Source organism: Choloepus didactylus, chromosome 3, assembly GCF_015220235.1.
Source record: "Choloepus didactylus isolate mChoDid1 chromosome 3, mChoDid1.pri, whole genome shotgun sequence".
Taxonomy (NCBI): Eukaryota; Metazoa; Chordata; class Mammalia; order Pilosa; family Megalonychidae; genus Choloepus; species Choloepus didactylus.
The window spans coordinates 25881541-25953629 of record NC_051309.1 but is presented as its reverse complement, the minus strand read 5'-3'; the positions used below and the strand labels follow the sequence as shown (position 1 = coordinate 25953629).

The following is a 72089-nucleotide window of genomic DNA, read 5'->3' as shown; positions in this document are numbered from 1 at the left end:
AGACACCTGAAGCTCAGAGCTAGAGCTTGGCAGATATGAATGTCAGTATTAGTGCATACAGCCACTGTTAAAAAAAAAAAAAAAAGCTGAAAAAGAGCCCAGACTTCAATTAGTGATATGAACGAAGCAGGTCTGGTTGAGACCAGGGCAAGCCAGGCCAAAGGGTAAAGGTTGAAACTGACTGTGTTTTAAAACTTCAACTTCCATATGAGACCAAGGGAAGAGATATCTATTTGGTACAGGATCTGAATTTTCTAAACGGTACAACTCGACAGTCGATTTGTTCAAACACCACAATCGCATGGAACTTTGAATAGGAAGTGAGATACGGTAGGTTAGTATAGGCTGGAGTGAAATAGTGACACATCCCAGAGTAATTTGGGCAGATAATAAAAAATATATTTACAGCCTCCCCCTCCCCAGCCCCGAGGATCTGGGGGAAGGTGCAGATGTGTTGGACATCCTCACCTGGACTGGTGTTGATGTTGTCACAAACACTGGGACTGGCGGTTTGATGTGCTGAGCCTTTGATCATAGGACTTGCCCTTATGAAGCTCGTTACTGCAAAGGAGAGGCTAAACTTGCATATAATTGTGCCTAAGAGTCTCCCCCTGAGTACCTCTTTGTTGCTCAGATGTGGCCCTCTCTCTCTCTAACTGAGCCATCTCGACAGGTGAACTCGCTGCCCTCCCCTCTATGTGGGAGCTGACTCCCAGGGGTGTAAATCTCCCTGGCAATGCAGAATATGACTCCCGGGGATGAATCTGGACCTGGCATTGTGGGACTGAGAGTATCTTCTTGACCAGAAGGGGGATGCAAAATGAGACAAAATAGTTTAAGTGGCTGAGAGATTTCAAATGGAGTCGAGAGGTCACTCTGGTGGACATTCTTATGCTCTATATAGATAACACGTCTTAGGTTTTAATGTATTGGAATAGCTAGAAGTAAATACCTGAAACTTCCAAACTCCAACCCAGCAATCTGGACTCCTGAAGACAATTATATAATAATGTAGATTACAAGGGGTGACAGTGTGATTGTGAAGACCTTGTGGATCACACCCCCTTGTATGGATGTGTATGGATGAGTAGAAAAATGGGGATAAAAACTAAAGGACAATTGGGGAAGGATGGGGGATGATTTGGGTGTTCTTTTTTCACTTTTATTTTTTATTCTTGTTCTGGTTCTTTCTGATGTAAGGAAAATGTTCAGAGATAGACTGTGGTGATGAATGCATAACTATGTTATCATACTGTGGACAGTGGATTGTATACCATGGATGATTGTATGGTGTGTGAATGTGTATCAATAAAACTGAATTTAATAAAAAAAAGTCAGGGACCCTGTCTGCCAGAAGCCTTCAATTCAGACATTACACATTAGACAAGTCATAAAAGAACTCTAACTGACCATATATGACATTTACTTAAAACCAAGTTCCTACTTAGATGGGGTGGCAAGGGAAAGCTTCTCAGAGGAGGTAACTGTCAAGAAAGACAAATTGGAGTTGAGTCTGCATTTTATTCGGAACACCAAAAGTTGTGCTGCAGCAAGGAAGCCAGATCACTTGCAAAAAACGGAAGCAGCTTCGAGCTTCTAGGGATGAAAAACGATTTTTACAGACATAAAGAGGAAGTTAGCTTGACTCCTATTGATTGGACAGGGGTGCGTCTATCTTATGGCAGCGGGTTTAGGGCAGGCGGGCTTTATTTTGTATTGAGTCGAATGTAATGAACTAGGGGCTTAATTGGCTGCGGGACACTGATTACGTGCTTCAACTTGGCGGGCCTGGGCTGGGGGACCGGATCCACCCCTGGGGAGGGTAGTGGGCACGGGCGACAGCGCCCTCTACAGCCCCCCGGGCCTGGGAAAGTGAGGCCGGAGGCAGGCCCCATTTCCTCACCCAAAATACACCACTGTTAGGGGAGGCTTGCCGGAGGGAACCGCCTTTTCCCCACCCCCTTATCTTGCCCGGACACTCCCCGTTGCCAGTGCAACTCCCATCACCACCGGTGCGCATACATTGTTGCCAGACACCGTTACGGGAGCAACTCTTGCCCCTTTTCAATCAACCTCCGCGCCCTCTCAGAACCAATCCAAGCCTTTAACCTCTACAGCTACCCCGCCCTCTAAACGCCCGATATAAGCTTGTACTCTCCCCTAATAAACTCTCTTGGTTTTCTTCATCCTAAAAGAAACATGTCCCGCCTGTTCCTTTCTCGCCGCCCTCCATACTTTGCACGCCTCCCGCCGGGGACCTGGCCAAGTCCCTCGCCTCGCCCTCGCCTCCGGGAAAGAGCCCCCGCCGCCGGTACCCTCGGAGCAATCCTGGGAGCCTAGGATTTAGCAACCGGCCGCCACCCTCCCCCAGACGAGTCAACTGCGACCGCAACTGGCGCCCAACGTGGGGCACCTGGAATTAAAAGTCCTCTCTACGCAGCGGTCCAGTAAAACCACCTGCTCGCCCGGACGCCTCTCCAGCTCCCCTTCTCCTCGCCTGCAAAGTAAGGGCCGCCTCTCCCTCGCCGCCCCACGGAGCCGCCTCTCCCTCGCCGCTCCACGTCTGGGGCCGCCTCTCCCACGCCGCTCCGCGCCCGGGCCGCTCTTCCTTTCCCGCATTAACCTAACTCTTGCCCCCGACTACCTTTCGTCTTCTCTTCCTATATCCCCCCCATTCCTCCTAACACTCTTCCTCCAGTAGCTTTCCCTCTTCCCCTCCATTACTTTGCTGTGGTCCTCTGTGTCTTTGTTTCTTTGTTTAGCGCAGTGTGCCTCTTTGCAACCGCCCCTCCCCCCCCAAACTGCTCTCGCTACTAGAAGGTACTGCCTTCTATTCTCACCGTCTCCTTCGGCCTCGCGGCCACGGTTTACCTCATTTTCTTTACTCAATAATCAACCCCCCTTTTTTTTCTTTTCTCACTCCGCTATGGGTAATCGTCTATCTGCACGCCAAGCACCCCAAGTTCGCGCTCTGGCGGGTCTCCTAGACACACATCACTGTAAAGTGTCTGTCCGGCAGCTGCAGGTATACTGGGACCTCCTGCTGCCCTTTAACCCATGGCTCACCACTTGCCATCTTTGGGACCCTGTTACTTATGATCGCCTTATTGATCGGGTCACCAACGCCATAGAACATGAGAGCAAGCGCTTCCCTCCCGGCTTGCTCCCCACCTTAATAACTGTCCGCTCCTGCCTTCAAGGCTCCCTCCCCCCTGATCGAGGCCCCATTAAATCCAAGGAGGCCCTATCAACCCAGCCAACAGATTCAGACAGCGATACTAATGTAGACCACGATTCGGACACAGAATCCTTAGTCGAGCAAATTAACAACGCGCTCGAAGTCGCCCCCCAAAAACAAAGCAATACTAAGCCTCGCCAAGATGGCAAACTTCCTCCTTCTTCTTCCATCAAGGGGAGGAAGTGCTCCGGCGATGACGTCAGCCCTAAGCTGGGCCGGAAACCGCATGCGCTTTACCCCGCCCTTTCACAGGGTGGAGCTAGTCCGCCATCTTATGCCTTGGGCCCCGCCCTTTCACAGGACGGAGCTAGTCCACCATCTTATGCCTTAGCCACTCCCACCGCGCCGCCGTCTTGCGACGCTTGGGGCCTCCCACTCCCGCCTCCCCCTCCGGCGAGCTCCCCCTCGGAGCCGCTACCGGCAGCTGCCGCCGCTCCTCCCACCCTGCCGACTAACAACCCCTGGCTGCCTTCTACACCTCAAGGCAACCCTTGGGGCAACGCTCCCCCTACCCCCACTCCCGCGCCAAGCCCTCTGCAAGCGCGTCCTCCTTTCTCTCGTGCTTTTCGCTGCTTTCCTCTTAACCTTACCCCCACACCACAGAAACCGTATGACTGGTATCCCATTGACTCTGATACTATCAAGCAGCTTCGCAGGGCCGTCAAGGAAGACGGGTTAGGTAGCCCATACGCTTCCCAATTACTACAGGATATCGCCATGAACTTTTGCCTCCCCCAAGACTGGGCCTCGCTTGCCCGTTCCATTCTTAACCCCGGCCAGTTTGTAGATTGGCGTGCTCACTTCCAGGCGGAAGCAGCTAAGCAAAGCGAGCAAGACGCAGCCACTGGAGTCTATCATCACCCCGAAGCCTACTTGGGCACGGGAGCGTTTATAAATGCATCCGCCTATATTAATGCGCCTGCCGCCTTTTGGCCTATCCTTCGGGGAATCGCCTTGCGAGCTTTTGCCAACTGTTCCGCCTGTCGGCCTACTAAATTCACCAAGCTCCTCCAGGAGCCAAATGAGCCTTTTGCCACCTTTGTCTCTAGGGTTGAGGAAACCTGCGCTCGAAAGGTTAATGATCCCCAGGCCCAACTGGCTCTCGCTCGAGAACTCATTCTCGAGGGAGCCAATCCCCCTTGCAAGCAGGCTATTCTTCCCTTCCGGGAGAAGAGCCTATGCGATTGGATACTCGCCTGCAGCGCCTTTGACCCAGCTGCCGCGTCCCTAGCCCAGGCCGTCTCTGGCGCTGTCACTGCCGCCTTAGCTGCCACCACCGGTTGTTTTAAGTGCGGGCAGAGCGGTCATTTTGCCCGGGAGTGCCCCAATGCAGAAGTCAACCGCCCGCCTTTCATGCAGCGTAATGGGCGCCCCCCTCCCACTCCTTGCCCACGCTGCCAGCGTGGCTATCACTGGGCGTGCGATTGCAAGAGCAGCCCCAGAGATCTTAGCAAGGATAGCTTAAAAAACCTCTGCTATCCCTGGTGCCCTGACGGCAGTCAGCGCCAGGGCACTGAGCAAGCTTTAAACTCCAAGCGGGGCAAGCCTCAGCCCCGCCCCTAAGAGGCAGCGTGCCGGCCGGTTCTAATAAAACTAATCACTTCACCGGCAGTAAAACGCTTCTCTGGACAGTCCCTATCACCCCAGAAAAGCCTACTCGTAAGTTAAGAATAGAGGGGCAATGGTACACGGGCACGCTCGATTCAGGGGCAGAGGTCTCTTGTATGCCCGCTCAGTATGCCACCATGTGCATGGTTCTCGATGGTCCCTCGGTAGTGGGAGCCACTGGTACCTCCACCTCTCTTCAGGCCATAGGGCCCATTAAGTGGGAGGACGAAGAGGGCCACTCAGGCACCTTCCGCCCGTTATTTCTACACACCATAGACCAAATTTTATGGGGCCGTGACATCCTCGCCGCCTCTGGGGCAGTGCTTACCACGCAGCCCCCCCAATAATGTGCGCCACTGCTCGTTTAACACCTCCAGCGCCCGTTCCTCTGCAGTGGGATACTGAGGAACCTATATGGGTGGAGCAGTGGCCCCTTCCCACGCATAAATTAGTAACACTCCAAGCCCTTGTCCAAGAACAATTGGACGCTGGCCACATAGAGCCTTCTACTAGTCCCTATAATTTGCCAGTGTTTGTTATTCATAAAAAGGCCACAGGGAAATTTAGGCTCCTCAATGATCTGCGGGAAATCAATAAGCATATTCTTCCCATGGGTTCCCCGCAGCCTGGCCTCCCCCATCCGGTAGCCATCCCGGCCCACTATCATGTAGCCACCATTGACATCAAAGACTGTTTCTTTTCCATCCCGCTACATGAGCGAGACCGCCCGCGCTTTGCCTTTACAGTTCCCGTCCCCAATCACGCGGGCGCGGCTAGCAGGTACCAATGGAAAGTCCTCCCTCAAGGGATGCGTAACAGTCCGGCCATCTGCCAAATGTATGTTAATCACGCAGTGGCCCCCCTGCGAAAGCAGGCCATGCTCATCCATTACATGGATGACATCTTGGTGGCCTCTGAGGACGCCGAGGCGCTTCCTCTAATCCTCAAAGACCTCACCACTAATTTAGCTGACCTCGGCCATACGGTTCAGCCCGATAAAGTTCAAATTGTGCCACCATTAGCCTTCTTAGGGTTTAGTATTGATAAAACCATTGCCCCGTCCGCTCCCCAGCTGGACATACCGGATCGGGTCACTATCACTGAGCTTCAGCAGCTCTGCGGTCAGATCAATTGGCTCCGCTCTGCGTTGCCGATCACCACCGCACAGCTCCAACCACTCTTTATGCTGCTGAGCGTCCCTGAAGCCCCGCCGCTAGCAATCTCCCGGCGCATTAAGCTCACCCAGGAGGCAAAGGAAGCCATTGCCGCTATTAACAAGGCACTCGCCGCCTGCTGTCTCAACAGGTTCAGCACTAAAGAGGGCAATCTTATAGCACTCATCCTTCCTACGCCCGGCACACCCATGGGCTGCCTGTGGCAGGAAGGCCCTCTACTTTGGGTGCACCCTGCTAAAAGCCGGCTTAGAAAAATTTGCCCCGCAGTGCGGCTCTGGATCAGCCTAGCTTCAGATCTAGTCACCCTGGCTGTTCATGTATTCGGAGAGCCGCCAGAAAAAATTGTTTGGCCCCTAGACGCAGGCCAAACCCGCCTGCTTATACGTGACAACCCGGACATGCAAATCCTTTTAGAAGGATTTCATGGGGAATTCAGCTGCCACTATCCTAGCCATCGGCTGTTACAGGGACTCGCCAAGCTTCCCTTCCGCAGCCCCTTCCATCCTTTCCCCTCCTCTGCACCCATCCCGGGTGCCACTACCGTCTTTACTGACGCCTCCAAAACCCGTTTCGCCTTCCTCTCTTATTCGCAGGACCATCCGGAACCCCGCCTATTCAGTTATGTCAACCTTCATTCAGTCCAAGTGGGGGAAATTCTGGCAGTGTCATACGCGCTAAACGCCCACTGCAACCACCCAGTAAACATTTTCACTGACAGCCTCTACACGTATCAGGTCTGCCGAGTCCTTGCATTTTCCACCTTTTTCCCCGGGAACTCGGCCATCGATAAAGCACTTTCTGACCTCAGAAGCATCTTAGAGCATAGACAGGATCCTTGGTTCATTAGCCACATTCGTAGTCACTCAGGCCTTCCGGGGCCCTTGGCTAATGGCAACAGTATAGTAGACCAAGCGGTCTCAGCTCAGACTACCCAAGCTATGCTAACTCACACAGCGGCCCCTCCGGGGGACGCTGTTAACCAGGCCAAGTTATTGCATTCCAGGTTTCACTTTTCGGCTACGTCATTGCATCATTTATGTGGCCTCCCCCTAGATACCTGTAAACATCTTGTCCGCAATTGTGCAACTTGTGCGCCCTTTGCGCCGCTTGGCCCCCTGCAACCTCAGGGAGTCAACCCACGAGGCCTAAAACCCAATTCTAGATGGCAAATGGATGTAACTCATGTTCCGTCCTTTGGGCGCCTCAAGTATGTACATGTAATGATTGACACCTTCTCAGCCATGTGTTATGCAGTCCCCCTCGCCGGGGAAACGGCCAAACACTGTATCAAGGCCCTGAGACAAGGAATTCTCTTCATGGGAGTCCCCTGGGACCTAAAAACGGACAATGGGCCTGCCTATCGCAGTGCCTCCTTTGCGGCCTTTCTTCAGTTATATAACATCACCCATGATTTCGGCATCCCCTATAATCCACAGGGGCAAGCCATTGTGGAAGCAGTCCATCGCCGCTTAAAAACACAAGTTGAAAAAGAGAGGGCAATGCTCCCCCAGGCAACTCCAGGGGACCTTATCATAGCAGCCCTTATTCACCTTAATCTACTCACATTCAATAAGGAAGGGCTTTCGCCCCTACATAAACATTGGGGGCCCTCGTATAGGCCCACCCAGGCCCCGATGGTCTACTGGAAGGACCCAGAGAATAATACCTGGAAGGGTCCCTCCCCACTCCTCGCCCAGGGGCGTGGGTTTGCTTGTGTTTTCCCAGATGATGCAGCACAACCAATCTGGATCCCAGGAAGGGCAATCCGGCCCGCCACCAGCAACCACGCGTCTAACGAGACGAGAACGCCGCCGTCTCCGCAGCATAACGCACCAGATGACAACAGTACACCTGAGCCTGGACCCCAGTCCGAGTGAAACCCCGGAGAAACAAGAAATCAGAGAAATTATACGCCTCTATAGACGGGCAAAAGCCAGCCCCCTACACCTCCATAACCCCCACCCGAGCATTGCTTCCCTTCTAACGATCATGCTGGCTCTCGCCTCTTCTACCCAGGCTGTCTACCAGCCCCACTCCCCTCACCAGCCTTGGAAATGGACCTTGGCACGGTGGGAAGATTCCACAGTTATACAAACCCAGGTTACAGCAGGGCGACCTTCCTTTCTTGTCAACGCAACTGATCTATTTCCCACTCCTTCCGTACGCCCCACTGGTTGGAATCAAGCCCAATATTATATGTGCCCATCCTCAAATCCTGGAAAACAGTACTGCAATTCCCCCAACCAATACTACTGTGCATATTGGGGATGTGAAACATTAGCCACTCAGTGGGAGACTTACACCACTGATCATTACCTAACTCTAAAATGGGCCCCCTTTAACTGCAAACCACCTCAAGAACCCATTAACTGGGGTATCTATGGAGGCCATCACCAGATTGCACCTACAGGTACCTGCTCACATTTAAATCTCAGTGTGCAGCTCCCCAATGATCCCTCCTGGTTACTCGGTCGAACCTGGGGCTTCAGAATTTATTTGAAAGGAGTCGACCCAGGTTCCCTTATTCTTGTAAAAAAGGAGGCTGTACAAAAAAACCCCTCTGCCATTGGTCCCAATAAAGTCATTAACCCCCTTTTTCCACAGCTCTCCAGCCGCACCTCAGCTCCAACCAGCCGCACCTCAGCTGCAAACGGCGCGTTGCCAACACCACCACCCCAACCTCGTCCGCCCCCCGCCCGTTACTCCTCTCCCCTCCTCAGCCTTATCCAAGCGGCCTTCACCTCAGTGAATTCCTCCAACCCCAATCTTACCTCCTCTTGTTGGCTTTGCCTCTCCACTTCCTCCCCCCTGTATGAGCCAGTTGCCTCCAGCCTCTCCTTTTCAGAAAACACAGAGGACAGCCCCTCGGAATGCAATTGGAATACCTCTGCCGTCCCCCTAACCTTTCATTCAGTCTCCTTTACAGGAAAGTGCATCCGCCCTCGCTCAAGTAACTCTCCCAACCTCACAGCTTGCGCCGACTACTCATCTCCCAGCAGCTCTGCAAAATTTCTCATCCCTCATAACTCCCCCCAATGGCTCTGCTCCTCTACAGGACTTACCCCCTGCCTTAACGTGCAAACCCTCAATACAACTAATGAAACTTGCCTCCTAATTGTCCTTATCCCTAGGGTCCTATACCACAGCAAGGAAGACTTCTTCCTCCGCCTGGAAACAACTGCAGCTTCTGCCCCACTGCAAAAGCGAGAGCCCATCACCGTCCTCACGATTGCCTCCCTCCTAGGTCTTGCAGGCGCTGGGACCGGAATCGCTGCATTAGCCAGTCAAGACTCCGCCCTAACTCACCTCCGGGCGGCTGTTGACGAGGACATTCGTCACCTACAAGACGCTATTTCCCATCTTAAAAATTCTGTCAATTCCCTCTCTGAGGTAGTGCTCCAAAACCGCCGAGGTCTCGACCTTCTCCTCCTCAAAGAAGGAGGCCTCTGCGCCGCCCTAGGAGAAGAGTGCTGTGTATATGCCAATTCCACAGGTCTCGCCGAGGACAGCCTAAAAAAGGTCCGAGAGGGACTAGAACAACGCAAAAAAGACCGTGAAGCCACCAGCTATTGGTCCCACATCTTTACCCCCCTCCTCCCATACCTCCTCCCTCTCCTCGGCCCCCTACTAATGATTATTCTAGCTCTCACCTTAGGACCCTGCATTATCCGCAGAATTGTCCAGCTTGTAAGGAAACAAACGGATGCTATTTTTCCCTCGTTCGTGCAAGTCCAGTACCAGCGACTCGCCACCTCTGACGCTCCCTACTCCGAGATGACAACCAACCCTCCGCGACCTCACCGCCACCGGTCAACCCGCCGACCGCGAGGCCCTTCTCGATCGCCTGAACATCGCACCAACCTCGAGCTCCAGCTTCTCTGAACCTCCAACTTTAAACCCCCCACCCTCATCCATCCCGCAAGCAGCAAGGCCCCTGTCGAGCGCCCGGGCGCCACACCAACGCCGAGCTCCAGCCTCGCTGAACCACCGTCAACCCCTTTTCCCCTCCCCGACCTCCCCCTTCCCTCATCCCTTAGCGGACCTCTCCGGTAAGCTTCTTCCTTTAATTAGAAAAGAAGGGGGAAATGCGGGACACTGATTACGTGCTTCAACTTGGCGGGCCTGGGCTGGGGGACCGGATCCACCCCTGGGGAGGGTAGTGGGCACGGGCGACAGCGCCCTCTACAGCCCCCCGGGCCTGGGAAAGTGAGGCCGGAGGCAGGCCCCATTTCCTCACCCAAAATACACCACTGTTAGGGGAGGCTTGCCGGAGGGAACCGCCTTTTCCCCACCCCCTTATCTTGCCCGGACACTCCCCGTTGCCAGTGCAACTCCCATCACCACCGGTGCGCATACATTGTTGCCAGACACCGTTACGGGAGCAACTCTCGCCCCTTTTCAATCAACCTCCGCGCCCTCTCAGAACCAATCCAAGCCTTTAACCTCTACAGCTACCCCGCCCTCTAAACCGCCCGATATAAGCTTGTACTCTCCCCTAATAAACTCTCTTGGTTTTCTTCATCCTAAAAGAAACGTGTCCCGCCTGTTCCTTTCTCGCCGCCCTCCATACTTTGCACGCCTCCCGCCGGGGACCTGGCCAAGTCCCCCGCCTCGCCCTCGCCTCCGGGAAAGAGCCCCCGCCGCCAGTACCCTCGGAGCAATCCTGGGAGCCTAGGATTTAGCAACCGGCCGCCACCCTCCCCCAGACGAGTCAACTGCGACCGCAATTGGCTATCTGGGTCAGCTGACTTGGTGGGGATTTCAAGTTTCAAAAGCTATCAAGAGGAATGTCAGGTGGGAGTTCAAAGAGGAATTAGGGCATATTTATTTATTTATTTATTTTTGGCTCTGAGGGGTCCCCGGGGCTTTCTCTACATAACTTTATAATGACATTGACACGGAAGGTAAAGCAGGATCCAGCTGTGCAAGAGGGGAAGGAGGGGAAGAACATTTCGGGGCAGCAGGCACATCACTTGGGAGGTCCCGGATGAGAAAAGAAAAGCCTGGTGTGTTCCGGGGTCTGCAGTGAGGCCAATGGGGTCAGAAGAAGGATGGCACTTGATGTCAGCGGGAGTGAGACTTTGAAGGACTTACAGGACGTGGGAAGGAGTCTGGGTTTTATGCTCAGTGGGATGCGAAACTGTTGAAGGGTCTGCTGGAGGGTTCTAAGAAATGATGATGTGATGTGTACTTAAAGGCTAATTCTCGCTGCTGAGTGAGGACTGGACTGGGATGAGGGGATGAGGAGCCAGAGTGACTGGACTGGGATGAGGGGATGAGGAGCCAGAGTGGAAGCAGAGGCCTCTGTGGGAGTTGGTCCAGCGGGAGATGACAGGGACCCGGCTAGGTGGGGGGTGGGGGGAGGCATAGAGAAGGGGGGGGTGTTGGGCATGAAGACTTGCTGCTAGATGAGATGTGAGTGGTGATGAAGCGGGGAAATTCATAATGTCTTCTGTTTTTTCAGATGTTGTCGAAGCTCTGCATCAAGAAATGCTGGCATCAGTCTGGAAAGTTTTCTGCTTGTGGGGGGTTAATGGGCTTTAGGACTTAATAACACACCTTTTGGCAACCTGCCCTTTCTTCCCTTTTAGCTATATTCTTGTTATTCCGTTCGACTCCCAGTGGACAGGCTACCTCCAGTCTAAAGCCTAGACCATGAAATGCCACCTGGCTCTGACAGTAAGGGAGAGTGGTTAAGAGCACAGACGCTGGAGCCGGACAGTCTGGTCCAAATCCTTGCTAGTTCCTGATCTTAACCTGGCTTCTCTGAGGCACAGCTTCTTCTGTTGTAAAATGGAGTGAAGACACTAGTACCTACATCATAGGGTTGAGGGGAGGATTTGATGAGCTCCTGCAGGTAAAGTCTTTGGAACAGGGCCTGGCACACAGGTTGGTTTTTATTAGTGTAAGTTAGGGCGATCAGGTACTTTTGAGCTGCCTTAATTTACACTGCTCCCACCCTTAAAGTAGGATTTAGTGCTTAAAGGCATCCCCCAAATAGATCTTCAAAATATTTTCTAATACCAATAATTTTTTTACCAAAAGAATGTTTTAGAAGAATATTGCTTAATTTCCAAGAATGGTTTGTTTGTGTTAATGATTTTTAGCTTAGCTGCCTTATGGTCAGAGGATGTACTTTGCATGATTTCACTGCTTTGAAATTGGTTGTGACTTTCTTTATGGTCCAGCATATAGTCAGTTCTGCTAAATATTCCATGTGAGCTCAAAAAAGAATGTGTGCTCTGCAGTTGTTGGGTACAGCATTTTATGAATTGTATATTAGGTCAAGTTTGTTAAACTGGTGAACCTTGAAGACACCATGTTGAGTGAAGTAAACCAGGCACAAAAGGACAAAAATTGTATGATTCCACTTATATGAAATACCTATACTATGCAAATTCATACAGCTAGAAAGTAGATTACAGTTTAAGAGGGAGCCAAAGTAGGGGGATGAAGAGTTATTCCTGAATAGGTACAGATTTTCTGTTGGGGTCTTGAAAAAGTTTTGGTAATGGCTAGTGTTGATGGTAGTGCAACATTGTGAATGTAATTAATACCACTAAATTGTATACCTGAAAGTAGTTAAAATGAGAAATTTAAAGTGGTATACATGTTACTGTAATACAAATTAAAAAAAAAAAGTTCTGCCAGGTGTTTCAGTTTAGGCAAAGGGGCTATTTCCCATTCTAATTTCTGCTTATGAATTGGGTTTCCAATTTCAAATTTAACTCCACTGTCACCTTCTTGAACTCCAAATGTTGTCTGAAAGTATTTTCTAGTCTTCTTTGCAAATGTCCTATCTTTTCTCTGTTTGCAGGATTGAATTATTGCCCAATGAGTTTTTTCTTAGAATTGTTTCGGTGATGGCTTTTAGGAGACTTTGATTATGGAAAGAGTCTACTCTTAGACTGTGGAAAGAGTCTACTTCGACTCTGTATATCCCTTTCATAGTCAGTCCAGTCAGCTTTTTAATTTTTTTCAGTTAAGGAAGTCATAGGTTTACAAAAAAATCACGCTTAAATAGAGTTCCCATATCTCAACCTATTAACACCCTACATTAGTGTAGTACATTTATTACAATTCATGAAAGAACATTTTAATAATTGTGCTATTAACTATAGTCCATCTCTTAGAGTTTACTATTTGCATTCTACAGACCAATGATTTTTGTTTTGTTTTTAATTTTTATTCTAGTAACATATACACAACTGAAAATTTCCCCTTCAAACCACACTCAGATAATATAATTCAGTGCTGTTAATTATGTCACAATGTTGTGCTACCATCACCACCATCCACTACCAAAACTTTTCCACCAATCCAAATAGAAAATCTGTACCATTTAAACATCAATTTCCCATTCCCTAACCCTGCCCCAGCCCCTGGTACCTATATTCCAGTTTCTGACTCTATGAATTTGCTTGTTCTAATTATTTCATATCAATGAGATCATAAATATTTGCTCTGGTGTCTGGCTTATTTCATTCAACATGATGTCTTCATGTTTCATCCCTGTTGTCACATTAGAACTTCATTCTTTTTTTATGGCCAGATAATATTCCATTGTATGTATATACCACACTTTATTTATCCATTCATTGTTTGATGGACACTTGGGTTGCTTTCACCTTTTGTCAATTTTGAATAATGCCACTACAAAAATCAGTGTGAAAATATCTGTTTTGAGTCCTGGCTTTCAATTCTTTTGGGTATATACCTAGTAGTGAGCTTGCTGGGTCATATGGTGTGCTGGTTTGGATGTATTATGTCTCCCAAAATGCCATGTTCTTTGATGCAATCTTGTGGGGGCAGATGTATTAGTGTTGACTAGGCTGGAATCATTTGATTGAGTGTTTCCAGGGAGATGTGACTCAATCAAATGTGGATGAGACCTTTGATTTGATAATTTCCATGGAGTTGTTACCCTACCCATGCAGGGTGGCTTTCTTAATTGAATCACTGGAGTCCTATAAAAGTGTTCACAGACAGAAGGAGGTGCTGCAGCTGAGACAGACATTTTGGAGATGGCCACTGAAAGCAGACATTTTGGATACTAGCCCAGAGCTTACCTCAAGAAGCTAAGCCTAGAGACAATTTTGGAGAATGCCATTTTGAAATGCAACCAGGGAGCAAGCAGACACTAGCCACATGCCTTCCAAGCTAACAGAGGTTTTCTGGACGCCATTGGCCTTCCTTCGCTGAAGATATACTTGTGTTGATGCCTTAATTTGGACATTTTCATGGCCTTCAGACTGTAAATTTGTAACTAAATAAACCCCCTTTATAAAAGCCAATCCATTTCTGGGGTTTTGCAAAACGGCAGCATTAGCAAACTGGAACATATGGTAATTCTATGATTAACTTTCTGAGGAACTGTCAAATTGTCTTCCACTGTGGCTGCACCATTTTATGTTCCCACCAACAACAAATGAATGTTCTTATTTCTCTACATCCTCTTCAACACTTGTAATTTTCCATTTTTTAAATAATAGCCATCCTAGTGGGTATGGAATGGAATCTGTGGCTTTGATTTGCATTTCCCTAATGGCTAAGAATGTGCATCTTTTCATGTGCTTATTGGTCATTTGTATATCTTCTTTGGAGAAATGTCTGTTCAAGTCTTTTGTCTATTTTTAATTGGGTTGTTTGTCTTTTTACCACTGAATTATAGGATTTCTTTACATATTTTGGATATTAAACCCCTATCAGATATGTCATTTCCAAAATCTTTTTACTTTCATGATACAGTTCTTTACACAAAAATTTTAATTTTGAGGAGGTCTCATTTATCTATTTTTGTTTTATTGCTTGTGTTTTGTGTGGAAAGTCTAAGAAACCATTGCATAGCACAAGGTCCTGAAGGTGCTTTGCTGTGTTTTTGATAAATCCTTAGAAAGCAAAGGAATAAGACTTCTCAAGTCCAATGAGCAGCAGTTGAGTACCAATAAATATTGTATACAATAAAAGATTCTTCGGCCAAAGCTAATGAGTAAATTGACCAACTTAAGCAACAATGAACTGGACTAATTTCCTACTAAATCACCCTCCTTGTGCTGCCGTCACCTCCCTGTATCCTGGTCTCTCTTTTCCTCCTTATCCTCCTGAACTATCTGCTCCCATACCTACCTCAACACCTTCATCCTCTTCAGCTTATGCAGACCCCCTCCCTTTTCCCACTGGCATTTCAGTTGACTCCAATATGCCAACTGCCTCTAAAGATCCATCCCTCCCATGAGCCAGGTATACAGGCAATAAGAGAACATAAACATTGGACCCAAGATGAAATAGGAGCTTTAAGTAGACCCGTATTTGGGGTAATAAGCCAGAGCCCGAGCCCCAGCCCAACCTGCAGAGCAGAGTGCCAGGCTGGGGTATGTCCCAGCAGCCCTCAGAGGCCCCCCCACCTCCCTGTGACCATGAACCCCCGGTGTGCAATCTGTGGGAAAGTCGTGTACCCCACGGAGAAAGACCACCCAAATGAGAACAAATGGAGGCTATTCATTCAGAGTTTGCTATGACAAAGGAGCCCGTCACCTTCACTAGCATTTGGTAGAGACTCAAAGGAGGCAGGAGAGTGGAAAAACTTTATAGTGAAAATAAAGGAAAGCTTCAGGGTGAGCTCTGATTGGATGTGTTGTCATGGGAAGCTGAAGGTGGGCTAATTAGAAGGGAGATATCTTATGTGATTGGTTTGGGGAGCATATTTGGTTCCTCTCAGGTTGGGCCTGAACTGGAAACTGGGACAAAGAAATTGAGAATCTGGCAGTCATTGACCAAGTCCTAATATTTTGGGCCAATTGCTGCAGAGGTTGTAGTTTGGCTTCCTGGGATGGTTGCTGCAGAGGTGGTGGGCCGATTGTCATATATGGTCTGGTCATTGTCTATTTGTATATTCAATCTCCCAAGGGGGAGGACATTTCATTGAGCAACTACTCTCATTTACTCATCATAACTGTCTTCTCCATGTCTCCATTTAACAGATGAGGAAAGCAAAGCTCAGGGAATATGAGTAACACATCTGAGGTCATACAACCAGTGACACAGCAGAATTCCAAACCTACATACATCAGACATCAAGGACCATGTTCTTTTAACCATGTTTCATCTTGTAAAGACCATGAAGTTATTCTGTTGTTGCCCTACCTGTTAAAATATTAGCTGCTCAACAAATACTTGTTGCTTGAGTGAAGGTATGGATGAAAATAATTGTGGAAACTTCTTTTGAAATTGCTTCTATCGCCTGCATTAAAAAAAAGACCTTTAGTGAAGCCAAATCTTGATGACAGATTTATTTTTTGGAAACAAACATTTTTCTTAATTAAGGCTGTTGAATAATGCAACTGAACAATTTGGTGAAAAACTTTTGTGTTTCCATTCAGTAAGAAGATGGATCTTTGAATTTTTGCATCTTTGCATATGATTGATGTGGCTTTGAAGGCATTTCCAAAGGAAAAATTGCAAAAATAGTTGCATTTTGGTCATAAGAACTTTCCAAAAGTTTAAAGGATACTTGCTTTAAAAATAGGCTGAATTCTTAACATATTTGTGGATTCTCTTTCTATGTAGTTTTACACAGTTCTCAAATGGTCTATGTCATTCAACAGATATTTATTGAGCACCTGTTAATGTGTCCAGTGCTATCCTTTGAATACAGATATCCCTTGTCAACCAGGACTTCATAGTCTATTGAGGAAGATGTCATGCACTGTAACAAGTACCATGACTGATAAATGGCTGGATGCCCTGAGAACCTGTGATAGGAAAAGTGGTGTCCTGGAAATATTTCATAATTCACTCTTGGGTCATTGGAAGATGAGGGGCCTGATTTGTAATGTTTGCTCATTTCCAAGGTGTAAATGCTCCCACCATGGTGGATTTCAAGCTACCAACATGATGCTATCGAAAAGGGAGTTGGCAAGAGTAGCTGGGAAGAGTACTGCAGCAGTGCAGCAGGGATACAGAGACGCTTGCGTTCCTTTCGGGGTTAGTGTGGATCGACAAATGTCAAGTCAGAGGCTGGGTGACAAGTGTTATGGATAAAAATTCTGCAGTGTAAAAGGGAAAAAGGAGTTAGGGCACTGTTATTTTATAGGGGGTTGTCAGGTAATAATAAATGTTGACAGGTATGAAGGTTGGGATGAAAGTTTCTGGAACAGACAGGGACTGAGTTGGGCTGGAGGACAGGCTCCGCGCAGATCTCAACCCTCCAAAAGGATTGGAACACAGGGCAACTTATGAAATTTTCTTTCTTCATAGAAGCCCAACCACTTACGTTTTCCTCTCTTCAGCCTCCTCTGCAAGCGTGCAAAATTCTTCCTTTAAGTCCATCTCAGGAACGCCAGCTTATAACTAGACCAATCAGCAGCACTGAGGCAGGGCTAGTTGCCAACACCACTTCTCCTTTCTGCTGAAAACCGCTTAAAATCGCGGACTCCTTCACGCATGCGCAAGTCCTCCACACTCCCTCGCGCACCATTTGGGGCGCCTTGCGCATGTGCGAGAGCGAGACGCTGGTTCCTGTTCCTAGGCCCTGCCATACTGCTAGGCGGCGAGTTGCATTCTGGTTCCTTCGGGTCCCCGGCGTTTGGAGTCCGGTTCTCAGGCGTACACCCGGCGTTGCCACCGCTGTCATGAACCGCGAGAGCTTCGCGGCGGGCGAGCGGCTGGTGTCGCCGGCTTACGTGCGGCAGGGCTGTGAGGCCCGCCGCTCGCATGAGCAACTCGTACGGCTGCTTCTGGAGAAGGTACCGAGGTGTCGGTTCCCTCCGCGGCTGGCGCCCTGAGTGCTGGGTCCCTTCCATCCCGGTTCGCTGTTCTTTGCTGATGGAGACCTGGCCCCAGGGTCTTTCCTCCTTAGCCCCGCCAAAGTCTGCAAAACACAGAGGGTGTTACTGGGGTGTGTAGGGAGTGGAGGTCTTGAGCCCCTCTTTTTCTAACTTTGGGATGCGGAAGTGGGGGGAAGTCCCAGTTATTTTACTTTCTTTTGTTTGTCTAAAGGGCAAAGTTCACACCTATTTTCATCGTTCCCGAGGACTCGGAAACACGTTCTGTTTGTAAACCATGTTAAACTAACTTGAACTAAGTGCTGCCGTAGAATTTCACAGGTGTCTCCCCTCCCAGTATTCCTGAAGTTTAATTTAACCTCTTTGACAATCCCTAGTTAGGATACCCTGCCTCACGAGCCTTCGTTGAAGATACTGCTTACTGGTTTTCAGTTGCTTTAACTTACTGAGGACTTCAATATTTGTGTAAACCTCATCGCATGCATTTATCATCGTTCCTGGTAGATAATCACAGTAGATAACTAGTTGTCAAATGGAACAAACGTTTTGCCTTTGTGAGGTCTCTTCATAGTGCTCAACTTGTATATGATTTTAGATAGCAAGGAGCATGGCAAAATACATTTAAAAAGTTATAAAATTCATTGAAGTAGGTTCTAGGGGACAGTGGGTTTTGTTAAATATAATTAAAAGCTTTTTTTCTTTTTTTTTTTTTTTTTTTAAAGTGCAAGTGTCCAGAGGATGGTTGGGATGAAAGTACACTTGAACTCTTTTTACATGAACTTGCAATCATGGATAGCAACAATTTCCTGGGCAACTGTGGTGTGGGAGAAAGGGAGGGGAGAGTGGCATCTTCATTAGTTGCTCGCCGACATTACAGGTATGTTTTTAAGTAGCATGTGAACACATTTCCTTTTCCTACCTTCCTTCCTTCCTTTCTTCCGTCCGTCAAAACTATGGTGACAGTACTAATCATATTAAATGATAAAAGTTCGTTTGTAATCAAGTTCTTCCCTGTTCATGTGGGCATATAAACCAAATGCAACAGAGAGATGGAAACAATTTATCTGAGCAGGTGTTTTTCAAAGACAGTAGGTAAAAGTTCTGGTATGTGGTGGTTACCATATCAGGGTCTACTACCAGGTGGTTTGGTTTTATATTCTAAGAATATTTAACCTAATAATCCTATTTTGGTTGTGAGAGTTTAAAGTATTTTATAGACTCAATTGTATTAAGGTTGTTTATAGTTTTCCATATTTCTTTTCTATCATTGCAGGGTTTTTTAGAGAATGATTTATTGGTAGAACTTTAAAACATTGTTCGTCTGCATCTAATCTAAATCCCATCTAAAAATACTTTGCTTTGTTGCAATAGATGTAGGAAAAGGTGCATTAAATTTAATTTTAGATTATTAAATCATTCTTTTTTTATATATTTCAGAAAGCTTCTCATCAATTCTGATAACCATTTAATTGATAGTGATTCCACATATTTATTTCTATGTCCCCCAACCTTTTTGTGAAATATGGGTAAACTCTTAAGAATTCCCTGTCTTCTGTTATTTTAACTTATGATGGAATTCTTTTATGGATAGTAGAATTTTATTTCAATCAAAACCATTGCAATCAAAACTAATGATAGTATATAATATGGATGAAAAGTTCATGGTCAACAATGGGTTATTAGCATGGTTAAAATATATGTGAAAAATGCTTTGTACATGTGAGATTTCAGTGGTAATTAAGTTTAGTGTTCTGTGATAATCCCAGGATACAGAATTTCTGATCTGATGATACATTACCAACTATTTATTCAAATTATAAAAGGAATTTTGAGTTTGGAGAGTATGCAGAGGTATCTTCAAATAATACATAGCATTATCTGATTTAAAATGAGTGGATTTCAGCAAAAATTTCAAGGCACATATACTTATTTTAAAATTAAGACAGTCTTTAAAACACCAACTCATTCCCATTGGAACTTAGTGCTATATTTTAGCCCATTGCTCTGATTAGGGGAAAAGGAAAGAAAAAAGAGAATTTAATGTTGCATATGTTCCAGCTTTCTATTGCTGCCTACCAGACCACCTCAAAACTTATGGGCTTAAGCTAACCATTCATTGTTCCATAGGTTAACTGGATTCAGCAGGGTGATTCTTGCTTTGTTTTTCTTCTGTAGTTGCTGTCAGATACTGGCTGAGAGTTTATAGTCATTTGCAGATTCAACTGGGCTATTTGTCCAAGACAATTCACTCACATGACTGGGAGCTCAGATGATTTCTCCATGTGGCCTGAGCCTCTTTCAGCATGGCAGCCAGATTCAAAGAGGGAGTACCCAAGGAGCAAGCCCTTTAAAAGACTAAGTAGAAGCTTTAAGGATTCTTATGACCTAACTTCAAAAGTTCCAGAGCATCACTTCTGCTAGATTTCACCAAGTCACTAAGGGCAGCCCAGATTCAAGTGGAGGGGGATTAGATTCCTTTTGGTATAGGAGTAGTAGGTGGCACAGGGTAGAAAGAAATTGATGGTGGCCATCTTTGGAGACTAGTAGCTACCACAGTATAATAGATAAGGTTATTTTGACTTAATAGGATATTTTCACATTATTAATAGTTTTTGATATTTGTCTCTAACAGTCAAGTATTGCGTCTGGTATTTTGGGTTACAGTGTTTGTATACTTACACAATGGATTGTTTAGAACAATGAATATATTTTTCCAGTTCTTGGCCCATTTTTTGCTTAGGTTCATTCATGGAATTGGAAGATCGGGTGATATTTCTGCTGTGCAACCAAAAGCTGCAGGTTCTAGCCTTTTGAACAAAATTACCAATTCTTTGGTCCTGGACATCATAAAATTAGCTGGTATGTACCATATTAACCAATACTTTTGGTTTACCAGCCTTATTCACCTTTGCCTAGTTTCTTTTGTTAATGCCTCTTCCCAAAAAGAATTACAGTGGTACATATATATATGTTTAGAATAAGATTGAAAATCAGAACCTTAAGCCTGTAAGATGAGTTTGGCAGTGTAATTCCTGAGAACCAGTACAGAAAAGGAAACATTAGGGCTACAACTCTTATATTTGAGATAAGAAATATATCATTCCTTCAAGAAGGTTGCTAGTTTTTCAATAGAATAACTAATTTCTGTTTTACTTCTTATTCACAGGTGTCCATACGGTGGCCAACTGCTTTGTAGTTCCTATGGCAACTGGTATGAGTCTCACCCTGTGTTTCTTAACATTACGACACAAGAGACCAAAGGCAAAGTATATTATATGGCCACGAATAGACCAGAAGTCTTGCTTTAAATCCATGATCACTGCAGGTAAAAGTATAGAAGTGGCAGATGTAATGTTTTAAATATCATGGTTAGAAAAGTCAAACTTTTTATATAGAAATAGATAAACGAAAAAAGTTGCTGAACTTGTTCCCAACTCTTTAAAACGGGATATTTTAAAAGATTGGTTTGAAGTTTAAGTGGATGACATATGAAAATGCCCAACAGCTATCCCTGGAACATAAAAGTACTTCAAGGTTTGTTGGAGCATGCATAAATTATTACCATAATTCAAAATGCAAGGATACAAGCACTTAAAATATACATGAGATAAATATACATGAGATAAATTTTTAAATTGGTATTTCAAGTAGGATGACTAGCTTAAGTCAAGCTTAGGTTATACATCTGAGAATTTAAAGTTATTTTTGATTGACCTCAGTCTGTTGTGTGAAATGAAGAGTATAGGGCTATAATTCAACTCCATAAATAATCCTAAAGAAGCTAATATAAAGGGATTTATAATAAGGGCATATAGCAGAAACTGGTAGACTTTTAAAAAATATATTTATTTTAAGTAGCATAAATTTGTCTATTGTGATATTTCACATCCTTTTAACCAAAGAACTGATAAGCAACTTATGGAAAAGATTGCCGTATTCAAATTTGGACTGCAACTTAGATTATTCTTTTTTAGGATAAACTGTATCCTTAAGAAGCAAGATAGTTGTGTTCCTTAAAAAAAAAAACAAAAAACTTGTATTTTAATCATTGGAAAGCAAAAATAAGGTTGAGTCTAGACAATTTGAGAAATAATAGAAAATTAGCTGTTCTTAGAATTTTTTTTTTGTAATTCTGGTATCTTATATACAACATTACATTTCTCATTTTAATCACCTTGTCCTTAGGAATTTAAATAAAGTTTTGTTTGCTTGTTCTAATAGTTGTATAGATATAAAACTTAAACATCTCTGACCCAACATATTTGAAAAGGTAGCCGGCAATGGTCAAGGTTTTACGTTTCTGTAGATAGAATTCAGACAACATAATGTGGATTCTAAAACACCAAAGAAAACTAGTTGAACTTAACTTTGCTTTAACTTGTTCAGTGGCACTTAATCTGCCTGAAATTTTGTTTCCTTATCTTTGAAATGAGTAACTTGAATTTTAAATGGTTTCTAAGTCCCTTACATCTTGTAAATACATGAATCTAACGTGTTTCTTTGGTATTTGGAAAGTATGAACATATGACAACTTAACAACTACGTGCAGTATTTCTCAAGTTTATTTCCTATCCAGTTTTTAAGACTTAAACCCTAAGGTTTTACTTTTATGTCTGAGTAGTCTTAATTATTTAAGTACTTTGTACATTATTTAGTATACATATTGTTTTTTATGACCTTCAAGTTTATCAGATACCTAAATATTTACCATAAAAGAATACGTAATTGTTATTTGGTGAGTCCTTTGATTATATGCTAGTTAAGTGAACTTTCCCCATTGAAAATTGGAAAACAGTTTTTATATTTAAATCATAGAAGGCCCTTGCAAACTATGAGATGGGTCAGTGATTCTTAGGCTACTGAAAGTCATTACATTTTTCTTTAGAGATGAAACATTAAGTTGGTGTTTGCAATTTGTTTCAGTATTTGAATTATACTTTCTTTTTGTTTACAAAATAAAGTGAACTTTAACATGAAAGTTCAGTGTAGTGAGAAAATGAGATTTACTTTTCCATGAACTGAAATTGACTTGGGCTAAGTGATCCTTTTAGTCAACTGTTTCTTATACAGATATTTATTAAACATTTGTTTTCTTTATATTCTAGAATTCTTCTTTCCTGTAATATCAAAGTGAATTGATTTGTAGTCCTCCTTATGTTCTAGTTGTTTTCCATATTACTTTGACCTGCCTGTGACCAATACCAGTTTGAGTGAGACCTTTATTACTGGGGGAGGGCTCATTGACTAAAATGAATACAGTTCTTGTATAGAAAATGACACTTGCTTCCTAGAGTCCAGGATCTTCCTGTATTTTATTTCCCACTAACATTTTATTTCTGATTGGCTTGGTTAGGTTTTGAGCCTGTGGTGATAGAGAACATTTTAGAAGGCGATGAGCTGCGCACAGACCTGAAAGCAGTGGAGGATAAAGTCCTGGAACTGGGGCCTGAGTGCATTCTGTGTATTCATTCTACTACATCCTGTTTTGCTCCAAGGGTGCCTGATAGGTAATTGATTTGTGACTATTGTCCTTTAGGAGTTCATCAGGCTTTTAAATAAAATGCAGATATCTAATTCTCAAATATAGTTAAATAACATTTGATAGTACATAAGTGAATGGAGGGTGCTAGGAGAATAAATTGACCTTGTGGAGAACAACGTAAGACTTTGGGAAAATAAAAATCTGATATAGAAGAAGGAAGAACAACTACCACCTTGCAGAGATCCTATTATCACCATGTAAAAGCAAAACATCTCTATTTTCTTGTTCTTTATCTTGTCTCTTCATCTTGTAGCTGTTTTTTTCCCTCATTGTTTAATAGACATTCCTTTACCTAAGCTAAGTGTTGGATTTACTTATGCTGTTATGTCTACCTCTTTGCTTTTACAATTAGTTTTCATATGTGGGAGCTATCAGTAGTAACAGATTTCAAATTGAAAATTTTAGGATTATTCACTTTCCTCTGAATTCTTTTAATTGGGAGAGTAACTCAGATGTACACTTAGATGTACACAATGATTGTCTTGACATTTGAGAAAAAATGCAAACATTTAAAAATAAAAGCACAAAGGAAAAAAACCAACAAATATTTACTTTTCTAGATGATTGCTACCACAAATTTTTATTCTGAAAAGTAATAGGGTTAGAACTAGTAATACAGATTTCTAGTTTTAACTTTTTTTTAAGTTTTATTTTAACATTTTGAACAGAAGCACAAATAATTTGTAAGAACTACATTGATTTTTTATTCAATTTTGTTGAGATATATTCACATACCATACAGTCATCCAAAGTGTACAATCGTTTGTTCACAGTACCATCATATAGTTGTGCATTCATCACCCCAATCTATTTTTTGAACATATTCTTTGTGCCAGAAAAAAGTGAAAATAAGAATAAAAAATAAAAGTAAAAAAGAACACCCAAAGGACCCCACCCCACCGTATTTTTCGTTTAGTTTTTTGTCCCCATTTTTCTACTCATCCATCCATACACTGCATAAAAGGGCTGTGATCCACAAGGCTTTCACAGTCACACTGTCACCCCTTGTAAGCTGTATTGCTGTACAATCATCTTAAAGAGTCAAGGCTACTGGGTTGTCATTTGATAGTTTCAGGTATTTATTTCTAGCTATTCCAGTACATTAAAACCTAAAAAGGGTTATCTATATAGTGCATAAGAATGCCCACCAGAGTGACCTCTTGACTCCATTTGGAATTGCTCAGCCATTGAAACTTTATTTTGTTTCATTTTGCATCCCACCTTTTGGTCAAGAAGATGTTCTCAGTCCCACGTTGTTGGGTCCAGATTCATCCCCGGGAGTCATATCCCATGTTGCCAGGGAGATTTACACCCCTGGGAGTCTACGTGGGACCACGTAGAGGGGAGGGCAGTGAGTTCACCCGCCAAATTGGCTTAGCTAGAGAGAGGGTCACATCAGAGCAATAAAAGAGGTACTCGGGGAGACTCTTAGGCGCAATTAAAAGCAGGTTTAGCCTCTCCTTTGCAGTAACAACCTTTGTAAGAGCAAGTCCTGTGACAGTGGGCTCAGCACATCAAAGCGTCAGTCCTCATTGCTTGTGAGAACATCAGCAACACTCCAGGTGAGGAAGCCCAACACCTCTGCATTTTCCCCCAGCTCCTCAGGGAGGCCCTGCATATATATTTTTATTCTCTGCTGAAATTACTTTGGGATGTGTTGCTATTTCATATTAACCTATGTGTACCTATCAGGTCTCACTTCCTATTAAAAGTTCCATGTAATTATGGTATTTGAACAAACTGTACAAGTTAAATTGTTTAGGAAATACAGATCTTGCACCAACTAACCATCTCTTCCCTCACATGGAATTTGAGGTTTTAAAATGCAGTCAGTATTGTCCTTTACCCTTTGACCCGACTTGCCCTAATCCTAACCACATCTGCTTCATTCATATCTCTAGTTGAAGACTGGACTCTTTTTCAGCTTTTTTAACAGTTGCTATATGTTTTAATACTGACATTCATATCTGTCGAGTTCTAGCTCTAAGTTTCAGGTGTCACACAGATACCCAGAGTTCCAGGGATTGATCAGGTGATACACAAAGGGATCAGCGTCTCAGAATCTAGAAATAGCTGTTACAATTCAGGAATAGATGTGACTGCTGTAAGAGCTTACAATCTAGGGACCATTACAGTAAGTGTTCCCCTAATAAGCTGTGCTCTGAGTTTACGCATTGTAGTTAGTCCATATTGGTGAGGCATTATAGTATTTGCCTTTGTTTCCAGCATAAGAACTACACTGATTTTTTACTTTTCTTGTTGCATAAAGTTATACTTCAGTTTTAATTCATGGATTCACATAATTTGGCCATAATGAATGCATGTTAGCTTTTACTATTTTGTGATTTTAAGAAACAGGTTTAAAACCATGCTCTGAAATTTATCTTGCTACATTCAAGAGCCTCTGAACTCTGACTTAAGATTATATTGAATATACATTAATGATTTATTCATTGCTTATCAGTCAGGTTTTTGAAAATTTGTATTGAGATATTTAATATTTCCATTCTTTGTTCATTGATATTTTGATATGTAGAAAAATTTTAATTTGATAGAAATAAATCACATTTCAAAAAACAGCATATGGATATCTGTATTAGTTAGACTGTTTATTCTTGAGGTTAGTTTTGTTTTTATTTACTTTGACTTTTTTTTTAATATTTACGGTTTGCTTGGCACAGTGTTAAGTATTCACGTTGCTATTTTCTTTGAAAAAACTCAGAGCTTTTTCTCAGTAAAATTCTCATTTATTTTTAGTTGGTGTTATGTTGTTACTGGACAAAGGCAGTGGATTCTTTGCCAGGTGCGCTCAAATGACCAGTTCCTGAGACACCGGGGTTTCAAAGAGAGAAAGAGGTTATTGCTAGGCATGAAGCAGGAGAGCAGTTGGCTTATTGGCCCAAAAACCTATCTCTCTGAACTGCAGTAATTCTGATAGTTTCATAGTATTAAAAGATGGGCAGGTTTTAGGATAATGAGCACAGTGGCTCCAGATGATGTAATTAGAGGTGATTTAATTATTGAACATGTGCAGATTGATTACATGCTTAGTCACAAAAGGTATGTAAGAAAATGGCAGCCTTAGTATAATGATGGGCATGCTTTTTAGTATCATAATGAGGTGTAGGTGACTTTTAGTGTTAAGCTACTGCACCTCAGGCTGTCCCATTTTGGTTAGATCCACCTTTGGTTATGGAGAGAGCTTTGGACTTGGGGTGGGTTAGTTCTGGGCTGACCCAAGACCCTACGTTGATAAACATAAGGGGCTGTCTTTAGTGGTAAGACTCTAAAGTCGAAAAATTTAATAAAATGGGTACAAGTGAAGGTTAGTCACAAGGTGTTTACGGTCACAAGGGCACAGGATAAAAGCTATACAATCATTATCAGAGATCATGGCAGCTAGAGTACAGTTCAGGGATTTCAGTTATTTCCCTCTGTCTGTTCTAGTAAAAAGGAGTATCTATATAATGATTAAGTAATCATAATCATCTCTTAAATCCTAACTTCTCAGTTATAATGTAATGAATGTATCTGATAAGAGTGAACTTGAGAAAAATGGAACGCACAGTTATTAGTAATATGTTTGAATTTCCGATTTCATGAAATTGAAAAAATACATTTGACTTTTTACATCAAGCTCATTTCATTTATAGTCTTAAATTGAGTAGATGTGGTGTATATTTTGTTTTTGTTAGTTAATTGGACAGAGTATTGTGGGGGGAAATCAGTCAAAGGAAAAGTTATAAAAGGGGAGTATCATTTCTTGTGACAAGTACTTGATATTGGCTTGTAAATTAGAATACAAGTTGCTTCCCATGGAAAATATTTTTTCTGTTTCTCTTTACCTTTCATTTAATACCTTTTTGTACACCCTATTATTAGCAAATTTGACCAATTGCAAATGTTTTTTAATTTTTTCTTTATAATGAAAATAGAACTTTGTTGTTGTAGTGCCTTACATTCACATTCATTATTAAGAAATGCTTTCGTTAGAAGACAAGCATGTAAAAGTACATTTTATCTTATAAGAAAATACTTGTGTGTGTATTATAAGGTCTACATTTTTAGAAACAGTACCAGATTAGTTTCAGTAACAAAGGGATTTCTGTTACAATTTGTAAGGTTTATAAAAATAAGTGGTAAATGAGTTTTTAATTCATAAAATTTCAAGTAAACAAATTGAAAACTTCTAACAGATGAACACAATAATATTCTTATTTGTAGTTTACTAGAAATAAAAAATGTATTATGCATAAATATGTAGTAAAACTATATAATGTGTATTTGAAATATATTCTTTTGGAAAACAACTTCTATTGCATAGAAACACTTTGCTTCCAAATTCTTAATATTACAGAAAGAAAATTGAAATAATTAATTTTATCAAAGTGTGGAATTTAGTTTTAGTTTCATAGCATGAAAACATTTCCGTTACAGATGACCTCAGAGAGAGTGTTTGGTTTTGGGAAAAAAAATTTATTATGCTGTAATCAAAATTTATTACCTTACTTTGCCTTAAGTTATACTCTCAGATTCTCTTAAAATGAGGCATGTCAAATGAAAATCTAAGAGTGGATTTAAAACCAAGCTCTTTAGTATCCAACTTAAAAATTGTAAAGTATTATTTTGATACTGAAACATTTTAATGTTCTGTATTTTCTAATAACATTAAAGTGTATTTGAAAATGTATTTTTTATTTTATGTGATGTCTAATGTGAGATTGTTAAAGATAATTTGGATATGCTAATTATTTTACAGAAATTAGCTTCACTGTGATAAACAAAAGCGTTAAAAAATTAGCATATCACCTTGTGAAGGGGGTCATTATATAGAATCTTCTTGTTTTTTATATAGAGAATTTTAATATGATTTAAAAGCTACTGTCTACATGAATTTTTATAATTTAATTGGCAACATTAATTTAAATGATTTTTTAGGTTTATTCTGAAGTGCCTTTTATGCATTTCCAAGCTGCTAGAACACTGCAGTAGGAATTTCACTGTTAGTGATTTTTTTTCTTGGTCTACATGAAGGATAGCTATTACATTTTTTAAAAAAGTTTTCACACTGTAATTTATAAGGCACAGTGGGTATGTCTTATTAATTATTTATGTTTGTAGATTAGAAGAACTGGCTGTGATTTGTGCTAATTATGGCATCCCACATATAGTTAACAATGCATATGGAGTGCAGTCTTCCAAGTGTATGCACCTAATTCAGCAGGTAAGAGAGCTTAAAAAGATATGTCAAGAAAATGTTGATTTTAACATATTATAGGATCATTACTTTTTCTTATCACCTTGTATAGTAAAAACACTTTTCTAGCATCCTTTATTTCAGGGAGCATGAGAAACTTACATCTGAAGGTCCCTCAATAAAAGCCATTACTCTGTGGTCATATGGTGTTAATTGGACCAATAGCTTTGGTTGTCCATCATTAACGTAGAAATACTTCATTAGTTTAGTTTCTAACTTTCTCAGAATATTTCATTAACTAGGATCCTCACTTTTCTAATATACTGGATTATGGTATTTTAAAAGTTAATTGGAGATTTTTTTCTGTGTTTAATATTTAAGGAATCACTTAAACTAATTATCCTAGATTGCAAATGACTATAAACAATTCTTGCATGTAACTATGAATTTGCAGTCTTTAAAAATATATATATTTTTAATAAGCATCAACTAGATCCTGGTCATCTGTTTCAGATTCTAATTTTGAAAATATGCTTATTCTTCCCACTCCACTCAAAGTAAGAGAGCCATGCCCTACAAGGCCTTATGTATTCAGGCCTCTGTTGCTTCACTGATTTAGTAACCTACCACTCTCCCCCTCACTCCTCCAGATTCACTCGCCTTCTTTCTGTTCTTCCTTGGAGCCACATATGCACATGCCCCCGGGCTGTTGTTCTTGCTCATCCCTCTCCTTGGAAAACTGTTCTAGAGAATTGCATGGCTTCTTTCCCCTCTTTCTTTTGGTCAATAAGACTTTCAGACACTCTACCTAAAATAAGATCTTGTCCTTCCCTGATGGCATTCTCTGTCCCCATTTCCCTGTTTTACCATATTCATCAATTTTAAGATGCATTTATTCCACATATTAACATCTCTGAAATTGGATCTTATAATCCAGTAATGATATTTGATTTTACAATCTTAGGATGAGTGGTGTCTTACAATATTAATTGGCAGAGTTTTGTCTTACTACTGATAGGTAAAGTTATGGCTTGTTAGAGTTGATAAAATATGGTATTTTTTTCCAGAGCATTTATCACCATTTGCTTGTAATGTTTATTTGTTTATTGTCTAGTTATTGACAGTAGTTAGAATTAAGATTCATTAAGGCAAGGGCTTTGTTATGTTCACTATTATATCCTTAGTACCTATAGGATAGTACCTGGTACATAATTGATACTCAATAAGTAGTTACTGAAAACATGAATATGTAAATAAACTATTATTTTAATTTACAGTGATTAATTGTGCTCTATTGGGATATGAATTGTCTGTGTTCGATATGGGTTATATACTCTGAGTGCATAATGATGTTAACTTACATATTCAGGGTTAACGTATACATAATTTGTGTTATGTGGACATAAGTTATTATCTATAGCCTTCTCCAGTATGCTGAATGCCCAGTAGAGCCTATCTAGTAAAATGTTTTGTATATTATCATCTTGAGTGTGTTAGTATTATCTTTTATATAAAATAGTTAATATAATAGTAATTGCTGATTTGCTTAATTTACTTACTCAAAGGTTATGTCACTTAGAACATAATTGGCTGCAAGTAACCAAAACCAAACTCAAATTTGGCTTAAACCAAGTAAGGAAATGTATTCATTTATGGAACATAGCAAGTCTAGAGGTGGAGTGAGCATAGGCATGATATGTCAGGGTTTAAGAAACTACTAGAGGAGGACTGTTTCCTGTTTCTTTGGTATCCTTTTCCGTTATTCCATAACTCTTCAACATAATCCTAGACTAGATTATGTCTCATTTGAATGGAAGTGGAGGGAGACTGTACAATTCCCTTCATTGGAAATCTTGAAAAACATTTTACTTCAGTGATTCATTTTTATTTCTTTTTCTTTTACTTTTTAGTAGCCTTAATTCTCTAAAAGGTCAAATATGTCAGCGTTACTAAATGCTTGGAAAAGTGGGGGAAGAGTAGAATATATATCATTTGTAACCCTATTACCCTAGCAAATACCCTTAATAATTTGTGTATTCCTTTTTCTCTTTTTATATGTATTTGTTTTTACGTAGTTGTATTATATTTAATACTAAATATTTTAAACTTAATGTTCCATTTCTATATTCTCTGCATGCCTATGAAGTCTTCATAATTATCGTTTTAATGGTTCCAGAAGTGCTCAGTGTTTTGACACTCATGACTTTTTAAAATAAATTTTTAAATTTTGAAATAATTTCAAACTCACAGAACTCTATCGTACCCCACCCCCTGAAATCCTCAGATCCACCAATTTTAACATTTTGCCACTTTTTCCGTATTATTCTATCTATCCGTCTATCTGTCAACTCATTTATCAGTCCATTTTGGAGTATAGATTGTATACTTCATGCTCCTTGAACATTTAATACTGCCATGCACATTTCCTAGGAACAAGGATATTCCCTTATGTAACCCCTTAAGTGCAATTATCAAGTTTAAAAAATTTAACAATGATAAAAAGCTTACATTCTATATTCCATTTTTTTCTTATGTCCCAGTAATGTCCTTTTGAGCCTTTTCTCCATTTTTAGATCCCATCCAATATCATATATTGCACTTATTGTTATTATCTCTTTAGTTTTCTTTCTCTCTCTCTCTCGTGGAAACATATTTTCAACATAAATCTTCCCATCTCAACCACTCCTAGCATAACCATTCAGTGGTGTTAATTACATCTACAGTGTTGCAGTACCCTCACCACCATCCGTTACTATAACTTTCCCTATATCCTTATCAACGGAAACCCTACACTCATTTTGGTTTAACTCCCCATTGCCCTTTCCCCCTCATTCCTGGTAACCAGTACTCTACCTTTGTCTCTGTGAGTTTGCATATTCTCTGATATTTCCTTGTGGTTACCAAGGGACTTGAATTTAACATCCTAAATCTATAACAGTCTCATTTGCTTTTATACCAACTTAACTTCAAGTATATACACACTATGTTTCTATACTTCTTGCCCCCACCTGCATGTAATTATTGTCACAAATTGCATATTTATACATTGAGTCCAAAACCACTGATTATCATTATGTATTGTGCATTTGCCTTTTAGATCCTGTAGGAAGTAAAAAGTGGAGTTACAAGCAATAGTACTGGTGTTTATATTTACCCATGTCATTATCTTTACTGGAGATCTTTATTTCTTCATGTGGCTTCAGTCAGTTGTGTAGTGTATTTTCCTTTTAATCTGTAGAATTCCCTTTACCATTTCTTATAGGGCCAGTGTAGAGGTGATGAACTCCCTCGGTTAGCTTTTGTTTATCTGGGAATGCCTTACTGTCTCCCACATTTTTGAAAGACAGCTTTGCTGGATGTAGAATTCTTGGTTGAAGTGTTTTTGCTTTCAGCACTTTAAATATGTCTTTCAACTACCTTCTTATCTCTGTGATTTCTGATGAGAAATGGACACATAATCTTATTGGGCTCCCTTATATGTGGCATGTTACTTCTCTCTTACGGCTCTCAGAATTCTCTTTATCTTTGGCAATTGGCAGTTTGACTATAGTGTGTCATGTTGTGGGTCTATTTGGGTTTATCCTAGTTGGAGTTCATTGAGCATCTTGGATGTGTATATTTATGTCTTTCGTTAAATTTGGGAAGTTTTCAGCCATTTTTTCTTTGAATGTTCTCTCTGCTCCTTTCTCCATTTCTCTTCCTTCAGATTCCCTCAGTGCATATATATTGATATGTCTGATAGTATCCCAAAGGTTCCTAAGGCTTGGTTCACTTTTCTTCTTTCTTTCTTCTTTCTACTCCTTAGACTGGATGATTTCAATTGTCTTATCTTCAAGTTCATTGATTCATTCTTTTGCCAACTCCAGTCTGCTGTTGAATCCCTGTAGGAAATTTTAAATTTCCATTTGTGGTCTTCAGTTTTGTTTGGTTCCTTTTCATAATTTCCATCTTTCTATTGGTATTCTCTTTGTGTTCATCATTTTCATGATTTCTTTTAGTTCTTTGTTCATGTTTCCCTTTTAGGGACATTTTTTAAAAGTCTTTGTCTGGAATGCCCCAGTTATGATCCTCCTCATTGATGGTTTCTAACGCTTTAATCTTTTTTGCCTGGGCCATCGTTTCCTGTTTTTCGTATGTTTTCTAATCTTTTGGAAACTGGAGATTTAAAAACAATTTTTTTAACTTTTTATTTTAAATAATTTTAAACTTGCAAATATAAACCCTATACAGAGAACTCTAACACACCTCCATTCACCCCAGTACCCTTATCTATCAATTTTAACATTTTGCCCTTTTTGCCATATCATTCTTTCTATCAATCATCTATCCTTTTGTCTGTCTGTCTATATACCTATTTATCTATTTTCTGAATATGTGAGAGCAGGTTGTACACATAGTACCCCTTGAATACATAATGCTTCCATGTACATTTCCTAAGAAGAAGGATATTCACTTACATAATCACTTTAAGTGCATTTATCAAGTTCAAGAAATTTAACATCAATATGAAAATTTTAAATGTGTTGTTGCTGGGACTTAAGACTCTGCGGTGTCTGTTCCTTAAGCTTTTATCCAGCTAGTGTTAACACAGGGCTTTCCTTCAATGCCAGGAGCTAACAAAAAACAAAGAAGAGGAAAAAAGAGAAAACACCTTTCCCAGTCTTTGCAGATTGACCTTTGAGTGTTCTCCTTAAAGCTTATCCGTACAGAGTTTAAAGAATTGCTCCAGGCCAAAGCTTAGGGCGCTCGCTGATCCTTTCTGTGGATGCCTCTTGTCTTGGGCATGCTCATGTGGCCCTAACAGTTTCCTTTTCGTCCTGGGCACTGCATTGTATTTTCTACAGCCAGCCATCCCTTGCCCCAGGGAGCATGACTAGCATTCTGTAGGAAGCTCTGTGTGCTACCTTCTACATGCAGGACAAATTCTAGGTTGGCAAGTCCCTCAGGCCACCACCAGACAGATTGGGCCTGACATACATGCTCCCAGTGTTTACATGAAGGTTTCTCTGCTCCCTCCAAAACCAGGACCAGAATCCACACTGGGAGTGTGGGCTGGCTCTGTGCCAAGTGGGTGGGGGCGGGGCCAGTCATGATGACATGAGATTCTTCCACTTTTAAGTAGCTTTTTTCTTGATTCAGTGCTTGCTCTGTTACTGCTGTCCTTTAACTGTTTTCTGAAGCTTTGAGAAAGATGTTTCTGCCAGTTCTTACTGGCTGTTCAGAGTTTCTGTAGGAGGATGATGGAGCCGTGAAGCTTCTCACTCCACCATTTGAGGCAGAGCTCATAACTTTTTTCAGTGTAAGAAAATTTGGTGGTATACTCAAAGAGATTAAGACTGAAGGAAAATGTGCTTCAGGATGTGATATGAAAGGTGCCCCTGGGCTTGTATGTCATGGATACCCTGCCTTGTCACCACGTTTGTGCGTTTGTGAGGTAATTTTACTAAAATTTTAACCAGAAAAGTAACAATATAAGATGAGTTTTTAAAAATGCAGTTATTGTATTGTTGCAGATACTGAATTAACTTCTGAAATTGACACTTCTTACAAAAAGAAAAAAGCAGTACATAAACATTTCTGAAAGTTTTTCTCAAATTTGGAAGAGGTTGTGGTACTGTTGTTTTAAATGAAATAAATATTTGGGTCTTGTTGAATGCTAGTTGCTGTTTCATGACATTGTTAAAAATGAAAGTTAGCCTTAATTCATCTCACTGTTTCCTATGAGTAATAAATACTATTTACTGAGTTACCCACCATGTGTCAGGCACCCTGCTAATTTCTTCAAGTTTATTAATTTAATTCTGACAACATAAGTTACACTTCTTATAGAGATCCCAATTCTACATATGAAGTAACAGAAACTCAGTGGGGTTAAGTAACCTGCCTAAGGTCCCCTACCTACAAGATGGCCCATCTTGTTCAGCGTGAATCCAGAGCATCATATTTTCCTTCAAAAAAACCAAGTACTAAAACCACAAGTCCTTTCTTGAGAAAATAATATTGTAATAATTAAGCAGCCAATGAAGGGAATAGCTGATATTAAAGTGTTTTGGAATTCTGTTTTTGGGGAAGATGCCCCTGAATGACAATGCTGAGCATATTAAATATCCTGGCACACACATGTAGAGCCCGGGAAAGTTAGCTTTGGAGAATTCATACATCTGTTTGTATACTAACGTGACTAATTTAGAAGTCTCATGGAGTATGCGTGATAGGACAGATTAATGGAGAGGGAGGTAGTCAAGTCAAAAAAGTATATAGGAAATTATTTTAGAGTCAGAATGTGTTTAGAGTCAAGAGTTGTGAAGATCCAAAAGTGTGGGAAGCAGCAGCTTCACTTATTAAGAATTTGAGAGAAGTCGATGTTACTGCTGCTTATTTACACACCTAATTGTCAGTTCATTCAACAGATATTTACTGGGTTCCCACTTACATGCCAAGGGGTAGGCACTGGGGATGCAGTAGTGAATAACAAAAAATCCTTACCTTCTTGGAGTGTACTGTTTTGTGGGAAGGCAGACAATAAACAATAATGACAGGTCTTGATCAATTCTATGATATTTGGGGGAGGGAGGGTCAGAGTAGATGGAGTGATGGGGGCATGGAGTGGTACAGCTCTCCAAGAAGTAACAGTGGAGCAGGGTTCCCAAGATACATGGAATGAACCATGTGATCCCTGGAGAGATTCCAGACAGAAGGTAACTGAAAATGCCAGGACTCTAAGGTGAGAGTGTGCTTAGAACGTGTGAGGAATAGCAAGGAGGCCAGTATGGCTGGAGCAGAGTGAATGAGGGAAACAGTGGTAGTAAATTTAGTAAGAGCTTTGAGATCCATTAAGGACTTGGTATTTTACTCTTGGTTTGATTGTCAGCCATCAGGGTTTTGAGCAGGAGAGGGACATGTGATTTACATTTTTATACCATCCCTCTGGCTGCTCTGTGGGGAATAGATTCTAGGGAGACTGGAGTGGCTCTTTCTCCCTACAGTGGATGGCTTTTGCAGCAGCCCAGGTGAGGTATATTGGTGGTTTGGGCCAGGTGGTAGCTGTAAAGGTGGGGAAAAATGTTGAATTCAGATGTATTTCAAGAGTGGAGCTTATAGGGTATTCTGGTTTATTAGATACAGGGTATGAAAAAATAAGAACTCAGGGACTCCAGGGCTTTGGGCTTGAGTAGGTGGTAGAAGTGCCAAAGGAATAATACTTTATCTTTTAAACATGGGCTCTTCACCCATTCTTCTAGATTCTAAACTCTGCTGTGACACTCCTGCCTGGGTGACCTTTGGCAAGGTAGTTTAACTGCCTGGATTTGAATCCCAGCTGTGCTGTTAACCACCTGTCAGAGCCTGGGCAGGTTACTCTAATTTCACTGTGCCTTAGTTTTCTCATATGTAAAATAGATGCTATAGTAGCATCTATCTCAAATTGTTGTTGTGAGGGTTAAATGAATTATAAATGTAAAGTGCTCAGAGCAGTGCCTGACACATTGTAAGTTCTCAGTAAATTCTGGCAGTAGTTATTATATGAACAATGGATTATCTGTTTTATTCTGTGCTGCTATCGCCAGAACCTGGAATGATGTTTGGCAGATTATTGGTGCTCAATGAATAAACTGATAAATGGCCCCCTTTACTTCATAGAACATGTTATTATATCCTAGTCTACTTAAGCTCTTCCATCTTTTTAGTGTTGCTGTTTTTTGTTGTTTTGTTTTCTTCCTTATGAGTAGCCTCTGACTTTAGTGTGTGCAGTGAAGTCTGTGTATCATTCCTTAGGTTGTGTTCGTCCTGTTTGTTTTGTTTTCTTGTCACAGGGTATGCAGCCCTTTGAGTGCTTTCTGTATTTTACTGATGAAGAGATTCTTATCAAAGTCTATTGCACTGATTTCTCTCTTAGTTCTCCTGCTCCTTATTTAGGTTTGTGTTTCTCTCAGGAAGCCTTGGACAATATTTGAACAGTAATAAAAAGACAACTCTGTTCCACTTTAAGTGCTGCTACTTTGCATATTTTTTCAATTATTTTTTCCATTAGTTGTATATGTTTCTCTGTTTTCATGTGATACAGTGAGATTTTCTCTGATTATAATTTATTAGGAAAGTAAAAAGAAGAATAAGAGGGGAAGGTAAAGATTTAAACAATTATTCAATGGCCTCTGAAATAATCTGTTCTGCTTCTTGGTTTTTGCTTCTTTCACCTTTTGCCTGGGTCTGGTCTCTTAGATTAGGCCAGCTATCTGCTCCTCCTATTTTTTCTGAGATATGGATGTGCAGAGAAGGCATGAAGATGAAGGTCAAATGTGGTTATAATAATAGGAATGTAGATTGTGAATACAGATTGAAAATCTGTGACTACAGATAAAGAAAAAAACTATCTTAGTTGAAATTTAGATAGTATCTTATTTTAAGAGGAGAAAATTGAAGCACATTAGACAGAAGGTCATAGACTGTGTTGGATGGGGACCAGAACTTAGTTTTACATTTCTAGTGGGTAAGTATTTAATTTTTCACCAGAATATTAGACTTCACTTGAAGTTCATATGCAAAAGAATGAGATCATCAACCATTGTAACATTAGGGAACATGAGTTATGCAAAAACATCGCTTTTCGTATTGCCAATAGTATACAAATAAAATTTACATTAGTTGGTGTTAAGAATAAAATTCTGTTTTTCTCTTTTGTTGTCTGAGTGGTGGTAGGGGCAGAGCTTGTTCCTTAAAGTGGTCATGGCAGGTAGCAGGTTGTCCAGGCAGCAGAGAGGTAATTAAGTGTATCACTAACTGATTGGCTACTCGGTTAGCTAGAATCCATTAGATTATGCGTGGCCACTTTTGAAGTCAAAGAGGTTGTTTAAAACTACACAGGACCCTGTGACATGTATTGTCAAAAGGAAGTTGTAAATGAGAGACACAGGAGGAATCCACTCTTTGTTACCTAATTTTAAGGGGTAAAGCTCTGTTTCAATACAGCTCCCTCTTGAGACTTACCTAGTGGTCATGAGGATTAAGTAATTTATGTGTGAAAGCAGATTGCAAACTGCAAAGTGCTTTTCAAAAAAAGGGGCACCATTTAGAAACTCAGTTTAATACCAAAAATTTTTACCAGTACTCTTACAAAGAAAATACTTTGCTCTGTTTTGTTTTTTTTTTATTTTATGAATTGTGTTAATGGTATTTATTTGTTAATAGCAGTTGTGTATCTGATGTTCTCCTGGCAACTAATATGTAATACTAAATGTTATTTGATTCTAGGGGGCTCAGGTTGGTAGAATAGACGCATTCGTTCAGAGCTTGGACAAAAATTTTATGGTTCCAGTAGGTGGTGCTATAATTGCTGGCTTTAATGATTCCTTCATTCAGGAAATCAGCAAGATGTATCCAGGTAGGTAAATCAGTTGCTCTCTAGAAAAAATAATTAACAAACCAAAACCCATTTGTACATATACTATAATAAATCTTAACTTCAAAAGCCTTTATCCTCCCTGAATGTAATTTGTTCATCTTTATTTCAGGAAGAGCTTCGGCCTCACCTTCTTTAGATGTCCTTATTACTTTATTATCACTTGGGTCAAATGGCTATAAGAAGCTGTTAAAAGAAAGAAAGGTAAGCTTTCCCTTTAGGTGTAAAATAATGCTCTTGACTAGAACAGTGCTTCAAATCATTGGTGTTTTTGCCTGTTAGTTTATGTATCAGGAGTATAAATATCTAGTATAGTCCTAAGAGATTTATTTGGATCTGAAACCATCCTAGGTGGTTTTTTTATTAGTCTTTGTCATCCTCGTCTATCTAGATATTCTGAGGAATCTTGGACCAGTGATTTTGCCTTTTTTTTTTTTTTTTTTTTTCCTAATACACTCCTGCAACAGGGATTCTTATTAGTTCAGTAAAACTCAGTTCATCTGTCACTTCAAGATAGAAGCTCTTGAAAGATAAATGGAAAAGTCTTTTCTTTTTAGTTTTTGGAATCCTGAAGACTTGTCTGAGTGTGAGATGTCATTAGCCACAGTAAAAAGAACCAGATGAGGAGTTGGATAGTGTGCCAGTTTGAATGTATTGTGTCCCCCAAAATGCCATTATCTTTGATGCAGTCTTGTGTGGGCAGACATATTAGTGTTGATTAGATTGTAATTCTTTGAGTGTTTCCATGAAGATGCGACCTGCCCAACTATAGGTGATAACTCTGATTGGATGATTTCCATGGAGGCGTGGCCCCACCCATTCAGCGTGGGGCTTGATTAGTTCACTAGAGCACTATATAATAAGCTCAGACAGAAGGAGCAAGCTTGCTACAGTCAAGAGGGACACTTTGAAGAATGCACAGGAACTGAGAAGAGAGGAGCTGCAGATGAGAGGCAGTTTGAAGATGGCTATTGAAAGCAGACTTTTGCTCTGGAGAAGCTAAGAGAGAAAAAACACCCTAAGAACAACTGAGAGTGACATTTTTGAGGAACTGCAGCCTAGAGAGGAACATCCTGGGAAAAAACCATTTTGAAACCAGAACTCTGGAGCAGACACCAGCCACATGCCTTCCCAGCTAACAGAGCTTCCAGTGAAGGTACCCATTTGTTGATGACTTACCTTGGACACTTTATGGCCTTAAGACTGTAACTTTGTAACCAAATAAACCCCCTTTTTAAAAGCTGATCCATTTCTGGTGTTTTGCAAAAAGGCAGCATTAGCAAACTAAAAGAGATAGCGTTTCATTCTAAAATGATCAGTCTATCTCTTGCCATTATTGGAATGCTGAACGCATTGGTCCTTTGGGCTCTGAAAAGAAAAAATGGCATTTTATGCTTGAAAACTGAGCTTTGTCTCCAACACTGAAAACTATCTTAATGCAGGACAACTCCAGAATTTTAGAGATAATATTGGCAGGTCAGGTCAGACTAAGATGCTTCATTTGTCTCCTAACTGGGGGAGCTAGAGGCCCCTGGAGTTTTTTTAAATGTATAATTTTCTAGCACTTAGTAGCAGTTGTCCCTTAGATATATAATACTTTACATATTTAAAAAATTTTTTCTATATATTATCTCATAGATCCTCACAGTAGCCTAAAGATGAATAGTTAACAAAAGTTTAAAATGTTTGTGTCCTATTTTATCCCAGCTCCTCCTCCCCCACTAATACAGTACATGGGAAAGTAATTCTATGATTTTTATTGTGAGGACATTTCTAAAGATTTATGTCTTTAGGGAAATGCAAATTAAAAACACAATGGGTCTCCATTACTCGCCTATTAGAATGGGTGATATTAAAAACAGTAACAGACACCTGGCAATACCAAATGCTGGCAAAGATCTCAAGAAACTAGAACTCTCAGACATTGCTGGTGGAAGGGCAAAATGGTCCAGCAACTTTGGAAAACAATTTGGCAGTATCTTATCAATTTAAGCATCTATTTAACATAAAAACTAGGAGCCTGACTCTTAGATATATACTCTAGAGAAATGAAAACTTATGTCTACACAAAAATCTGTAATGACTATCTATAGTGATATGGTTTAAAATTGCCCAAACCTGGAAATAATGTAGCTGTCCATCAGCTGGTGAATTGGTAAACAGACTGTAGCACATCATACCTGGCAGTAAAAAGAATGACCTAGAGAAGTTCCCAGGTAAGATGGGGAAGTAGGGAGCTTCAAAACACAGTTCATCCTCCAGGGCAGCTAGCTTGTCTGAAACAACTCTTTTAGGGCTCTGGAAACCAGAAGAACACTGTAAATTGTCCAGGGAAGAGCGAAAGGAAGAGACCAATAACCTGGCAATGAAAAGCTGTGAGTAAAATTCACAGGCTGTCCTGGGATCTAGTCCTCAACTGGAAATAAAAGTTCTCTTTCCCAAGAATCTTGAGGGGAGGGGATGAAAGCACTGATCACGGCTTTTGATTAGTGAATTCAGAATGCTGAGTGCTGATTCTGAGGGTAGCTACAGTTTCAACCAGCCCAGGACAAAAAGCAGCCAGCAGCCTCTGTTTCACCCCCACCCCCTGACAGGGCTGGAAGTTGGAGGGATCTACTACCTTAGAGCTGTGGGGAATAGTTTGCTGAAGGATGACTCTTCCCTATGAAAGGGTGGAGGCACGGCCCAGCACTCTTCATGACTTTTGATTAGCTAATTCAGATTGCCAGCTCCCAGCTCTGTGCTAGGGTTTCAACCTGCCTTGGACAAAAGCAGCTGGCAGCTTCTGATTCAACCCCTTCCACAACAGGAGCAGAGTTGGTTGAGACTTAAAGGCACAGTAAGGACCTTAGGACTGCGGGGAACAGTTTGGTGAAGAGCAACATCTGCTGAGCAGGCAGAAAAGCACAGATTCGGGGAGCCATCAAAGACAAGTTTGGCATCCTTCTGGATGTCCTCCCCAGGGCACTTTGGAACTAATCTACAGTACTTTAGTGGGCCCTTGGACCTGTTTTGACTGGGAAATACTGACTTGGGAAGCCTCTCTGGGGTGACCCTTTTCCCAGAATTTGCCCTCCAGGTAATAGAAGCTAGAGAAAATGAAGGAGCGTTGAAAACTGCAGAGGCAAATAAAAACAAATAGAATAGATCAACATTCTTGAAGAAGGAACAGGGGAAGGGAAACTTTCTCTGGGGGGGTGAAACAATTGCATAAGTAGTGCAGTCTCAAAAATTGTACTGTATATCCAAGGCAAGAATCAGATGAATGAGAGCTGAAAAAATCTGATCAGTTAAATAACAGCTATTCTAAAGGTCTGTACGGAGTAGAACCAAGTGTGGAAGGAGTGCCTTAGCACAAAACCAATCAACAAGAAAAACCTAGGCAAGAGAGAGAGAAACTGACCTCCAGATTAAACTGATTAAGATAATCAGATGCTTAGACACCAGGAAAAAATTACAAGCCACACTAAGAAACAGGAAAATATGGCCCAGACAAAGGAACGAATTAAAACTTCAGAGGAGACACAGAATTTGGAACAACTAATCAAAGAAGTTCAAGCAAGTCTAAATCAATTCAAGAAGATGAAGGAAAATACGGCTAAAGAAAGAGATAGGGATGTTAAGAAGACACTGTGAGCACAAAGAAGAATTTGAAAACATAAAAAGAGACATAAATTATGGAAATGAAAGACACAATGGAGATTAAAAATACACTAGAGGCATGCAACAGTAGATTTGAACAGGCAAAAGAAAAAATCAGCAAGCTAAAAGATGGGGAGCTGAAATGTTACGCAAGAACAGATAGAAGAATAGAAAAACTTGAGCAGTATCTCAGGAATTTGAGAGATGGCATGAAGCGCATGCACATACTCGTTATGGGTCTCCAAGAAGGAGAAGAGAAGGGAAAAGGGACAGAAAGAATATTTTAGGACATAATATCTGAAAATTTCCCAACTCTCATAAAGGACGTAAATATACATATTCAAGAAATGCAACAGAGTCCAAACAATAAATCCTAATAGACCTACCCTGAGACATATATTAATCAGAATGTCGAATGCCATACTAATCAAAATGGAAGCAGCACGAGGAAAGCAATTTGTCACATACAGGGGAAACTCAATAAGGCTAAGTGCCAATTTCCCATCAGCGATCACAGAAGTGAGAAGACAGTGGTATGGTAATATTTAAGATACTAAAAGAAAAAATTACCAGCCAAAAATTCTTTATCCAGAAAAAACTGTCCTTTAAAATGTTCACAGATAAACAGAAACTGAGAGAGTTCATCAACAAGAGGACCTGTCCTACAAGAAGTGCGAAAGAGAATTCTGCAGGTTGAAAGGAAGTTACAGGAGAGAATGGCTTAGAGTACTGTGAAGAAATGAAGATTATCAGTAACGATAATTGAAAGGCTAAAAAGAGAGACAAAAATAAGATACAATGTATAAAACCAAGCGATAAAATAGTAGAAAAAAGTACTGCCTTTACAGTAATAACACTGAATGTTAATGGCTTAAACTCATCTTTCAAAAGACAGATTGGAAGAATGGATAAAAAATCATGATGCAACTGTATGTTGTTTATAAGAGACTCACTTTAGACCCAAAGACACAAATAGGTTGAAAGTGAAAAGTTGGGAAAATATATGCAAAAAGAGCTAGGGTAGTTGCATTAATGTTGGACAAAACAGAATTTAAATCAAAATTGTTATGAGACAAAGAAGGTCACTATATATTAATAAAAGGGGCAATCCATGAAGGAGAAATATCATAAATATTTGTGCACCTAACCAGGGTGCCCTAAAATACATGAGGCGAACATGGCAATATTGAAGGGAGAAATAGACATCTCTACAATAATAGTGGGAGACATCAATACACCACTCTCGTCAGTGGACAGAATATCTAGACAAAGGATCAATAAGGAAACAAATCTTGGATAATACCATGAATGAACTACACTTAACAGACATTTACAGAACATTTTACCCCACAACAGCAAGATATACATTCTTTTCAAGTGCTTATAGATCATTCTCCAGGAGAGAACACATATTGAGTCACAGTACAAGTCACTATAAGTTTTAAAAGATTGAAGTTATACAAAGCATTTACCCTGATGATGATGGAATGAAGCTGGAAATCAGTAACAGGTAGAGAACTGGAAAATTCACAAATATATGGATGGTAAACAACACCCTCTTAAACAATCAGTGGTCAAAGAAGGAATTGCAAGGGAAATCAGTAAATATCTTGAGGTGAATGAAAATGAGAACACAGCATATCAGAATGTATGGGATGCACTGAACACAGTGCTTACAGGGGAATTTATAGCCCTAAACGCTTATGTTGAAAAAGAAGAAAGAGCTGAAATCAAAGACCTAACTGCACACCTGGAGGAACTTGAAAAAGAACAGCAAACTAATCCCAAAGCAAGCAGAAGGAAAGAAATAACAAAGATTAGAGCAGAAATAAATGCAATTGAGAATTAAAAAACAATAGAATCAAAAAGACTAAAAGTGGGTTCTTTGAGAAAATCAATAAAATTGATAAACCGCTAGCTGGATTGACAAAGAAACAGAAGATGCAAGTAAAATCAGAAATGAAAGGGGGAACATTACTACTGACTCCATAGAAATAAAAAGGATCATAAGAGGATAATATGAACAACTTTATGCCAATGAATTAGACAATTGAAATGTAATGGACAAATTCCTAGAAACACATGAACAGCCTACACTGATTCTAGAAGAAATAGAAGACCACGACACACCAATTACAAGTAAAGAGATTGAATCAGTCATCAAAACCTGCCAACAAAGCAAAGCTCAGGACCAGATGGTTTCACAAGTGAATTCTACCAATTGTTCCAAGAAGAATTAGTACGTATCCGCTGAGATTCTTCAGAAAATTGAAGAGGAGGGAACCTAATTCATTTCATGAGGCCAACATCATTCTAATACAAAACCAGATAAAGATACTGCAAGAAAAGAAAATAACAGACCAATTTCTCTTACGAATATAGATCCCAAAATCCCCAACAAAATTTCTTGTAAATCAAATCCAATAGCACATTTAAAGAATTATACACCATGATCAAGGGTTTTATCCCAGGTATGCGAGGCATCATTTTACACCTACTAGAATGGTCACTATTAAAAAACAAGACAAAAAAAAAACAAAAACAGAAGACTACAAGTGTTGAAGAGGTTGTGGAGAAGTAGGAACGCTCATTCACTGCTGGTGGGAATGTAAAAAGGTGCATCTTCTGTGGAAGGCAGTTAGTGGTTCCTCAGAGAACTAAATATACAATTGCCATATGATCTGGCTTTCCCACTACTAGATATATACCCAGAAGAACTGAAAGCAGGAACGCAAACAAGCATTTGCACACCAGTGTTCCTAGCAGCATTATTCACAGTTGCCAAAAGATGGAAGCAACCCAAGTGTCCGTCATCTGATGAAAGCATAAACAAAATGTGGTGTATACATAACAATGGAATATTTTTCAGCTGTAAGAGGGAATATAGTCCTGAAAACATGCAACAGCAAGGATGAACCTTGAGGACATTATGTTGCGTGGAATAAGCCAGGCACAAAAGGACAACTATCTTGCAATCTCACTAATATGATCTAATTATAATAAGCAAACTCATAGAGTTAAAATCTGGAACCTAGGTTACCAGGAGATAGAATGAGGATAGAGAATGGGGAGCTAATACTTGATTTCTGTTTTAATTAGGTTGGTTGTAAATGTTTTCAGATGGATAGAGGTGATGGTAACACCTTAGGAATGTAATTAACAGTGCTGAATTATGCGTGTGATTGTGGTTGAAAGGGGAAACTTAGGGTCATGTATGTCACTAGAAGGAAAGCTGGAAGATAAAACATGGGACTGTATGACATAGTGAACCTTATTGTGGACTATTACTGGGGTTAATAGAAATATAAGAATGTTCTTTCATGAACTAGAACAAACATACAGCACTATTACAAGGTGTTAAAAGGGTGGTTTATGGGAAAAATATACACCTAATGTAAAGTATGGGCTATAGTTAATGATATTTTAATGTTCTTTCATCAGTTGTAACAAGGGTACCACACCAATGCTAAGTGTCAGTAATAGGGGAGTAAAAGGGGTATTGGGCTTTTCTTTTGGGAGCAATGAAAATGTTCTAAAATTGATTGTGGTGGTGAAAGCAGAACTCTGAATATACTGTGGGCATGGATTGTGTACATTTTGGATGGATTATATGGTGTGTGAATATATCTCAATGAAACTTTTAATAAAAAATAAAAAAAGAATGAACTGTTGATTAATGCAACACCATAGATGGATCTCAAACACATTTTGCTAAATGAAAGAAACCAGACTGAACGGGCTACACATTGAATGATTTCATTTACATGCCATCCTAGAAAAGGCAATAAAATATAGGGACAGGTAAAAGATCAGTGGTTGCCAGAAGCTAGAGAGAGGGGGAGGAGAATTTGGGGGTGATGGAATATTTTATGTTTTGATTGTGGAAGTGGTTTCATGGCTGTATATGTTTGTCAAAATTGATACCTGATAATGGACAACTGAAATTTTGCTGTATGTAAATTATTTCTCAATAAAACTTACTTAAATAATTTTACATGATTAGAATAAAACTGCAGTTTTGTTACACTCCATAAAGTCGTTATCATGTCATAGATCATTGTAGCCAAGAGAAGACCTCAGCAAATCTTTCAGGGAACCTCCATGTGACAGATGAACCTGTTACCTGTTCATATGAGGGTTAGTTGAATCAGATGCTGCTGGTCTTAGCTCTCTCATAACTAGTTTCACCATGGAAAAATTGAACTCTCAGGTTTTATTTCCCATTTGTGAAAGAAAGTATATTTCAGGACACTTCTAGTTCTGAAAGACTAGAATATTTCTTTTCTTTTTTCTCCTCTTTAGTGTTGGCAGCCTGGGGCTAGGAAGAGGGCAGCCCTGGTGCAGGGTGGGCCAGGAGGAATGGCTTAACAGTGATGAGGTGAGCATGGCAGTCTCTCCACTTTTTTCATTTGTAAATTGGAGAGTTGTAGTCAATGCTCTGTAAGACCTTGAAACTTTAAAGTTCATTGATGGTTAGTGAATAGAACTGCATATAGCATCTCTGTCTCTCCCACCTGACTTGAATTCCTTGAGCACAGGGACAGTATCTGTTCCAGTCTTGCTCTGTAAGAGCCTACCAGTGTCTGGCACATAATAGGTGCACAATACATTTACTTGCCAAGTGAATGTATGACATAGAGCAAAACATAGCCAGGGTCTCAAGAGAGGTTCAGACAAAGCTGTTGGTATTCTCCAAGGGGACACCCCCACTTGGGGGGTGGGTGTCAAAAGGATACCTTTGAAGAGAAGGTAACTTTTTGAAGGTGAAACTGGCAAAATAGATTGAGACTAGATCCTGAAGGTCCTTGAAGGGCTAAATCTAAATTTAGGAGTTTAGATTTCAATCACTGGATTTTTTTTTTCTTATATTATTAGAGCTGTTGTAGGTTTACAGAACAATCATGTAGATGGTACAGAGTACCTAAATACCCCCTGTCACACAGTTTCCCTGTTAGCATTTTGCATTAGTGTGGTACCTTTGTTAAAATTGATGAAACAGTATCATTATAATTGTACTATTAACTATTGTCCATTGTTCATATTAGAGATCTCTCTGTTGTACAGTTCTGTGAGTTTTTTTGTTTTTTTCTTTTTATTCGGGTAACATATATACAACACACAATTTCCCATTTAATCCACTTTCAATTATACAATTCATTGGTGTTAATTACATTCACATTGTTGTGCCACCATCACCAACATCCATTACCAAAACTTTTCTATCACTCCAAACAGAAGCTCTGTACCAATTAAGCATTAACTGCCTGTTTTCCATCCTCGCCTGGTCCTTGGTAACCCGTATATTAGTTACTGACTATGAATTTGCATGTTCTAATTGTCATTATAAGTGAGATCATGCAATATTTGTTCTTTCATGCCTGGCTTATTTTATTCAACATCATGTCTTCAAGGTTCATCTATGAAGTTCAGAACTTCGTTCCTTTTTATGATTGTATAAGTCCATTTTATGTATATACCACATTTTATTTATTCATGAATCTGTGGATGGACTCTTAGGTTGCTTTCACCTTTTAACAATTGTGAATAATGCCTCTGTGAACATTGATGTGCAATATTTGTTCAAGTCCCTGCTTTCAGTTCTTTTGGGTATATACCTAGAAGTGGGATTTCCAAGTCATGGTAATTATATACTTAGCTTTCTGAGGAACCGCCAAGCTGTTTTCCACATCAGCTGTACCATTTTACATTCCCACCAACATTGAATGAGTGTTCCTATTTTATCACATCCCCTCCAACAATTGTTATTTTCCCTTCTTTAAATAGTAGCCATATAGTATATTTCTTAAAATAGCTACTTCCTGGGCCTTAAGCATTATAATCATGAGGACTGGCCTATAATTTAGTAATCTAGCATTTATGTATATTGGTGATTTATAATCAGACAGTTTGTAAATTTGAAATTTTTCTTTTTTAAGATGATCTTTTCAGTTTCATGTACTGTCTCATATCCATTTCCACTCCTGTCAGGCTGTCTTGGTCCCACCTCTAAACAATGGCAAGGCCACTTAAAATAACACAGTCTAAAATATGAACCGGTAGTTCTGTGAAATTCAAAGCAGATAAAGTTGTGGGGTAAGTTTAGTTCAATTCAATTCAATTTACTAAATATTTATGAGCATCTATTATGGGTCAGTCACTGTTTCACATACTTGGGATATAGCAATCAATAAAATAGTCAAAGATACCTGTCCTTGTGAAGTTTACATTGTAGATGAGAGAAACCAGCAATAAGCAATAAACATGATAAATAAATTATAAACATTGCTTGAAGGTGAAAAGTGCTATGGGAAAAAGAAAACAGTAAAATAAGGAGATTTGGAGATTTTGTTATGGTGGTGGTGGGGAAGGCAAATAGATCTTTAAGATATAATGGTCATGGCAGGCCTCATTGAAAAGGTGAGCTTGAAGTCGATTGAATAAGTTTGAGGGAGTTTGAACATATGCTGAAGAAGCCTGTTTCAGTCAGAAAGCTAGTACGAAGACTCTGAGGCACAAGTTGGCCTCGTGTTTGAGGAGCATCGAAGAAACCGTTGAGGCTGGAGAAAAGTGAGCAAGAGGGAGAGTTGTTGAGGTCAGGATGGTTATGGAGACAGGACTGACCATGTAGGACCTTGTAAGCCGTAATAAAGTCTTTGTCTCATATTCTAAATGAAAAAGGGAACCATTGGAAGGTTTTGAACAGGGGAGTAACATGACCTGACTTACTTTGTTTTTTATGCAATTTTATTGAGATATAATCATATAACATACAATCATTCAAAGTATACAATCTAGTTGTTCACAGTATCATCATACAGTTGTGCTTTCATCACCACAGTCAAACTTTGAACATTTTAATTACTCCAAAAAATAAAATAAAAAGGAACGTCCAAAACATCCCATTCCCTTCCTCCCCCCATTGTTCATTTACTTTTTTTTAATAGTTTAATTGAGATATATTCATACACCCTACAGTCATCCACAGTGTACAATCAGTTATTTCACAGCACCGTCATACAGTCATGTGTTCACCTGACTTAACATTTTGAAGGAGTACTCTGGTTACTGTGTTGAGAATAAGCTGTAGAGAGGCAAGGGCAGAAGCTTTGACACTTTTTAGGAGGGCATTACAGTAGTCATGAAGTGATGGTGGCAGTGGTGGTGACTATGAGTGGTTGGATTCAGGGTCTAGTTTGGAGATTGAGCCGGTACAATTTCCTGATGGGTGTGTGTTATAAGAAAAAGAGAAAAGTCAAGAATAATTCTGAGATTTTTGCACTGAGCAACTGGAAGAATGGAGGTGCCGTTAGCTGAGATAGGAAGTTTGTGGATTTGGGGGGAAGGCCAGGAGTCCAGTTTTGGACAAAATTGAATGTGGATGTTCATTGACATCTAAATGTAGATATCAAGTAGAGAGTGGGATATATTGGTCTAGCATGAAGGAAGCTGGAGTGGAGATAAAAATTTTAGAGTTATTCACCAAGAGATTGCATGAGATTGCCAAGGAGGTCCAAAGACTGAGCTCTGGGATACTCCAACATTAAAAGCTCTAGGAGAAGAAAAGGGACCAACAGAGGGGACTGCGAAGAAGCAGTCAGTTTAAGTGCGAGGCAAACGACGAGTGTGGAGTCCTGGAAGTGAAGGAAGTATGTCAAGGGGGAGGGAGTGATTAATAACATACCCAAAGCTGCTGATAGGTCATGTAGGGTGTGCACTAAGGCTTGACCATTGGTGAGAAAAGTTTCATGTGAAGTCATTCTTAATGTAGTCATTCAAAGCAGGGTTTGTGTTGCCTACACAAATACTATATATATGAAATAATAATACCGAACACTGAGCACTTACTGTGTGGCAGGTACTCTCCTAAGCATTTTTCATGTATTTGTGTAGATTAATTGGCAAACTGTGTAATAATAAACTGGAATTGATGGCTGGCATAACTGTAGAACTCTTAAAGTATATTTTAAACTGAGGCTATAGAAAGCAAGTACCGTGTAGTTAGTGGGGAGTTTGCATTTTAGATCACTTCATCAAATTAATATGGTGTTTTCCTTTACAGTAGATTCAGATTGAGTAGGTCTGGAGTGGGGCTCAGACAACTGTATTTTTAACAAATTCTCATTTATTAAAAATTTAACAGATTTTTAACAAATGAGATACACCAAAGTATGAGGCCTTCTGTTTTGGGAAGCAAAGGTCACTTTTATCTTTAACAAAAACTTGGCAGGGAAACGTAATAGCATTTTAATACTTATAAATAGGTAGGTAATGTTTTATGGAGTTTGAGATGGACTGCATAAATAGCCCAAATATCAAAGCTTGAAAATATAACCTTTGTTAGTTGTTTGCATTTGTTTCTGATCTTTGGTTCCTGTAATTGCAATCTTTGTTCTTGTATTGTAGCTGTTCTTTTTCTTACATTACTTACTCTGCAGATTTGGCTAAAATTCATTTTTAAATGGAATAAATAATTGCTATAACAGTATACCATTACACAAAGTTTTAAGTTAATCATTTAATTAAAAAATAAGTTTTATTATTTAGATAGAAATCTTATAAAGAATTTTATATGCTCTCATAGTACCAAATAAAGATACTATTTAGTATTTCCTGCTTTTGTTCTTCTTGAATTAAAATTGCAAGTAACAAATAGTTAGTAATATTAATAAATTAACACATCTTGAGTAATTTATGGTTAAATTTATTTAATTAGCAAATTACACTGATTATTTGAGCACATGTACCCAGAAAATTACCATCAATTGTCTAAAATGAAATTTTGATCCTTGATTATGGCTAGTCTGGTAGAATGTTGTGCAACTTGCAGTTAGCCGTTCATCCTTCTGCTTTTAGCATCCAGTGCTTGACAGTAGATGCTCATAACATGTTTGTTGAATGGACTATTGCAGAGTATTTGGAACATATAGGTCCAGTGTTATAACCTTAATAAATACTCTTATCCCTTGTTTTACATAGAAGCAGTTTCTTTCTGAAAATTTGGACCAAGAGTAAATAACATTTTTTTAATTTAAATTTTTTTATTAGATAAGTTGTGGGTTTACAAAACAATCTTGCATAAAATACAGGATTCCCATTATCACCCCACCACCAGTACCTTGCATTGGTGTGGCACAGTTTTTACAATTCATGACAGTACTTTTTTATAATGGTACTATTTTTTTTAACAGAAGTTACCTTTGTTACAGTTGGTGAAAAGTTATTAAAATCGTACTATTATCTATCATCCATAATTTACATCAGGTGTATTTTTTCCCATTTACCGCCCTATTATTGACACCTCAAATTAGAATCATACATTTGTTACAATTTATGAAAGAACATTCTTATATTTGTACTATTACCTATAGTCCATCATCTATAATAGGGTATGCTGTGTTGTGTAGTCCTATGTTTTATCTTTTAATTTTTATTCTAGTAATATAAATCCTAAAGTTTCTTCTTTTAACCATGTTTACCTCTGTAGTTTAGTGCTATTGGTTATACTCACAGTAATGTGCTTTCATAACCACCATCCATTTCCAAACCTTTACTATGAACCTAAATAGAAATTGTGTACAAGTTCAGTACCAACTCCCCATTCACTAACCACACTCTATCTCCTGGTAACCTATGTTCTAGATTCTAACTCTATGAATCTGCTTATTCTAATTATTTTGTATCAGTGAGATGATAAAATATTTGCCCTTTTGTGTATGTCCTATTTCACTCAACATAATGTCTTCAAGGTTCATTCTTTTTTATGGCTGAATAATATTCCATTGATATATCTACCACATTTTATGTGTCTGCTCATTGGTTAATGGACACTGGGTTGCTTCTGTCTTTTGGCAATTGTGAATAATGTCACTATGAACATCAGTCTGCAAATATCTGTTCATGTCCCTGTTTTAAATTTCTCTGGATACATACCTAGTACTGGGATTGCTGGATCATATGGTAATTTTATTCTTTATTTCCTGAGGAACTTCCAAAGTGTCTTCCACATCAGATATACCATTTTGTATCCCCACTAGCAGTGAATGGGTGTTCTTATTTCTCTACATCCTTTCTAACACTTGTAGTTTTCTGTTTTTTAAATAGTGACCATTCTAGTGGGCGTGAAATAACTCATTGTGGTTTTGATTTGCATTTCCTTAAAAGCTAGTGATGTTGAGCATCTTTTCATGTGCTTTTTCACCATTTGTATTTCTTTGGAAAAATGTTTATTCAGCTCTTTTGCCTATTTTTGAATTGGGTTGTTTGACTTTATTGTTGAGTTTTAGGATTTCTTTATATATTCTGGATTTTAAGCCCTTATTGGTTATGTGGTTTCTAAATATCTTCCAGTGTGGATAGGCTATCTTTTCACTTATGTGACAAAGTCCTTTGATGCGCAGAAGTTTTTAATTTTGAGGAGGTCCTGTTTATCTATTTTTTTCTTTTGTTGCTTATGCTTTGGGTATAAAGTCTAAGAAATCATTGCCTACCACTAGATTTTGAAAATGCTTCCCTACATTTTCTTCTAGGAATTTTATAGTCCTGATTCTCATATGTAGCTCTTTGATCCAATTTGAGTCAGTTTTTATAAATGGTGTGAGATAGGGGTCCTCTTTCAATCTTTTCCATATAGATATCCAGTTTTCTCAACAACATTTATTGAAGAGACTTTTCCTTCCCAGTAGAGTTGACTTGGCATCCTTGTCAAAAATCAATTGGCTATAGATGTGAGGGTCTTTTTATGAATTCTGAATTCACTTTTGTTGGTTACTATATCTATCTTTATGCCAATACCAGGCTGCTTTGACCACTGTAACTTTGTAATATGCTTTAAAGTCAGGAAGTGTGAGTCCTCCAACTTCATTCTTCTTTTTCAAGATGTTTTTAGCTATTCACGGTCCCTTACCCCTCTGTGCTAATTTGGATATATTATGTCCCACCAAAAGCCATATTCTTTGATGCAGTGTGGTGGGGACAGATATATTAATGTTGATTAGGTTGGAACCTATTGGTTCAGTGTTTGCATGGAGATGTGACTCAGTCGACTGTGGGCAAGACCTTTCATTGGATTATTTCCATGGAGGTGTTGCCCCACCCATTTAGGGTGGGTCTTTATTGGATCACTGGAGTACTTTAAAAAGAGCCACACAGGCCCAGACATAGAGCAGCTGTAGCTAAGACAGGACAAAATGCCTCAAGAGCAACACTTGGGAGAATGCCATTTTGAAACGCAACCTGGGAGCAAGCAGATGCAAGCAACATGCCTTTCCAGCTAACAGAGATTTTCTGGATGCCAATGGCCTTTCTCCAGTGAAGGTACCCTTTGTTGATGTCTTACCTTGGACACTTTATGGCCTTAAGACTGTAACTTTGTAACCAAATAAACCCCCTTTATAAAAGCCAGTCTGTTTCTGGTGTTTTGCAAAATGGCAGCATTAGCAAGCAGGAACACCCTCTATATAAATTTGATGATTGGCTCTTCCATTTCTACAAAGTAGGCTGTTGGAATTTTGATTGGGATCATGTTGAATCTCTAAATCAATATGGGTAGAATTGACATCTTAATGATATTTAGTCTTCCAGTCCATGAACAGAGAATGTCCTTCTGTTTATTTAGGTCTTCTTTAATTTCTTTTAGCAATGTTTTGTAGTTCTCTGTGTACAAGTCCGTTACATCCTTGGTTAAATTTATTCCTAGATATTTGATTATTTTAGTTGTTATTGTAAGTGGATTTTTTTTCTTCATTTATTCCTCACATTGCTCATTATTGGAGTATAGAAACACTACTGATTTTTGTATGTTGATCCTGTATCCTGCCACTTTGCTAAACTCATTTATTAGCTCCAGTAGCTTTGTTGTAGATTTTTTGGGCTTTCTATGTATAGGATCATCTCATCTATGAATAGGGAAAGTTTTATTTCTTCCTTTACAATTTGGATGCCTTTTATTTCTTTTTCTTGCCTAACTTCTCTGGCTAGAACTTCCAGCACAGTGTTGAATAGCAGTGGTGACAGGGAGCATCCTTGCCTTGCTCCGCATCTTAGAGGGAAAGCTTTCAGTCTTTCACCATTGAGTACAATGTTACCTGTGGGTTTTTCATCTGTGCCCTTTATCATGTTGAGAAAGTTTCCTTTTATTCCTATTTTTTGAAGTGTTTTTATCTAGAAAGGGTGCTGGATTTTGTCAACTGCCTTTTCTGCATCGATCAAGATGACCATCTGGGTTTTTTTCCTTCATTTCATTAATGTGCTGTATTATATTAATTGATTTTCTTATGTTGAACCACCCTTGCATACCTGGGATAAAACCCACTTAATCATGGCATATGATTTTTTTAATGTGCTGTTGGGTTTGATTTGCAAGTGTTTGGTTGAGGATTTTTGCATCTGGAATTTTCTTTTCTTGAGGTATCTTTACCTGGCTTTGGCATTAGGGTAATGTTGACCTCACATAAGGAGTTAGGTAGTGTTCCCTCCTCTTCAAATTTTTGGAAGGATTTGAGCAGGATTTGTATTAATTCTTCTTGAAATGATTGGTAGAATTCACCTGCAAAGCCATCTGGTCCTGTGCTTTGCTTTGTTAGCAGGTTTTGATGACTGATTAAATTTCTACACTTGTAATTGATATATTGAGGTCTTCTATTTCTTCTAGAATTGGTATAGGTTGTGCATGTGTTTCTAGGAATTTGTCCATTTCAGTTGTCTAATTCATTGGCATAAAGTTATTCATATTATCTTCTTATGATCCTTTTTATTTCTATGGGGTCAGTAGTAATGTTCCCCCTTTCATTTCTGATTTTACTTGCATATTCTCTCTGTTTCTTTGTCAGTCCAGCTAGCAGTTTGTCAGTTTTACTGATTTTCTCAAAGAACTCACTTTTAGTCTTTTTGATTCTGTTGTTTGTTTATTCTCAATTTCATTTATTTCTGCTCTAATCTTTGTTATTTCTTTCCTTTTCCTTGCTTTGGGATTAGCTTCTGTTCTTTTTCTTGTTCCTCCAGGTATCCAGTTAGGTCTTTGATTTTAACTCTTTCTTCTTTTTTATGTAAGTGTTTAGGGTTATAAATTTCCCTCCCAGTACTCCCCTCGCTTCACCCCATAAGTCTTGATTTGTTGTGTTCTCATTTTCATTCCTCTCAAGATATTTACTGATTTCCCTTGCAATTTCTTTGACTCACTGATTGTTTAAGAGTATCTTATTCAACTTCCATATATTTCTGAATTTTCCATTTCTCCACCTGTTACTGATTTCCAACTTCATTTCACTATCATCAGAGAAAATACTTCATATAATTTTTATCTTTTTTCAATTTGGTGAGATTTGTTTGTGACCCAACATGTGGTCTGTCCTGGAGAATGATCTATGTACGCTTGAGTAGAATGTATACCCTGCTATTGTAGGGTGCAAAGTTCTATATATGTCTGTTAGATCTAGTGCATTTATCATATTATTCAAGTTCTCTCTTTCCTTATTGGTCTTCTGTCTAGATGTTTTATTGACGAGAGTGGTGTGTTGAATTCTCTGACTGTTATTGTGGAGATGTTTATTTCTCCCCTCAGTTTTGCCATTGTTTCCCTCATGTATTATGCCATGGATAGGTGCATAAATATTTATGATCATTATTTTTTCTTGGTGGATTGCCCCATTTACTAATATATAGTGTCCTTCTTTGTCTCTTATAACAGTTTTGATTTAAAGTCTATTTTGTCTGACATTAGTATAGCTACCCTATTTTTGGTTACTACTTGCCTGGAATATCTTTTTCCAACTTTTTTCTTTCAACCTATTTTTGTCTTTGGGTATAAGGTGAGTCTCATGTAGACAGCATACGGTTGCATCATGCTTTTTTATCCATTCTACCAATCTGTGTCTTTTGTTTGATGAGTTTAAGCCATTAACATTTAGTGTTATTACTGTAAAGGCAGTGCTTTTTTCAACTGTTTTATCCTTTGGTTTTTAAATATCATATCTTATTTTTGTCTCTCTTTTTACCCATTTAGTTACCCTTACTGATCATCTTCATTTCTTCACAGAACTCCAAGCCATTCTCTCCTGTAATTTCCTTTCAACCTGCAGAACTCCCTTTAGTATTTCCTATAGGACAAGTCTCTTGGTGAACTCTCTCAGTTTCTGTTTATCTGTGAATATTTTAAACTCTCCCTCATTTTTGAATTAAAGAATTTTGAGCTGGCAGTTTTTCTGTTACAGCACCTTAAGTTTATCATAACACTGCCTTCTCGCCTCCATGGTTTCTGATGAATATTGGCACTTAGCCTTATTGCGTTTCTCTTGTATGTGGTGAATCACTTTTCTATTTCTGCTTTCAGGATTCTCTCTTTATCTTTGATATTTGTCATTCTGATTAGTATGTGTCTGTGTAAGTCTATTAGGATTTATTCTGTTTGGAGTATGTTGCACTTCTTGTACTATATATTTATGTCTTTCATAAGAGTTGGGAAATTTTTGGCTATTATTTCCTCAAATATTCTTCTGTCCCTTTTCCCTTCTCTTCTCCTTCTGGGACACCCATGAGGCACATGTTTGTGTGCTTTGTGCTGTAATTCAGATCCCTGAGATGCTGCTCAATTTTTTCTATACTTTTCTCTATTTGTTCTTCTGTGTGTCAGCTGCTCTGTCTTCTAGCTCACTGATTCATTCTTCTCCCTTTTCAAGTCTACTCTTTTATGTCTCTAGTGTATTTTTAATCTCTTCTATTGTGTCTTTTGTTTATTGTGTCTTTTGTTCCTGTCATTTCTGTTATATTTCTTTTTATGTTTTCAAATTCTTCTTTGTGCTCACACAGTATCTTCTTAATATCCTTTATCTCTTTAGCTGTATTTTCCTTCATCTCCTTGAATTGATTTAGGAGATTTGTGTGAACTTTTTTGATTATTTCTTCCAAATTCTGCATCTTCTCTTAAGTTTTAATTTGTTTCCTCGACTGGGCCATAGCCTCCTGTTTCTTAGTATGGCTTCTAATTTTTTTCTGATATCTGGGCTTCCGATCCTTCTTATGAGTTTACTTTAAGAGTCAGCTTCTTTCTCTTGTCTAGGGTTTTATTATTAATTTGCTTTGTGCTAAGGCTCTTCTTTGGTGCTTTGTCTGCCTTATTCTAAATGTTAATAGCCCATGTTTAACTGATCAGATATTTACAGTTCTTCTTCATGTGATTTTTGCCCCGGATATGCAATATAATTTTTGATATTGCAGTTTTTGTGCTATTGTTTCACCTCCAGGAGAAAGCTCCCTTTTCTTTGTGCCTTCTCCACGAATCTTGATCTGTTCTGTTTGTTTTTGTGCAGAATTTTATCCCCAGCTTCTATGATCTGTTTAAATTCTCTCCCTCACTCTGTGCCCCATTCACCTTGCACTTTTCAGTTCTGGGAATCTCTAGTCTTACTGCAGTTCAATTAAATTCCCTACCCCCTTTCTTTTTCTCTCTTCCTGTGGCTTTTCTGCCTCCTGTGGCTTTTCTGCCTCCTGTTGCTTCTCCCAGTAGGGTATTCCACCCTGGGGAGCCAAATGGGGTCAGTCCAGAAAACTGGGTCACTCCAGAAAAGTCCTTTTTGTGTTTAGGTGGTCCAGCCAACTGAGAGTGGATTGAGTGAGTGCACCAGTTTCCCGTGTGATTTCTCTCTCTTTTTTTTTCACCCCCTGGGGCCCTTACGCATGTGGTACTCCTAAGCATGTTGGGTCTCTGCAGGCTTCAGGCCAGTGCCTGGATATGTGTGGGGTTCCAGCACACTCCTGAGAGTAGCTCTAAAGTCTGTGAACCCAGTGGGCAGGAGGGGTCCCAGCCTCTCTGTTTCTGAGGTCTCCCAAGTTTTGAGGAACCAAGTGATGGGAGGGAGTGGGACTGGCATTGCAGGACGCAGTTTCCTACCTGGTGTTTTCCTTTTTCTTCACTTCAGTGTTGTGGAGTCCTTCTCCAGTCTGTACCATCCTGCCAAGTTTTAAGCAAGTGGGGTTTGTCCTTTTATTCACTGAATCTCTGAGGAGGAGTTTTCAGCAGATGTCTTACATTGCCATGTTGATAATGTCACCCAGAAATAACATTTTGATACTTCTATTACGAATTACCTCTTCTTATAGAAACATTTCCCTATGTGGGTATAGTTGAAAATTTGTGAAAAGAAATGAGTTAAAATGGTGATTACCTGTTGTGCGTAGCAGATACTATACTTCTGGGAGTACTTCTTCTTTCTTAGTAATTACTTATCTTGTAAAGCACTTTTCTTTAAGATTTTGGAATTGTTGATTTTAGGGGTACTTTCGTCTTCTTGCAATCTATGAATTTGTTATGACTTGATTCTTTTGAATTTTGACATTTAGGATTTGACCTTAAAATTTTTAGCTACTTGCAGCTGATGTCAAAGACCCATGTATACATGCTTTTGGCTTAGCATGAATGAAAATCCACCTGCCTAAAGAATGATCTAAAGGAATATATAGCTTAGCTGGTGAATGAATCCATCAGGCAGCCCATCTCTGCCTTTCATTTGGACTTTGTTCTTTAGTGATCACTGAGTCAACACTATGGAAGAAGTTTTTACATTCTAGTGGTATTCATGAATTGGATGGTCCCTTTTCAGATGTTAAGAGGTAACTTTCTTTCTAACATCCAGAACTTTATTCTTTTCCCTTTTTTTCTAAATAGAATAGAATAGAATAGAACAGAATAGAATAGGAAAAACAAAACAGGGACAGGACAAGAACAGGATTATAGCTACAGTCCATTAGCTTCTACTTGTGAGAGTCCTGCTAGCTATGCCAGTTATTCTAAGCTGAAAACTCTTTTAGGCTAAGGAAGAAGATAGTCAGATGGGAAGCTAACAGTTTTATGAATGTCTGCATTATGCCAGGAATTGTGCTGTTTCTTATATTCATTATTTCATGTAATACTCAGAACAAGTTTATGAGGTAGGTATTATCCCCATTTTACAGATGAAATTGAGGTTCAGAGTAAAGTACACATAAAAGCACCAAAACTGTTGTTGAAACCAGGTGTGTGGGATGCTTAAGCTTCTGTGCTTTCTGTTTTACCCTGACTTTGCTCACTGTTTCCAGTCATTCACCCAACATAGATGGAGTAAATGTAGCTCTGTGCTAGGCATTTGCGCCATACAAATGGTTATCTTGTGACCCTCACTCTATCTAGTGTTAAACCCAAAGGCTCTAATATACTAATTGGTTTTATTTTAAATTCTGTATATAGAATTTATCTAGAACAGATGTCTATAGTAATAATTCTCAAAGTATTAAAATGTTCATTCGAGAACTCTGTCATTGTAAGTGAATAAAAGTATGCTCTTTAACAATTCCATTCAAGTCTTTTCATTGAAAAATGTGGATGTTCTCCATAAACCATAATTGCATATATGTAGCATAAATATTGTCTTTTTTATTGGATTTGTTGCAGAAGTAAGGGCCTCTTTTGTTTAAATGGACTTGCCTTTGAACTGTGAAAATTTAATCATGATAGTTTATTGGTTCAGCTCTGGAGAAGCTGAGGCAAAGCTATTATGCTTCAGCCAGAGCTATTTATAACCCTCACTGAGAGCTCCTTTTTATATTATTGGTCTTATTGCATACTAAAAAAAGGAGTGTTAAAAGAAAACTTAGGATTAAAAAAAAATCTTGTGCCCTTATTCACCACAATGATATTTTTAGAGGTTATTTCATCTGGCTACATCGCTTCAGAAGAGGCTTTATCTTTTTCACAGTGGAGGCAGACAAGAACTCAGCTTGAAGCCGTTCCTTCTCAAGCTTTCCTTTTTGAAGGGTGAAAGGATCAGAGAGAGTGGGATCCTGTTTGTGAATTCAGCCTCTGCCCTTAGTCCCTTCCTGATCAACACATTTGCCTCATTGAGGGAAGAAGTGACCATGAATTCAACTGAGGAGGTCTTAGGGAAAAGGGTTTAAATATAAGAAACTGTTTCTCTATGCAAAAAGAAAGATCAGTCTTAAAAGTTTATCCTCACTTCTGTTTTGCTTCCAGGGAAACCATTATTCTGCTTAGCATTCCTTTTACAGGAGTGCTCTGCTGACCCAGGCCGACAGATGATCATTTATTGTTGCACGTATGTGCCACTGGACAAGTGCAGAGAAGTAAACAGCAGGAGGGCTCTTCCAGTGGCTGGAATTTTGAGCTGAAGCTTGGAGGTTGACTAAGTTCTAAAAGAAATCAGGCATGTAATTCCAAACGATGTTCTATAACAAAGCTAAGTTTAGAAACAGTAGATTTGCAGCCCTGAAAGTGGGGTAGCTGAATCTGAGCAAAAATGTCAGATTTCAGGCATGGATGTGGGGCCTCAAGAGTAGATGAGCTTAAAAGCAGTGCTGTAGCCTCTGGTCGAGGATAGCTACCTGTGCACGGATCCTTTCAGCGGTCCCCTGTCATAGATAGCAGCAAATCATGGTTAGTACCATTATCCTCCAATATGGACGACATTGATGTGTGTGGAATGTACCTACAGTCTGTTGTCTGTCCATCCATTCATGTTATCATTGAAATATTAAACTAGTTATGTTTCTCCTTTGATTTATTACCCATGTGCCTTATGAGACACACCATAATAAAAGATGAAGTTTTATTTTTATCTTATCCTATAACATGAGACAGTATGTTTCAAAAGACATGATTATATAAGATCTTTGTCTTTAAAATTTAGTGAATGACACACATCTTTTTGTTGTAAGGTGGCAGAGGGATAGGCTAGATGTTGGGCTTCATGATTGCAAATCGACTTGTAAAAGGCCATATGGAAGATAATGCTTAATATAATTCACCTTCTCTTCCATTAGCATCTTGAAGTATGGTGTAAAGCTTTGTATTTTTGTCCTAGAGATATAGCTGACATTAGCATTCAGGTATACAGTTCAGTTTATCTCTAGTGAAAAGTCTTTTAAAATTAAGTTAACTACAGCACAGAGAACATAGAAAATCGATAATATTTCATTTATTTTAAGTAAGATCTTTCTATATACATTTGCTTGGGGTGCTTATAAATTTCTCCTTTTACAGAGTATTTTAAAATACATGTCAGTTATAGATTTAACTGTAGCAAAAAAAAATAGTGCAGGCTCTAGTACCTTTAATATATCAGGTAAAAATTTGCTTGGCTAAGTATTTGCGTAGGAAGTGGTAATACTGTGTACTAAATGTGTGATATTAATGGGAGAGCATTTTAGAACCTTCATATGTGGAATGTTATAGAATTCAGTATATTGCACCTTAAGATATTTAAAGCTTCCTAGCTTATTAGATTACCTATCATAACCTCTTAACATAGAGTTTTTGCAGTTGAATGTGAATTTGACTCAGAAATGTTCTTCCTTTTTTGTCCAATTTCTCACATACTAGTGGTAGATGAGGTTTAGTTATCTTAGTATTACCTTTTTAGTCTAAAGATTTTAATCCTAATGTTAGCTTCAGTTAAAACTGAATTCTAGTGGCATTCGCAGATGATTGATGGGACGGGTTAAAACTAATTCATTTAAGTATTAGAAGTTGAACATTGGACAGCTCAGTTTTTTAATAGCACATATGCATCAGTAAGTTTAAAAGTACCCTCTAGGGGTGTTACTAAGGAAACATTCCTTTTTCAGAATTAGCCAAGTCAATTAAGTACAGATTAACTACTCATCAGGTTCCTGTTACTCTGCAAGTCTGACCAAAATGATGATTATTGTGGCAGCCAAAGTAGAATAATATTTTAGATTGGTCCTCACCACCGAAATATGTAAAATGGAGAAAGCTTTGCTTCATTAGTCTATACTGAAAGGTAATGAAGGATGGACGTGTTTTTGTTGTTAGTAGGGGGAAAACATAAGGGGTCTGTGGAAGGCATTTCCTGGCTATCAGATTTGGTTTTGCTTATGAGGGCTTGGTGATTTTGAATGTAAGAGAAAATTAAATTGACAGATGGAGGTTGCGACTTTGGTGAATAATATAGATGAAAAAAATATCAGCAATTAATATCTAAATGAAAATATGTGACTGCTTTTTAAATCAATCCAGAGCATTTAAATTAGTGAACTAGTTACTTTATAGCAATTGAAAATGCACAAATGAAACCTGGGAATGCTAATCTTTGTTAACACTGCTGTGGTATTGAAAAATTATGAGTTGTTCTAGTTGCTGAAAAAGCTGTTGATTTCTTTGTTATGTTTGCTTATCTTATTCTTTCGCCTTCTGAAGCGAGGGTAGAAATATTGGTTTTAAGAAGGAAGGGCCAGGAAATCTTTATGTGTTTCAGAAAAGATGCCTACAACAATTTTTTTCATTTCTGCAAATGCTGTTGAAAGTTACCTCCTTAAATAATAATTAATGACAAAAGAGAAAGCTTATTATATGTAACAGTAACATTTATTGATAGTTTCACTAGGTATGACAGATGTGGATGTGTTAACTTTTTAATTATAGAAAGAGTCAATTTATTTTAGATTTTAGTGATTTGTTTAGGATTTCATAATTCTGGCACCCTGAGAATTAATTTTAAAAATGTCCTAAAAATTGACAGATGATTATTAGTTTTTAAATTTTTAGGTCTGAATATAAAATATACTGTGTTGACTGTCAAAAAGAAAAAAAAAGCTGAAAAAGAGCCCAGACTTCAATTAGTGATATGAATGAAGCAGGTCTGGTTAAGACCAGGGCAAGCCAGGCCAAAGGATAAAGGTTGAAACTGATTGTGTTTTAAAACTTCAACTTTCATATGAGACCAAGGGAATAGATATCTATTTGGTACAGGTTCTAAATTTTCTAAACAGTACAACTGTACAGTCGATTTGTTCAAACACCACAATTGCGTGGAACTTTGAATAGGAAGTGAGATACAGTAGGTTAGTATAGGCTGGAGTGAAATAGTGACACATCCTAGAGTAATTTGGGCAGATAATAAAAAATATATTTACAGCCTCCCCCTCCCCAGCCCCGAGGATCTGGGGGAAGGTGCGGATGTCTTAGACATCCTCACCTGGACTAGTGTTGATGTTGTCACAAACATTGGGACTGGCGGTTTGATGTGCTGAGCCCTCGAGCATGGGACTTGCCCTTATGAAGCTCATTACCACAAAGGAGGGTCTAAAGTTGTATGTAATGGTGCCTAAGAGTCTCCCCCTGAGTACCTCTTTGTTGCTCAGATGTGGCCCTCTCTCTCTCTGAGCCATCTCGACAGGTGAACTCGCTGCCCTCCCCCCTACGTGGGACCCGACTCCCAGGGGTGTAAATCTCCCTGGCAACGCAGAGTATGACTCCCAGGGATGAATGTAGACCTGGCATCGTGGGACTGAGAGTATCTTCTTGACCAAAAGGGGGATGCAAAATGAGACGAAATAGTTTCAGTGGCTGAGAGATTCCAAATGGAGTCAAGAGGTCACTCTGGTGGACATTCTTATGCACTATATAGATAACACCTCTTAGCCTTTAATGCATTGGAATAGCTAGAAGTAAATACCTGAAACTACCAAACTCCAACCCAGCAGTCTGGACTCCTGAAGACAATTATATAATAATGTAGATTACAAGGGGTGACAGTGTGATTGTGAACACCTTGTGGATCACACCCCCTTTATCTAGTGTATGGATGAGTGGAGGAATGGGGATAAAAACTAAAGGACAAATGGGGTGGGATGGGGGGATGATTTGGGTGTTCTTTTTTCACTTTTATTTTTTATTCTTGTTCTGGTTCTTTCTGATGTAAGGAAAATGTTCAGAGATAGATTGTGGTGATGAACGCTTAACTATGTTATCATACTGTGGACAGTGGATTGTATATCATGGATGATTGTATGGTGTGTGAATGTATTTCAATAAAACTGAATTTAATAAAAAAAAAGTGAGGTATAAAAAAATATATATATATACTGTGTTGACAAGATTAAAAAAATTGGGGGTTTTAAGTAGATTCATTAATAATTTATAAAACTGGAAGGGATTTTCCTCTTCTTGTAAACTTTACCTAACAAAAGATGGAGTTGTCTGTGTGCTTCAGGCATGAAAAAGCTACTCTGGGCTCTAGTGTGGGATCAGAGTATCCAGCCCTTTTCTTACTAAGAAAACTCTGACACAGCTTTTGTGGCCTTTGAATTGGAGAGTGCTATTTCCTGCTATATCCGTTTGGGTACTCTGTTAGTCTTTGGCTGTTTGATGTATCTTTACTGTTTATATAGCTTGTGGAGGCCAGTGGAAACGGGTTCATTCAGCTGCAGACTTAACCTGGGAAGCTTGTATTTCAGCATTTTTTAAAGGCTTAAGAGGAGAACAAAGTATAATTTCAAGTCAAACAGTTGCTAACATAATATTTATTTGTAATTTTGTTGAACTGCTACTTACATACATATGCATGTAAAATTTTATACTTGTAAAATATATTTTTATTGTATTTCCTTCTATTGGGTTTATGTTATTTTCAGAGCGAGATCAAGAATACTGTTTTTAGTTTCTTTATTCTTTTGAGTTAAGGAAATTACTGCTTTTAAAGTTGGCGTGACTAAAAGGAAAATCCGTTTTAAACGATCTGTTCCTTAAGTTACTTGCATACTGAAAACCTGACACATTTTTCTTGGTATTAGGGAAGCAGTGATGAAGAAGGCAAAGTCTCTGCTTCAAGGAGTTTTCCATTCTAGGCATAGTGATAGGCAGTATTCATTTAAACAAATAAGTGAGATAATTTCAGATTATGATAAGTATAGTGAAGGAAACTAGGTAATGGTTTTGAAGGGAGATGCTGAGGGAGAATGGGCTGGGTGGGAGAGCTACTTTAATGGGGAAGTGATAAAGGAAAGTCTCCTTGGAAGGTGATAAAGTGCCAGTCAGGGAATGATCTGGGAGAAGAGCTTTCTGGGCCCAGGAGAAGCAGGAAGGAAGATTCCGACACTAGAATGAGCTTGGCAAGTTCAGGGGTTGGGAAGATGGCCTGCGGTGGTGGGAGTGACAGTTGCTGAGTAGGGTATGTGGGCTGGACCACACCACGTGGAGCCTTATAGGTAAGGAGTTTGGTTTGCTTTGATAGTTACAGGAAGAAGTCACTGCTGAGGGTTTAAGCAGGAGCAGCACATGATATGATTTATGCTTTTGAAAGATCCCTCTGGCCTCTGTGTAGGAGTGAGAGAAACGGCAGAGAAATCATTTAGGATCTGTTACTGTTGTCCAGGAAAGAGGCTGATAGCTGCTTGGACTAGACTGGTAATACTCAAGGTTATGAAAAGAGGATGGACTTGTGATAGATGCAGAACAGTCCCAGTGTAGCAAATGTGTTGATTCTTTGGTTGGTTCTCCTTCTGTACCTATACCCTGTGCTTTCTGTTGATGGTTGCAGCTTTGAATCTCACTATATTGGGGCAAAGGAGAGACTTGTTCCCAAGGCACATGGATAAGTTTATAGCACAGAGTTCAAACCAATCAGATTTTGTCTTACTAAATCTGGAAAGTTGCAGTATTTATTAGATTTGTTTTAAATGTGAAATTTTGTTGTTGCAGGAAATGTTTTCATATTTGTCCAAGGAACTAAAGAAGCTATCGGAAACCTACAATGAGAGACTGTTGCATACACCTCACAATCCCATATCTTTAGGTAATGTTTATCCTTATTAAAAAAAAAGCAATATTTCTGAACCATAACTAAAGGAAGCTGGTATTTTTAAAAAGAGTGTAAACCTTTTCTGGTTACAGCATTTCTAAATTCATTAATTATAGTATTAATCGGTAAATTGAAAAATCTTAGCCTTTGGAAATGCTTCAGTGTGTTTCTATAATATATAAAGGATTATATCTTATAAGAGTATAAGATAAAATCTATACACTGAAACAATGAGAATGATTACTAAGTATTATAATGAATATGCAGAAAATAATACTAAGTCCTTTTTCGAACCAAAATAATTTGGTCACTAGTGAGAACTCTGTCATTAAAAATTTCTACCAATTGACAAAACAATCAAAATGTCATAAATTAAAGTTTTCTAATGTCAATTGCTTTTGATACTAGTATTGCTTATTCTCTTGAGCCTCTGCATTAGAGAAATCTGTATTTATGGTAATTTCATTTGTCTGTATAAGGAATATGTATTTTTGTCATGTGTAAGAGGTACTAGAAAGGATAATATGAGTACTGACTTTTACACTATTAAACAACTTTTAAGCTTCATAATTACTTCTTGTAATATGTGAATATATGGAGTATAATGTGTGTTCCGGTTTGCTAAAGCCACTGAAATGCAAAATTCCAGAAATGGATTGGCTTTTATAAAGGAAATTTATTAGGTTACAGATTTACAGTTCGAAGGCCTTAAAAGTGTCCAAGCTAAGGCATCAACAAGAGGATACCTTCACTGAAGAATAGCCGATGGCGTCCGTAACACCTCTGTCAGCCGGGAAGGCACGTGGCTGGTGTCTGCTGGTTCTTTGCTCCTGGGTTGTGTTGCTTTCAGCTTCTGATTTCAGTGGCCTTCTCTTAGCATTTGTGGGTTCTCACTTCGCTTGTCTGGGTCAAACTTTGGGCTTCATCTCTTAGCTTAGTATCTCCAAACGTCTGGGTCTTGTCAGCCCTGAGCTCTTTTGAAGACTCCAGTAAACTCATCAAGACCCACCTTGAATGGTTGGAGTCACACCTCCATGGAAATAATCTAATCAAAATGGCTCACCCACAGTTGCATGAGTCACATGTCCATGGAAACAACCTAATCAAAAGATATCACCCATAATAAGCCTGCACCCACAAGATTGGATTAAAATAACATGACTTTTGGGGGGGGTGTAATAGATTCAAATCAGTATAATGTGTTTCATATTTAGAAGTACGAGAGGAAAGTAAGGAAAGTGAATCATTTGAAACCAAAGCATTTTTCAAGAATGAGCTTACATGGAAAATCATATGGTCACCAATATATAATAAAAACCTTCCTAATCAGTGCTTTACTGGTTTATAAACTATGTAGATGTTGTAGTAGGTGGTATTGTGTGGTTGAATCCTAATTTTACCAGGTACTGACTCTAACTTCCTTTTCCCTATCTATGAAATAGAAATAATGCTCCTTCACTTGCAGAATTTTTAAAAGATTGATTGAGATTATGTTTGTAAAGCTTTTTTGTGTGATAAGTCAGTCAGTTTTCAGTAAATGGTGACTATAGTGGTGGTAGAAATGAAAATAATTTCCATATGCAGAGTTTGATCTTAATCGTATATATGAAATACTCTACATTCTCATTTTGGAAGTTCTTAAAACTTGGTTGAATTTGAGTAAACTGCTCTACTGGCCATGCCATTGTCTCATCTGTTTAATTGGAAAATCCCTGTCTGAAAGGGTGATATGGAAATGCTATTTCAGATTCTGAGCATGTTAATTTCCATTAAAATATTTTTGTCTGATATCTCTGTTGTAATTTATTAAGTACATTAAAGTGAAATCGTGTCTCTTGACCATGACTATCAAGTAATGTCTCCATCATTGAGTTTGTTTTTTTAGTGATTTTTGTGCCAGTAAATCAAGGCTTATTGGGATACTGTATTCTTTTTCAGCTGTGTCACTTAAGACACTAGATGAGCACTGTGACAAAGCTGTTACTCAGCTTGGCTCAATGCTTTTCACCAGACAGGTGTCTGGAGCCAGGTAAGTATGTTTAAAAGAGGTTTGGGTTTATGTGACTTTTCCAAGTTAACTCTCTAATAAAGTACTTTTCTTCAACAATAGCCCCCCAAGTGGAACTATACCTGAGAATTCATCCTAGGGTAAAAAGATATTGAAGTAGAGAATCTGTAGGGCTTTTATACATACACATGTGAACTGCCTGCACTTGTAATAGTCACAGAAAGATAGGAATCTTGCTTATTTTAGTAAACATACAAGAACAAAGTTTCATTAGCTCACTGCACAGATTTTTTTCTTTATTTTTCTTTTGTTAGATGCTCTTCAGAGGTTTCATACTATGGTGTTAGGAGTAATTCATCTTCATTACTAAATTCAAGTGAAATGTTGTCAAGGAAAAGTCTGTTCCCTAAACAAAACGGTTATGCAATTTTTGCCTAAGTACTGCCTCTGAAAAGGTACTTTTACCTCTTACAGTGACGTGGCTTGAAAATGCATTTCATTTTTCATTTTATATTTGATGAGGCCAGAGAAAAATGACTTGAAAAGAAATATCTTTCTCTAATTATTCTTTTTTTACCTGTTTCTATTAAAAAGTTTCTTTCTGACTACCAAAGGTTAGGAATTTCACATCAAAGTACAGCTTTTTAAAAGAAAAATCTTAGATTAATTTTGTTTTACCTTGATGAACTGTATCTGAGTACAGGCAGTTGTGTTTTTTTTGACCTTGCTCTTAGTGTTGCCACTATTTGTCTTTGTGTTTGGGTTGCTTTTCTTAATTGGCTTCTTTTTTTTACAAAAAGTGTCCTAAGCTTGCCAGTGAAATCAAGCTTAAAAAATGGATGTGCCAGTGCTGAATGTTACTGTTTGCTGACCACAACTCCCCTGGAAGCAGTCATGTAATTTCTTCAGGGTTCTTGCTTTAATGCTTTCTATTGTATAGGTAGAGTTTTAGTTACTATTGTTTATTGATTATTTGAGGCAACGCAGTGAACTTAACCAAAGTAGTTTGACTTACGCATTTTAGTGTTCCATTGAAGTATGTACGTATGATGTCGGATTCCAGATTCAGCAGAAAAACAGAAATAAGTTTTCTTTTTACCTCTGAAGATGTAAAGGTGTTTGAGATTCCTAGAGGTTTGTAGCTCTTTAATAGAAGATAGGTAAAAGATGGTCACCAGGCACGACTTTTTCTATGTCAATAGCAGTTTATTACATAATTTTACTTTAAGGCTGACTCAGTCTGTTTGCGTAGGCTATGATTTCTGGCTGTTTTTAAACTTCTTAATAAGTAGATGTAAGATTTTGTTTATGGGTGACGTTCACCAGGCATATTAAATTGGTAAATCTTTTCTGTTTCAGGGTTGTGCCTCTTGGGTCTGTGCAAACGGTGAGTGGCTACACTTTCAGAGGCTTTATGTCACACACAAATAATTACCCTTGCGCTTACCTCAATGCTGCATCAGCCATCGGAATGAAGACACAGGATGTGGACTTGTTCATAAAGAGACTTGACAAGTGTTTAAAAACAGTAAGAAAAGAACAAAGTAAAGAGAGTGATGTACCTGGAGTTGACAATTTTAGCAAAACTGAAGATGTAGATATTAGAGAAATGGCTTTAAAACTTGATAATGTACTTTCTGACACATACCAGGATGCTTCTTCATGACATGCAAAGGGTTTCTTTTTGATAATTTGGAAGAAATAATTGATGAGGCTACAGTGCAAGCAAGCAATTTAAAGAAAAGATTGAGGCTTTTTGAATTGATAATTTCATGTAGAATATTCAGTCAAGGAATAGACTGTGGTTTGAGCTAGCCATTGGTGATTGTTCTCTCTTTGATTTTTAGCAGCCTCAATCTTTATGATCTGTAATGGGTTAAAATATACAGTTAGCATTTTTCTAATTGTTAGATTATTTTTAAATCAAGCACTGTGATTCAGGTAATTCTCACTAATATAACGGTAGTAAAATTACCTCTAATGCTCTTAGAAATTATAGACTGCTTCCTCCTGACCATTCTCCATCATTCACAATTTATTTCTATTTCTGATCACACAGAATATAGAAAGATCTCTAATGCTACTAATTACTAGATGATTATTAAGCATATAAGTTGCAGTATGCCTGTAAAATGGACATTCCTTTTGAAAGCAGAGTCAAGGAGTCAAAGTGTAAGCTTTAATTTTCACCCCAGAGCTATAGTCCTCTACTGGGGGTAATTTTACTTATATCTCATCAACATTTGAACATTTTTGATTGTCACAACCTGGGGGATGCTATTGCCATTCAGTGGGTAGAGCCCTGGAGTACAGTTAAACATCCTACCATGCACAAGACAGCCTCCTACAATAAAGAATTGTCTAGCCCAAAATGTCAGTGTTGGCAGGATTGAGAAACAGTGCTCTAAAATAAATGAACTCTTCAAGTAAAGTGAAGTTTTCCACAGAAAACTAATTATTCAGTAGTACTTCAAAAAAGATAGCTTCATAAATATTATCAAACTGTACTGTATTTAGAATCTTAAATGATACCCACGGTCACCAGTTCTAAATATGCAATTATAAATTGTTTTATATGGCACTTACACATTTTCCCATTTGGTGAAAATGATGTAATATGATAACAGGTGTATTTCCTCCCACTCTTGTGCCCATTTCCTGTGTCTGCAATTCCAGGCTTATTGGTTATACAGTTTGTTGTGGTTAATTGTAAGCAATAGACTGATATCTTAATAACCCAAGAAGTTAGTGAGGCTTCTGAAGACATGGAATACCTAAGCTGTGGAGCATTATTCCCAAAAGATGCTCTTGGTGGTAAAAAGGTTCTGTGGACAAATAATTTTGGGAAAAGCCTTTGCCAGCATGCCTCTTGGCAAGAATTCCTTCAGTAAAGAAGCCACTTTGAATGTATCCTTATCCAAAGATGGAACTCATTTTTAAATTAAATATCTGTTAATATGCATTGAACACATTTTCAAAACACTGCAGTAGAGAATGCCATATCAATTTCTGGATTGTGGGTTTTTTGGGTTTTTTTTTTTGTATTGATTTGGCCATGTAAACTGTGTACAGGAAGGAGGTTTTCTTATATTTTGGTAACTCTGCCCATTATCTTAGATCATTTGTAAAAGTAAGCTCATAAGACCCCACTCCCATGAAGGTGCAAGTTAGAAAACTTTAGGCAATCTAGGCAGTCAAGACTGTTGAGATAAAGTACTTAATTATAAATATTGTAAAGGTTATTTTTAAATTTATATCTTTGAGGTTCAAATATATTAAATTTCAATTTTTTTAAATAGCCATAACAACTCATTTCAGAGAAGCAAATCCTGAATTAAAAAGCTGGGTAGTCATGTGACTGTGAAAACCTTGTGACTGACACTTCCTTTATCTGGTATATGGGCAGATGAGTAATAAAATAAAGACAAATATATATATATATATATATATATATATATATATATATATATATATATATCAGTAATGGGGGAGAGGAATAAGGGGTATAGGATGTTTTGGGTGTTCTTTTTTATTTTTATTTTTTTTCTTGGAGTAAAGAAAATGTCCTAAAATTGATTTTGGCAATGAATGCACAACTATATGATGATACTGTGAGCCATTGATTGTATGCTCTGGATGGATTATATGTTGTTTGAATATATCTCAATAAAATTGCATTAAAAAAAACATTGGGTAATGTTTTTGGTGTGAATTTGGGGCTGAATTGTGAACCAGTAAAGCTGAAGAGTCGTACCAGAAGCTCTGAGTCTAAGAAAGGGAATGAAGTGATGTTGCAAATGTAAATGCTGGCAGTGCATCTTATATACATGTAAGCTAAAATTGTTTTATAGAACAGTGATCTATATTTTGTGATCATCATTTAGCTTAAGAAAGGCCAGAGCTGAGAGACTAGCAAATGTTTTCTCATCTGCAGTGTATCAGCAATTCTTGGGCTTCAGCTGCTGAATGGATAATAATTCTAATTGAAGATAAATTACATGAACCCACATGTGAATGATAGATATGTTATAACATTTTGTTCCTGATGCATAAAATCAGCGGCAGTTTTTATGCTTAACCCTTCCTTTTTCAAAGGCTTTGGAATTCCAGCTCTATTCCTGCTGGTGTAAAATTTGACCTGAGGACACAGAATTCACAAGACAGTTTTTGAAGGGATATTGTAGATTCTTTGGCCCTCTAACAGTTTTGTTTGTTTGTTTGTTTTCTCTCTCATTCCTGTTTCCCTATGTAAGTTTAAAGAAGTAAAATAAATAAAATTATTTATTTAAAATTCTTAGTACCTGCTAGTTTTAATTGGCCTTAGCTGTCCTTGAACTGAACAGAGAGGCAACAGTACATTTTCTAATCATTGACTAAGATGACTTCTATCTGTATAACCCAACTCCCCTTGTTAAGGCTCGTTCTGGTTTGCTAATGCTGCTGTTATGCAAAATACCAGAAGTGGATTGGCTTTTATAAAGGGGGATTTATTAGGCTATAAATTTACAGTCTTAAGGCCACAAGAGTGTTCAGACTAAGGCATCAATGAGAGGAAACCTTCAGTGAAGAATGGCCGATGACTTCTGGAACACCTCTGTCAGCTGGAAAGGCACGTGGCTGGGGTCTGCTGGTCCTTGGCTCCCGGGTTGCATTTGAAAATGGCTTTCTCCAGAATATCTCTGGGTTTCTCTTAGCTTAGCATCTCCAAACATCCTTCTGTCCACATCTCCAAGCATCTTTAAGCATCAGCAAGCATCTGTCTCCTGACTTAGCATATTCTAGGACATTTTTGTCTCTTTGCTGTCTGTGTGAGCTCCCATTAAAGGACTCCAGTAAACTAATCAAAATCTGCCCTGAATGGGCAGGATCAACTCTCCATGGAAACGTTCAATAAAGAGGTCACACCCTGTTCAAAACAAT

At 39.1% G+C, this 72089-nt stretch overlaps 1 protein-coding gene across 1 annotated transcript; it reads left to right on the top strand.

Annotated features, from left to right (window-relative positions):
- Positions 1–17546: 17546 nt before the first annotated feature.
- SEPSECS (Sep (O-phosphoserine) tRNA:Sec (selenocysteine) tRNA synthase) lies at positions 17547–70593 on the top strand. Its single transcript, XM_037829515.1, has 11 exons — positions 17547–17765; positions 18527–18681; positions 20545–20663; positions 20971–21129; positions 23158–23311; positions 28468–28570; positions 37790–37919; positions 38050–38141; positions 65062–65155; positions 67100–67190; positions 68529–70593. Exons 1-11 carry the CDS (start codon positions 17652–17654, stop codon positions 68833–68835), a joined length of 1518 nt encoding a protein of 505 aa, XP_037685443.1. The 5' UTR covers positions 17547–17651; the 3' UTR covers positions 68836–70593.
- The last annotated feature ends 1496 nt before the right edge of the window (positions 70594–72089 follow it).

Bases quoted from the DNA above. Each gene is read 5' to 3' on its own strand.
- SEPSECS (XM_037829515.1), top strand. From the start codon at position 17,652: ATGAACCGCGAGAGCTTCGCGGCGGGCGAGCGGCTGGTGTCGCCGGCT. The intron at 65,156-67,099 runs GTAATGTTTATC...ATTCTTTTTCAG, and splicing joins TCACAATCCCATATCTTTAG to CTGTGTCACTTAAGACACTA. The intron at 67,191-68,528 runs GTAAGTATGTTT...TTTCTGTTTCAG, and splicing joins AGACAGGTGTCTGGAGCCAG to GGTTGTGCCTCTTGGGTCTG.